General features: G+C 32.8%; 1 protein-coding gene, 4 long non-coding RNA genes and 1 pseudogene across 16 annotated transcripts; 3 read left to right on the top strand and 3 right to left on the bottom strand.

The window, feature by feature from the left end:
- Positions 1 to 301: 301 nt before the first annotated feature.
- On the bottom strand, positions 302 to 3,486 carry LOC124957509. The gene is made up of 2 exons (XM_047514534.1): positions 3,110 to 3,486; positions 302 to 2,969 (listed from the first exon to the last, which is right to left on the bottom strand). The coding sequence occupies exons 1-2, from the start codon at positions 3,253 to 3,255 to the stop codon at positions 2,654 to 2,656; spliced, it is 462 nt and encodes a 153-aa protein (XP_047370490.1). The 5' UTR covers positions 3,256 to 3,486; the 3' UTR covers positions 302 to 2,653.
- A 10,719-nt stretch (positions 3,487 to 14,205) lies between these two features.
- On the bottom strand, positions 14,206 to 28,463 carry LOC124957514. 8 transcript variants are annotated; one of them, XR_007103624.1, is made up of 8 exons: positions 28,319 to 28,463; positions 28,152 to 28,225; positions 22,165 to 22,281; positions 21,655 to 21,796; positions 21,188 to 21,573; positions 16,196 to 16,900; positions 14,706 to 16,099; positions 14,206 to 14,641 (listed from the first exon to the last, which is right to left on the bottom strand). It is a non-coding gene; the product is annotated as an uncharacterized LOC124957514 (long non-coding RNA). The 8 variants fall into 8 exon arrangements; XR_007103625.1 differs by lacking the exon at positions 22,165 to 22,281; XR_007103629.1 differs by lacking the exons at positions 28,152 to 28,225; positions 28,319 to 28,463 and having other exon boundaries at positions 14,706 to 16,120; positions 16,196 to 16,300; positions 16,433 to 16,900; positions 22,165 to 22,397.
- Positions 28,464 to 31,077: 2,614 nt separating this feature from the next.
- On the top strand, positions 31,078 to 34,008 carry LOC124957521. Its single transcript, XR_007103647.1, has 4 exons — positions 31,078 to 31,374; positions 31,538 to 31,845; positions 32,165 to 32,917; positions 33,009 to 34,008. It is a non-coding gene; the product is annotated as an uncharacterized LOC124957521 (long non-coding RNA).
- Positions 34,009 to 47,385: 13,377 nt separating this feature from the next.
- Positions 47,386 to 51,402, top strand: LOC124957516. Of its 2 annotated transcripts, XR_007103635.1 has the most exons (4): positions 47,386 to 47,563; positions 47,928 to 48,069; positions 48,151 to 48,536; positions 51,109 to 51,402. It is a non-coding gene; the product is annotated as an uncharacterized LOC124957516 (long non-coding RNA). The 2 variants fall into 2 exon arrangements; XR_007103634.1 differs by lacking the exon at positions 51,109 to 51,402 and having other exon boundaries at positions 47,387 to 47,563; positions 48,151 to 48,761.
- A 1,479-nt stretch (positions 51,403 to 52,881) lies between these two features.
- LOC124957515 lies at positions 52,882 to 55,909 on the top strand. 4 transcript variants are annotated; one of them, XR_007103633.1, is made up of 5 exons: positions 52,883 to 53,293; positions 53,426 to 53,530; positions 53,606 to 54,426; positions 54,508 to 55,018; positions 55,083 to 55,909. It is a non-coding gene; the product is annotated as an uncharacterized LOC124957515 (long non-coding RNA). The 4 variants fall into 4 exon arrangements; XR_007103632.1 differs by having other exon boundaries at positions 52,882 to 53,530; positions 54,487 to 55,018; XR_007103630.1 differs by having other exon boundaries at positions 52,883 to 53,530.
- An 8,591-nt stretch (positions 55,910 to 64,500) lies between these two features.
- Positions 64,501 to 68,137, bottom strand: LOC124957494 (annotated as a pseudogene).
- Between the last annotated feature and the right edge of the window lie 3,952 nt (positions 68,138 to 72,089).

The following is a 72,089-nucleotide window of genomic DNA, read 5'->3' as shown; positions in this document are numbered from 1 at the left end:
GCGGCTATAGACGGTTTGGAAAGATGTGATAGGAATTTGCCGAAGCCATCTTCTAAGGCCGGGCAAACAAAAACTGCGAACACTAGACCGACCGAGATTAAATTAGAGAAACACATTGCCAGAGCTGCCGTGATAAATCTTTCCAATTCGCATAAGAAACCGCCTAAACAAAACTTAATTTATGAATTGATAAGCTCATGAACGCGAACTCGAGCATACACTCGTATGCACGCCTCGCTAAACTTCCTGGGAACGGAAAGCACCCCTGAACCAATCCTCATAGATAGTTACAATTCCCTGATAACAGTGCACACGAATCGCACGATAGGACCCCCTTATCTCCGATCATCAAGCAAAAATGCGAAGAACTCCCTTAGGAATCGCCGAAAACGTGCTCCAAAATAAACGACGCTCCAACGGGAGTTTTTGAAGCGGACCCTACAAGTGCAACTTTTGAAACTACCGACGCGATATACAGAACAACAGCTCGAAGCAGGGTAGGCTTCGTTGAAACTTGCATAGGTACCAACGCTTGGACCTAATGCCTTTGCATGAGCCGTACGTCCAAAAACAAGGGCTAGGTTTTGAAATCATAAATCTAGGTAACGGAACGAGAGTTGCGGCTATCCGCGAGGAAAGACATTGGCCGACGGTCGAAGCGATCAATCCGCGCATCGAGTAATGTTTATCTCGCAGCTTAGCACTCCTCACTGCATCTGTACAGAGGTGCAAGCACCTGGTTCCTCCTTCTGCGTTGTCTCATTCTACTTCCAGTACAGAGACAAAATAAAGGAATATTTTAGGCACTTGGAATTGGTCCTTCAAACTCTAAGGGGGAAGAGATTATTTGTATCGTAGGACGCCAACGCGTTGTTATCTCTCAGGTTGTTTTCAGATGAAAGAGGCTCAAAGCTGGAAGCCTTTATCGAAGCATCAGGCATAAGAGTCTAAAATAGTGCAGGGCAACTAACCCACACTTTTTAGACGATGAAGGATTCCTCATATATCTATGTGGTCCTCTTGTCTCAATCCATGGGCCAACTCATCGGCCATTGAAGGATTAGTACAGACTGGACGTCCAGCGATCATAATTCCAAAGATATTGCGTCACTTGCCACGAAGACTGAACAGATAAGGGCCGCTGAGTTGCGGGAAACAGAAGTTTTAACACCAGGAAATCTGACTGTGACTTTAATGCAGAGATATTGCTCTTTCTTGCGGGCTTGCAGCAAAAAGTTATGATGGGTCAAATTAAATAGCTGGAAAAAAATATCTCGGAAAAAGGTAACGGGGAACTGTGGGGATATATATAAGCAACAAACGAACAAACTTCAGGTTGAAGGAGTCATCAACACTCTCAAACGGGACGGTAAGAAGACCATGAAAAGTGCTAGATACAGGTAGAGCTCTCCTAAATACGCATGTTCCGGACGACTGAGTATCCAAACATACACCGAAACTTATAGCGACAAGAAGTACTTCGAGAAACACTTCCGAAATAGTGGATGCTCTCCTTTTCACGGAGAAAGAGGTCGCGCGTGTAGTAGGATCTCATAAGTACGGTAGAGCCCCGGAGACGGATCTGATCAAAATATGTGTGCTCAAAAAAGCATTCGCTGTTGTTCCGACTCACTTCGTGGATCACTTTAACGGATGCCTCCGAAGGGGCATCTTCCCTTCTATTTGGAAAAAGGGCTCGTTAAGAGCACTCTTGATGGTAAAGAAGCGTTAGATCCCAAGCCATACCGACCGATATGTTTTTTCTCCGTAATAGGGAAAGTTTTAAAAGGCTGTTGAAGTTACGCCTTACCAAAATCTCCCTCGAACAGGGTAAAATTTTGGACAAACATTTTATCTTCCTCCAGGAACGCTCAATGGAGAATGCAATCGTGGAGATGGGTCGAATTGTTTCTGCCTCTTCACTCAAGGAGATATGTCGTTGCGTTATTTTTCATTATCTCAGGAGCTTTTGATAATGTATGGTGGCCACTAGTTCTCGAGGCACTTTAAGATCGAGATTGTCCGAGAAACGTCTTTAATGTAACGACAAGCTACTTCGCGGATCGTAAGGTTAAAATCACTTCCCCCCCGTGGGTAGGGGGAAGTAGAATACTCCCACAGTATTCCCTGCTTGTCGTAAAAGGCGACTAAAAGGGATTGAGTGAATGGTGTATGAATGTTCTTGTATGGCTATTCCTTCCTTTATATTTCTTGACATATCTTTTTCTATTCTATCTCTCTCTCTCTCACTAGCTTCTTTCCGTTCCTTTCCTTTCTGCTGGGGAGCTTGGCTCCCACTAATAATATATTCTTTACTAAATATGGATAGTACGATGAAACCAATAAGCGGGCGTGGGAGGGATACCCACGGGATGTCAGGTGGTGGTAGGGCAGTCCACCCGCCGTCGTCAACCAACGACTGCCAGGACCTCGGGGTAGGCAACCTGGCCTCAGCTCTGGATGATGCGTCAGAAAGGACACCACACGTAGGCGACCTGGCCTGCGGTGTATCTAATGCGCCAGGAAGTTTACAAAACGAAGAATACCAAGCGGAGGAACTGGAAAGGACTGCCATTGCGGTTGAGAGCATGCGGCTCTCTGGCCTGACCTCGCCAAAGCAGGGGAGAAGGCACAAGCGCGCAAGGCCGATGATTTACTCTTCTGAGGAGGATGAGCTGGGGGCTGACTGGCCCGCACTAGGTGAGGGTGGCCCGGCGGAAACTCCATTGTCCCAAGTGGAGACTGGTAGGGTGCTTAATAGCATCCGGGAAACCTCCATGGCGGCAGAAAGTTCCAGGCTGAGATGCCGTAACCTTAAGAATGAAATCTCAGGACTTATGAAGAACTCCCATAAGATTATGATGGAGGGAATTAAGACCCTGAGCGAGAGGCTCGAAACCCGAGCAGACGATCCTCCGTCAGCCAAGGAAACCATTGCGCAGCTGAAGGCAGAATTGAGGGCCAAGGATCTGCGCAATAGAGAGGTCATGGAGAAAAACGTTCGCCTCAAGAGGGCGAATAAAAGAATGGAGAAGGTTCTGGAGAATCCACCGGCTGGGAATAGCCGATCAAAGTCTCCGGACATATGGGAGTCAATAAAGGTACTGACGGAGGCTGTCCGCGGTATCCAACAGCAAATACTACAGCTACAGCAGCAGCAGCAGCAGCAGCAGCGGCAACAGCAACCACAGTAGCAGCAACAGTAGCAGCAGCAACAGCGGCAACAGCAGCAGCAGCAGCAGCGGCAGCAGACATCGGGTGGAGCAACGACGGGAGCTGGTGGGCCACACAAAGGCCCTACACTCCGTGCTGAGCCCACTCGATTCCCTGCGCAACAAGTAAGTGTAGGTAAGACACTAATTGGACAGAAGAACTGTGTCCAGGTACTTGGCCGGAAAGAGAGACGAGCCCAAAAGAAGGAAGCGAATGCTCTCCCCCTAACTACACCTAAGGATGGAGTCAGCGACCGTCATCCTTTGCCGGGACAGGCAGCCTCTAGGAAGGAAGGGAAGAAGAGGGGTGCGCAGCGAAGAAGGAAGAGGGAAAAAAGGGAAAGAGAAGTGGCTGCTATTTTCTTATCGTGTGCTGAGGAGACGACGTATAGAGACGTAGTCCTTCGGGCCACGGAGAAGAACGGTCAACCTTAAAGATCTGGGGATCGTCGGTATGACCTGTAAGAGAGGCCTCACAGATGCCTTTATATGGCAAGTACGAGGCAAAGGGGCAAACGAGAAGGCCGACCGGGTAGCGGAGGCCTTAAGGAGTTCAGTCCCAGGGGTAAAGGTCACTCGCCCCCTGCGTACGAGTACCATAAGGTTGGTGGGACTAGATCCGGCTGCTAATGGTACCTGAATCAGGAATGCACTCCTGGAGTTGCATCCCGGAACAAACCCCAACCTCATTAAGGTGGGAGAGATCAGGATAGGCAGGGGTAGATTAGGTGAGACCACTGTTACGGCTCCGACGCCTGTCATCCAGGCGGCCCTGAAGAAGGACAAAATAGTCCTGGGACTTACTGTAGCGAGGGTGCTAGAACTTAAACAGCGGCCCCTCAGATGCCACCGGTACCTTGCGCGAGGACATGTCGCAGCAATGTGCCCGGCTACAAAGCCCTGGGTGGATCTCTGCTATGTCTGTAGAAAACCGGACCACTTGGCCAGCAGGTGTACAAACAAGGCAGCGTGCCCGGTTTGTGCAGATGCCGGCCGGAAGCCGATCAACCATCGTGCCGGTTCTTGGGAGTGCCCGATAGTGCCTCCCAGAAAATGGGTGGACAAGGCATACGGGAGTGGAACAAATATCCGCGGGGAAACAATACAGAAGGACCCGCATAAGGTCGTGGAAAGAACTGCGATGAAAGCCAGCTTTTGTCCTTTTGCTCTACGCGTGATTTCTGTCCTCGCTGAGCTGGCCTTAGGACACCTGCGTTATTCTTTGATAGATGTACCGCCCCAGTCAAACTCCCCGCTTGGCAGTGTCTTCGAATCGGATCACGCGGGAGTATTGATGGTGATCGGCGAAAACCTCACTTTTACGAGCTTGACTCTAGAACACCGTGAAAATCAACCGCAATGACTCGAAGCATGCTCTCCGTCTAACCGAGTATGTAAAGAAACGATGAAAATAGCGGTATTTCACCGGCGATGTTGCCATTTCCACTTATGCTACACCTCTCATATCTCCTTACATTACCAGACTAAAATCAAGCTCATTAGGGTCTTCTTTCCCCACTAATTTTTCCAAGCCCGTTCCCTTGGCAATGGTTTCACTAGAAAGAAGATAGGGACAGAGAGAATCTCGTTAATCCATACAACTCATCACTAATTTGATGACGAGACGTTTGGCTACTATTTTTTATAAATAGAAGTAGAAAAATGCTTTTACGGATTACATCCTTGTTGTTGCTGCTCGTATGGGACTCATCACGGTGCGAAATACCCACTAATATATCCATTCCTTAACTTCATCATGTCTAATCAGTAGACAGCACGATGTTGCATGGTCTCTTATCCTACTCCGGTGCGCTCATGTACTCTTCTTGGATTGATTATTGACGTCGACCGACTGAATTTCCAGAACCCAAATGAACCCCCGATCAGAACTCTGGTTGAGATAATCATGAGTTCGCGATGGTAATAATGTTTTGATTTACTAGATATTGGGCAGATGTTTTACTCCAAATACCTTTGTATGAAAGCGTTATATTTGTATATTTTATATCTCTCGCGCCATATTTTCTCATGAAGAGCTCCGTCAACACATTATATTTCTGTATCTTGGTGATATGCGCAGTATCGAGGTCGATGATAACACCAACGATTGGCGCATCGATCACCAAGGCTCTATTATTTTTGACCGCTATTAATTCCGGCTTCCTGAGGACCCCTTCTATCCTGAAATTATGTTTCTCCTTCACGATCTTATAAGTTTTATCGAGTGCCATTTTCACGTAAGATACGACCGCGTTGTGTCGATCTATACGTACTTTGTGAGTTCGATAGCATTTTAGCAGGACGTGATCCATCGTCTCTATCGCCTCGCATTCTGCCCGACATGTACGGTAATAAATCCTGCCTCTTGCTGTTCTAAATCTTATAGACAGTGCCTTTATTCTAATTTTAGTAGCGTTGAAGAAGTCCCGCCTTGATAATAACCAAGAGCCGTCCGTTATCCATTGATGTTGTTTGGGGACTTCTCTCGATTTTCCTAAACCGCATGCAATCTGTTGAGCCATGAAGAGCTTTCACCCCTCTCTCCTCCAGCTTTTCGAGAGAGTTAATCATGAGGCGTCCGTCACGTAGTCTTCTTTTAGCACGACCAATTTCCTGCTTATAAGTTATTATGACTACCAGTCCTTCCTTTCAGGCGAAACGATCTGTGCAGTGGCATTAGCCATCGCATAGAAGGAACTGATAGTCCTCCATCGTTAACGTTGGCATGAAAATAAGAGGAAACTGTGTCGTGAGGTAGACCGAGCTATTTCCTAACTGTGTCTCATCGGCGCCTGACGACGTAAACGGATTTATATGCATGATGAATATTATTAAAACTAAGAATAGAAATGTCGACAACTTCAATATCGGTAATATTATCATCGGAAACTACTTAGTCGGTAGCTACTTATTCGGTAACTATTTAGTCAGTAAAAATCACTATTTGTAAATTTATCATTGGTAGCCACGGGATCCTACCATTGGTAAACTTATTACATAAGCCTATTATTGCTGACGTTATCTTTAGGAGCTTTAATGCACATAAGTATTTATACGAGTCAACGAATAATAATAATCAATATAGTGATATAGGACTAATTATCAAGATTACGTTCAATTATGAAAAGAATTATATTATTTTATAATTTTATGTCGAACAATTACTAAGGAAGTATGTTATTTTATGTTAAACAATTATTATTATTCAATTATAAAAGGAATTATATTATTGAATTATTACAAAAGAATTACTTTATTCTTATTCGTTGGTATATAATGGCATAAATCTTTATATTACGCGTTATTCTGTGAAAGGAAATGCCTTTGGTAATTATACTATGACAGGAAATGTTTTTGGTAATTATAATATATAAGAAAATGTTTTTGGTAATTATAGTATGTAAGGAAAGGTTTTTGGTAATTATAGTCTGTAAGGAAATGTTTTTATAACTGTAGTATAAAAGGAAACGTTTTTATAATGGTAGTATAAAAGGAAATAAGGAAACAATAGGCTAAGATGTACTGCGCAATAACATCCGTCGATTCTAAGTTCTACACAATTATGATTACATCATCTCTGGAATTGTATCCGACAAAAGCCGCATTCCTGAATCTATAGATTTCTCGGAATTATATCTGGCTAAAGTCGCATTTCAGATTCTTAGAACTAATAACTGGATAAAACCGGATTCAGAATTCTTAGAATTGTACGAAGTAATAAACTAGGCATAAGCTAATTCTCGAAATAGAGGATGAGAAAAGCTCACGCAACGCCACTCTTTGCTTTCGACCAACGCTTATGCGAATGGGCGGCTCGAGCATGCGGCGTGTATGCGTAATAACGCTTTTTAAGCATCGAATGAGTAAGAGCGAAGCGATTAATCGAATAGTCTGGTCTTCAGCGAGCGTACGATATACATAAAAAGTCATACTACATTGAGCGTACTGTGAACATTAAAAATTAAGGCTTCTGGTCTAAAACTAAAATGTTAGAAAAAAGTCTCAGATAGTTTCTGATAAAATGAAAGTCTTAAAAATACAAGTCTTAGGGAGAAGACTTAAGAAGTTTTCAGTTAATTTTAAAGTAATATTCCTATGGATTTACAACGATCTAAACGAAGATCAGAGTTTGTTAATAATTATTTTTCGGTAGTATATTCTACGGATTAAGATCAGTTTCTTCTTAAGATCAGAATCGAATAAAAGAATTATTCTTGTAACAAACAACTTGGAATCATTTTGAAAGAGGATAAGCTCTTCTGCTTTATAATTCAGTTTTTAGTTTTGGTTTGTTCTAAGCGATATTACTTTAAACGTCGAACATCATGTGTTGAGTGGAATTGAACATTATTTTGATTACGTGAAGAGGTTAAGATTACATTTATAATTTAGATTAAAAAATAAACGCTTTCCCGTATACAATGATACTTATAATTTAAATATTAAATTAATGAATAATCAATTGTTATTTTGTGTACATCTTTTTACTGATAATTATATACTTTATTGTTGGAATTGCGTGTGATCACTCATCACTTACGTCATCACCTAAACCTTCTCCCATTCAACATTTTCTTGGTAATCAAGGGTCTCTGGCCCCACAAAAAAAGGCAATTCGAGGAATAAATTATTAGCAGTGGAGTATACATTTTGGTAAGACAAAGGAGACTTCAAGCAAAGCACATTCATAGCAGAAATGGATAATTTCTGTGATACCTGACATTTTTGTAAAATAAATAAATTACTACTCTCAACCTCGAGCTATGTGCCAAAACGAGAAGAGTTTTGCGAGTTCGATGTAAATGGTTTCAATACTTGTCCTGATCGTATTAGCAGCTCGAATAATTTAAGTATTCTTTTATTCACCCGACCATCTGGGACGTAACAACTGATGCTTTTACCATGGAGTCAATTTTCTTTAAGCGGATGAGAGAGGTGTTACCCAGGATCAAAAGATAATATAATCCTGATAGCACCATCACTCTTAACGCGAAGAGCGTTTGTTGTGGCTTCAATGGCGCTTTAGATAATTTTTGAAGCGCGCATTAAAGGAGCTCGATTTTCTGCCCTTTTGATCTAACTTCTGGCGTGAACGGTACGTCCAGATATTTCCACTCGTCTTCTCTTTGTAAGATTGGTAGTAACTGGCATCCGGCACAGGTGAACATGGCTCTTCCGTCCACCACCGTCTTCTTCATGTGTGGCACACTACGAATTATTAAAGTGAACGACTTACCTGTATTTATAACCAAACCACATTTGGCCAGTTAATCGTTCACTATATCCAGAGTCCATTGGAGTTCCTGGGTTGTAGAAGCCACGAAGACGACGAGGTCGTCTGCGAACGCAAGTGTGTTATACCAGACTCCGTCTACATCTGGTATTACATTGGGTATTCTACGTAGGAGCCCGTCCATTTCCATGTTAAAGGTAACAGGTGAGAGCGGGTCCCCTTACTTAATATCCTGGTATAATTGGTTTTATTTCACCAGAGACCCAACCATCCCATGCAAGCCTCGTGCTGCTTCGTTCAAATACATCGATTGTATATTTAGTCAGATGTTTTGGAAATCATACGATGTTAAGGTATCCCTGATTGTTATATGTGACACGGAGTCTAAAGCCTTTGCGACGTGTAGCGACGCCATAAATAGAGGCTTGAAGTTCTAACGGTGGTAACAGAGAACCATGACAAAATCAAAGCTACACCGCGCCGTTCCATCACAAAAGGTAGGTAGGACCATTACCTCCTTTCCAAACGAATTTCCTTGACAAACCTGTTGGCAAAGATCTTATGGTGTGTCCATGTCAACACCGATGATAACGTAATTGGTCAAAAGTTCCCCGAGTTGGAGGCATCCTCTTTCTTAAGAATCAAGGTGGTTTTAAATTCCAAAATGAATTTCGGCATTTTGCCTACAAGTAGCAATAAGTTAAATATTCTCACATGAATTCTTATGGGAATCTTTCTCAGCTGTCTAGTCGTTAGGCCATCAGGGCCTGGCGCGGTATTATTGTCCGGCAAAGCCCGATAAATTTCGGCCGGCTCGATTGGTGTCAGTAGCGCTTTCTTTTCGTTTATTGGAACAAACAGAACCCACGGAGACAAGCTGCTTGATTTTGACATGATGGCCCGCCAATAGAGGACCATTACCACTCGCAGCGTTAGTAGTGGATGTGCTTTTTAGGATAACACGAAGACATTCGCATGGGTTTTTCCTACACGCCCTGTCTGTTATCGCAAATTCTGCCCTACGAGCTGGCCTCTTTGTCTGTCCGTTCTTAACTTCTCGAGTCGTCCGTTGGCCAGCCTTACATTGTCTCGGATGAAGTATCTCCAGGAGATAAGCGTTCAATTCTGATGCTATCTCGTATATGACCATGTTGACATGTTCTCAAAAATCGTCTCCACCCTACCAGCCCGAAATTCGGAACCAATAAACGGGTTGCATTTATCATTTTCTCAATAATAGCCCTTATGAAGTCAATTATTGGATCATCAGTTACAACAAAGCTTACGTCTGGTTCCATATGTGTCCCCTTTCGTAGCTCTGCCAGATAACGTTGAATTCGGTCTTTGACTCTTAATCGCTTCTTGCTTGCGGATTGGGAAATACAGCATGAGAGCCACATTCAAGAATTTGGCGCATCCTTGAAGCAATCTTGCTTTTTGCCTCACGATGAGGCTAGATTCGTCATCACTTCAAAGCGCCTTCTTGGTTTCCTTAGATGATAGAATTTTCCTATCATATAAATTCTTATGCATTCGTTGTTCATGCATACTTCTTCCCCTAGCTATATCCATAGTCCTCTCATATCCGTCGATTCCGCACCAATAAGTTGGTGGACCATAAGTCGGGCTGAAAGAATCAGAGAGTTCTCCAAAATTATTAAAATCATTCGAGGCTATTTTTCTTGTACTTCGACCGACCTGAAAGCGGTCGAGGAGGTTGGTATTCCTCCAGGACCGTGCCGCAAAAATATTTTAGTATACCGTGGCACTGCTCGAAATTTCGGCAAAAGATATGAAGCTCCTACCTTCACTATTGGTTTTCATATACACGCCTGAATGATATATATTTTATGTTCGTGAAGTAGCGATTGTTTGCTAAGTTGTGTATGAAAATAGCTGATGCTCAGATTTTTTGAACATTTCCAAACCAAAAGAAATGCGTTTCACGATGCTAAAACGGAAAAGCTACGGTAACTCAGTCGATAATGAGCTTTGGCAAAATGATTCTATGGCAAAAATAAGAAAATACGGGTCAATTCTTATATGTCAATGAATCGGAATTTCTAAACTATTTAAATTTTTGAAAAATATATAGATTTTTTTAGATATTATAGACTAAAAACATAGAGATTCTATAAACAAGGTGCAACATATTGGCAATCGTATAGATTCATAATTCAGGAATTTTAAGTTCGAGATGTAAATGATTCCAGTGATTTTTTCATTGTATCGATGTAAACGAAAATAATGAATTTGCTCTTTTTTCTTTATTTGATAAATTACTAAGCTGTTACAATCCAAAATCTTATATTTTTTTCCTCCACTGACGAACGTGATGTGAATTTCGTGGTGATCTATGGTAGATAGGACAGAGTAACAGTATAATTTTGATCGATGACAAATGCATATAAAGTATATACATTTGTCGATTATTTTTTTATAATTAATAATTAATGAACATATATATGTATATAATGCATTACTATTTATGAAGGCCAAAACAGGAGTTCTTTTCTACATTATCTACGAGATTTTTCTCCAAGCACTATTTTGTTATGGTTTCCTCTGTAGGAAATGTCACTTCATAATATTACTATTATTACTAATGTTACTATATAATAATATATGATATAGTATGATATAGTAATAATAATAAGAAAAAACAGAAGAATGTAATTATTTACATCATGACACATACGATGGTGGTAACTTATGATAACAAAAGGAGGAAAAATGTATCAAAATTATGTGGTGATTTGACGCGCGAATTCTCAACAAATCGTGTCCTTAATTATTTCGACAAATGGTCTCCATCGACAGATGTCTAATACAAACGACATGTGAAAAAAATATGAAACGTTTCCTTTCATTTCTTTGGCTTTTGTCTGTTATTGTTTCTTCTTGTCTTACTATCTTATGATCGAAATGCATTTGTTTTTATACTGTTTTTCCAGGATCAATCAAAGCGTCACGATCAGTAGTCGTATTAATTTTGTCTCATTAATGAGTTTAAAAAAATGTCAGCCAAGAAAAGGCTTCTAACAAGAAGGAACAAAGCTCATGCATTGATTTTTGTTAGTTAGTAAATGCTGTTCTAATGGCTTCCGCGTATATTATCTTATTGAACGTTACATCACTATAATAGCTTTCGTGGATATTATGCTTTTAAATGATATGTGTAGATTTTATCATTGACAACATACTATGTAGAAAAAACTTTGCACATCAAGTAGCAATAGTGAAATGTTTATTTAACCCTTTGCGAACAAGTGTCGGCAAATAGCCGTTCAAGCCTTTTTACCGTTTCGGACGAGTGTCAACATATAGCCGCCAAATTTACACACTGTAGCTGTCGTTCATTTGTCCTCCTAAACGATAAGATACGCATGGGTATACTAACCTAAGAAAACAAATAGCCTCTCAATGAAATTTGAAACTCTGTAGTGATGAAGTCATATCTTGCACATAGGTGATTGCTTCGAACTATACCATATAAAATTCGAATATAAAAGGTCTCATATGTAAACATGACTAAATTTGTATATTTATGATATTGTTATCATGAAAAAGTTATTTAAATAAAGCTATAGTTTTTCTAACGTACAGGTAAGACGTGGACAAATTCTTTACTGCGTGCTCCTATATCTGTCATCCACACCGACGCTCGCCCGTCGGGCGGCTTCGTCCGCAAACGGTTAACTATTTTCGATATATAGTAGATGCAAATAGACTATGACTTCCAGCAGCTTTGGCTAAAATCTCTAGAAGAGTCAAAGGAAGAATAATTCTGTTCGTGTTCCCGGCATCTTTTCCGTCTCCTTTCTTTTCAGGGTCTTTCTTGTCCTTTTACTTTAGGTTACTTTTTACTTTTGGTTTCCTACGTGTGCGATTGGTGACTCTGAGGCGTATTTATTATGTGTCTGCTGGAGGAAACGTAACAGTCACGACGAGATCGCCACAGACACTCCCTGAGTGAGTTTCTGCGGGAAGTTTGAAATTGACTTTACGAGTGTAAGTTCATTTAGAATTACCTGTAATGGAACCCCAGTGATTTGGTTGGGTTTGTTGATCTGGTTGGTCATCGTCAGTTTTGTTTATATATGCAGGCTTCAATCTGTCTGTTTAAATATTTTTTTCTTCTCCGTTGATGTTAATTTTGAAAACTCGGTCACTTATTTGGTCCTCATATATACCAATGTACAGTTAGTGGATTTTTCACGTGATTACAGTTTAGGAATATATGAGAACAGGTGTCCAGGTCATTTAGAATAAAGATCCTGACTTTATTATGATGAGCAGTCAATGTACTTCTAAGCCCAAGCATGAATTTTGATTCTCCAAAAAGATTTTTGGCTTAGATTGTTGTTCAGCAGTGACGCAAATTTCATCTGGTAAATAGAAACCATATAGCATGTCAGTTAGGGTGTCTTGGTGTCAGGTTTAAAGCTGATTCTTAAGCCCAATAATACTTTAGGTAAGTATTGTGTATCGTAATGACAGGTCCAATGTACGTATAGAGCAGTAATGATGATATCTTTTGTCATGTCCTTCAGAGGTATAGCTACAGGTGAAACTATCTGATGAAACGATCAGTAATCGTTAACCCTTTCTCGACGGGTGCAGTTTACATAGACAGTAACTTGGTGCACCAAAGCGGTTGATGCCGCTTAAATACGACAGCCATTTTTTGGCCCACGGAGGCTGACAGCGCTTATACACGGCAATCATTTATTAGTTTATAGCGGCTGACGCCGTCTAGATACGGCAGTCAGTTTATTGGTTTACAGATGCTGCCGCTAACAATATACGGCAAAGACTTTATTGTCAGAGAAATAAAGAATTTTTCTCGATAAGAGTATTCTATGCGAATAAAGGCAACATAACATTATTTTGCTAAAAATTCGAAAAATTCTAAAGATACGAAAAAAGTGCATTTATTTTCTGTAAGTATATGGTGTATCAGATTCATATAATTTATAATAATCTACAAGAAATAAAGTGTACCGAATCGCTTAAAATCTCTAATTTCACTTTTTGCTCTTAATGATAATAAATATTCTAAGTTTTAGAATATTTATCCATTTTGAAATGGAATATAATAATGGGAAACAACGGAAACAGGTGAGCGAGACTGATTCGGATAGTTATGATGAAAACAAATCTTATATAAATACATCACTAAGTAAAATAAGGTAATTACATTTACTTAGTACATTGAAATCTGATGAAACTGAAGATGTTAATTAACAAAGCATCAATCCGAATGATATCAAATGGACCTCTCAAAATTGTGAGCTCACCATTCATGATTTTACAAGACAACAATCAGGAATTCAAACAGACATATCTGATACTTGGAAAATTTTTTCGATTTTTCAAATTATTCGTATCTCAGGAATTGAAAGATTTCATTGTTGAAAAAAACAACTAATCAATGGAGAAGAAGAGATAATAGTAATCCTGAACCTGGGACAAAGACGAACTGTACTGTTTTATCGCTGTTTGCTTACTAATGTCTAGAGAGAAGAAATTATCAATTGATGAATATTGAAGCAAAAATAAATTATTGCGAAGTGACATCTTTTGCAAAATTATGAGTAGAGATCGCTACAAAGTGTTACTGACAAAGTGTTACTGCGCTTTCGCGGAAGACAACAAAGTTTGGAATAGGTGTGCCGTCGCGAAAGAATTAAGGAATATCAGTGGTGTTTGACCTTCAGTAGAAAGGTGATGTCCAAATGAATATTGTTAAAGCGGTTATCAAGTATGTCTATGTGGATTGGCTTGATCTTATTGTGACGGTGAATTTTTCCTCTTTGGCAAGCAAGATATTCTTTAGACCATTTGAGTGCATCCTTAAGGATCACGCCAAATGTGAGGCAACATGATCTGAACTGCCTGAAGTATACAGCAAGGATAGTTGATCATGCCGAGAAATCTGCGAAGTTCAGCGATAGTTTTAGGTTTCTGACATCCTTTAATGGCATCAACTCGTTCGCACGTCGTAATGTAACCATGTTCATTAATGGTATAGCCCAGGAAGTTTATTACTCTTTGGTTGAACAGTAAGTTTTTGAGATTGATAACGACGTTGTTGTCTTTTAAGCGTTCAATGTGTATGTGTTCCAGATATTAGTCTTCATCGTCCGAGAATACCAGAATGCAATCCACGTAGACGAAGACGAAGTCCAAGTCTCTGAAAAATGCGTCCATAAATCGTTTGTACGACTGGATGTGATTTTTTAGACAAAAAAGCATACCTAAGTACTCAACCCAAGGTGTTATAATAGCAGTTTTTCAATGTTGTCCACGTGTATAGGTAGTTGTAGATATACTTCTTCGCAGTCGATTTTGCTGTAATGTTTTCTATCGTGTATACACAGAAAGTTTGAGCGGAGAACTATATGTCAGGATTAGTAGCATCATTGAGTTTACTGTAGTCACCGCGCGTTCTCCAGGTGTTGTCTATCTATCGTATCAGATGAATAGGATTGGCGTATATTCTGCTGAATGATTCCGGAGTTCAGAAGTTCTCTGATTTGAGTTTGTGCCGCCGCTGCCTTTTCACCTGCTAGTTTACGTGCTCGTGCAGTACGACTAATGGACCATGCGTAATAATTTTGTGCGCAAATGGACGTGCTTTTAAATTTCAGCATGTCTTGCTAATCGACCAAGTGATTTCAACGAATTGTTTTAAAAGTTCGGCATACTCAGTGGACAAATCTGAACTTATAGATGAGATGCCGTAATGCTGTGCTTCCAATGCATTACCTTTTGACAAGAGATGAGACACTATATCTATCAATAGTTGGTATTTTATATCAATCAAAAAGTAAATTAAGAAATCAGTACCGATGATTGCTATTTCAGTCTGCGATGATAAAGGACCAGCAAAAATCTCTGCGGAGATTTAAATCAAGGTTGATAATTTTAGTGCCGTATATTTGTAATGAAGTTGCAGCATAAAGTGTGAGTCGGTATTTCTATTTTTATGAAACTTTTTTGCAGATATTATGGACACGACCGATCCAGAGTCAATCAAGAATTTCTGTTTGATAGTGTAGTCCGAGCTCTTTTAGTCTGGAGTTGCTGTCTTTTACTGCTCTTACAAATGACAGCGACGAATTAGTTTCCCTAATTTGTTGTTGTCAGGTTGTCATAGAAGCGAATTTATACGGTAAAAGGCAGCGTTTTGCTTCTCTGCCAAAACTTTGGTGATAATAGGAGATTCTATTACGAATAGGTGTCGATGATCTTGAACTGGTGCGATTATGATGCTTCGGAGATTGCCAAGCTTGCAGTTTTTGGTTTTGTTGTTGCAGTAGAATCAATTGTGATATGAACTCATTGAACTCCATCACAAAAGATTTTTTAATATCTATGAACTTCGAGTCAATGTCATAAAGAGTCGGTGATGCAAAATAGCGTGTAAAGATTGCCATACATAACCTGGTTATTCTGTTGAACGTAAGGCATCAGCTTGTAAAAACGGCCCGCATACTCGGCTATAGCATCAAGTGGAAGTTTACTTGTGGTAATCAGATAGGGTTTGATATATGTTGGTATTCGTTCAAGCCAAAGTTGTTGCAATATGGTATCATCAGCGTAACCATCAGCCAATTCGCGTATTTGTCGCAGTAGCTGAGAAGGTGTTCTATTTGGGAGCATTGACTCACTAAAAAATTTCTTTGTTTTTGTCTAAAATCAGAGAGTCGTGAGACTACCTCGTTTCTTAGAGCTTTATATTTACCTGTAGCGAACTCCTGTTGTATCACGTCTGAAATCAGGGCCTCAAGGACCGTCAGGTATTTTACTTTATCATCAACGATTCCAAAAGTAGTGAATTCAGCCTCAGCTATGATGAACCAGAGATCCGGTCGAATTTTGGTGAACGCCGCAAATTTAAGTTTACTCATCGAATAATATTTGTCATGCAATATACTGTTATAGCCTGGTGATTGATTATAATTGTACAGGTTCTACATACCAGAAGTATTGCCTGCTATTGTTCCTGTTATTGACGCTGGTGCGATGGAAGAAGCTGTCGCAATGTTTCGTGGCGTCATTTGTCCGTTGTTATTTTGATTTTTTTGTTCAGAATGAGTTCCTTTGTCATCTGTATCTTCTGTGTTTAACTTGCCGTTGTTACTGATTCATGGATATTGGATTCAAGTTCACGCTGAATTCTGTTGTATCACGTTTGAAATCAACTCGATCATGTCTTGATCGAGGGCCTTAGAGACTGTCCGATATTTCAGTCTGTATGTATACTGTTGGCTCCTAACATGGCGTCCGATGTTCGTGATTCTTTTTCAAGTGTTATGAACATGAGGCATGAATTTTATGATGAGGCAGTATGGCTGACACCGATACATTTTTCCTTTTGTAGGAACTCTTGATGCACAAAGATCACGTCGAGGTCATCAATTGTGATCAAATTATTGCTGACATCCCACTATGTGGAAAGAACTTCGAACATTAAGTAACAATATTGATAAGAATAATGATAAAGTAACAAAAATAAGTACAAAAACTTAATTCAAATGACTCTGGAATGAAAACACGAATTAATCGATTTGCTACTCCATTAGACTATTTCGAGCTATTCTTTTCCGAAGAATTTATTGATTTTAATTGTTGAAAAAACAAATCAGTTGAAAAAAAGAATCTGACATAAGATAAAAATTCTGTGTTCATTTATAAAACTTTATGAACAAGTAGCAACTCTGAGTGAGATTTATTGTTTTTTTGTACTTAGGTTATTAATGTCGTGAGTTAAAAAATTATATTACTCCGAATGTTAGACAAAAGGTAAATTTTTGCATATTAACATTTTCGAACGTATTATAAATAGATATATATAAATAGATATATATAAATATTTCTCGTGCGAATGCTTTATTTCATTGAGATTAGTGTTAGGCTAGTAAAAATAAGAGAATTGTATAATAATCTATGCCTTTCATTTCAAAATAATTTTAACCCGTTTTGTGACATATGCATCGATAAAAGTTTATTATTATACAAGGGTAGGTTATCGTTCAAACAGTATATTCCATCCAAACGGTATAGATTTAACCTCAAATCTTTTATATTCTGCAACTGTAAAAATGGATACGTTTCAAATTTTATTATATATGCAAATAGGGATTCGGAGAAAACAAAAATAACAGAAAATTCTTACGAAAAATTAGATGAAATTGTATTTTCATTATTAGAACCATATGTAGGAAAAAAGCACACTTATTTATTAATAACTGGTATATTAGCCTGACTTATATTAGCCTGACTAAGTGTTCGCTTGTCTCCACAATAATTCAACAAATGCACTGTAAAACAACATACAAGAAAGGATATGACTATCATAAATGAAAAATTAAAGGCACGTGAAATATGTTTTCGATCTTTGCCTAATATGTTATCGCTCAAATGGCAAGGCAAATGCAAAGTATAAATGCTAATCACTTTCCACTTCGCAGATTTTATAATCACAAAAAGATTAAATTATCGAATGTAGCAAGTTATCCAAAAAACAGTCTTGCATAGTGGACTATACTGCAAATATGGGCACGGTAGATAATAGAATAGAGATACAGTAATAACTAACGTTGAATCCATCAATAAAAATACTAAACGGTACAAAAAATAATTTTTCTTTTACATGATGTGACTGTTTGGAATGCATTTTGTTTGTACAAGATGAAAAAGTGACAATGCATGCATTTCACCTTCAATTACTAAAATATATAGTCAAAAAACATAAGACGTTAAACAATAATTATAGCAATCATGATAAATCTACTGCCTATCAGTCATAATGATTAACAGATAAATATTACCCGTCATTCTATAAAATTATAAATAGCAAGAAAACGTTGCGAAATTCTGTAAGGTGCTCAAAAAATGATATAAGAAGATCACGGTACGAATGTAAAGATTGTGATATGTGACTCTGCGTCGTTCCTTGTTTTATCATATATAATTATACTATTAATTAATAAAGTATATTTCAAACTTTTTACATAAAAATGTATAAGTAAATTATAATTTATTCCTTTATAACTCTACTCCGATTTAATGTCATAGTAAATAGCGTCATGCACAGTTTACGCGCAAGTCCTTTGGAAGTATGCTATACAATCCCGCGGAAAGTCCTGTCGTAACTAAAAGTTTAAGAAATTACAGAAGTAACAAGAGAGGAAGATTAATACCAGAAAGAAATATTGATATCATGAAACTTACAAACTGAAAATTTGCACAATCCATGTTTGGAATCTGTACAAGCGCAAATATTTCTAATTTCTCTCCACCTCCTTAGCAAATAGAACACGGATCAAATATATTGTGTTGTTCGGAAAGTAATTTCGTTTTTTTCCCAACAGAAGCATTATTTATATTTTTAAGCAGCTAACTCCATGCTAAACTATATTATTATTATATATTTTGACACCTAACATTTAAAGGAGTATTTGTAAACAATTCTGTTTGATTCTGTGCAATTGTTTTTTCTTGATGTCGTATCAAAAATGAAAAATCAAAAGCAGCATTTTTGGCATATTTTGATTTTTTATTACCAAGAAGGTAAAAATGCAGTTCAAGCGAGAGAAAAGTTATGTGACATATATCGAGAAGACGTCTTAACGGGACCCCAGTGCTAAAACTGATTTGAAAAATTACGTTCCAGCAATTTTGATATTGAAAATGCATCATGTTCTGGAAGGCCAATTGAAGTTGATAAAGACTAAAAATAAAGGTACTGCAAACTGCCCAATAATAACACATGACATCGCTACGAAATTAAATCTGTTGTATTCGACCATTTATAATTACGTGAAACGACTTGATTTTGTTTTAAAGATCAATATATGGGTTCCATATATTCTTATAGAAAGAGATTGCTCCGTCGGATTATGATTTGCGACTCAAGCGTCAAAAAAATGATCCATTTCTAAAGCTTAATCATAACTGGAGACAAGAAATAATGGAGCAGAAGAGATGAGGTCGCTCAAAGTACTTCGAAAACCGATATTCATCAATAAAAGAGATGCTTTCTATTTGGAAGAATTATAAGGGAATTGCTTTTTTTAAACTTCTACCAAATAATTAATTCGGAAATGTTTTGTCACTAATAATTCGTTTTCCATCTCGGCAATTTAAGCCCTGCCAAGATTTAAAATCACAATGGACCAATGAAAAGATTTCTTACAATCAATAACTATCAAATTCATTGCAACAGGAAATTATAATGCAAAGCATTCAAGCTGGGGATCAAAAATAACATCACGAGATAATAAACTAAATCCATATTTACATAACACTAATTTGAACATTTTCACTATCGATATGCCAATCTACTAGCTGCTAACTTATAATAAAACTCCTTATCTACTAGATTTTAACATCTTAAAAGCTTTAAACCCATTATATTTTAAAATTGAATCATGCTTAAAACTCAGCTCTGACTATTAAATTTTAATAATTACATACTGGAACAGATCAATTGTTTATTAAAAATCATGAATCCTGTGTAACGAAAAGACAAATTAAATGCTATTCAAAAAAATCATATAATTAGATCACATAGAAACAACACTTCACAAGGCACAAATTTATACCGATAGTCAATAATATTTATAGAAATACATTCTGCAAAGGCGTGAAAAAATATACCCTGAGGACTAGGTAAAAAATTAAATAATATGAAACATATTAGATCTATGATCTTATAAATAGAGACGTTGTCTCAATGAACACATTGTCCATATGCTACTTTCCATATATAAACAATTTACCTAATATCTATTACTGAGAAATTGTAAACAATATGGAACAAAAAAAAAGTTTTATACTTTGCTTCGAATTACAAAGAGACTGCATGACGAATCGCCAAAGAAGTATAAACAGATGTAAGAAATATGCGTCATATTCTGCAAAGAAGCAAGCTCATTAAATACAAACAATTAAAGTAATAATTTCCCTTAATTGGAAAGCATAAAGACGCCATTGAAGTTAGTACATGACCACGTTCACTGAATAAAAAAGTGGAGAAATGTAATTTTTTAAATTGACAAAACAAGATCTTAAGCTTAGCTAATAAAAACAGGCATGCATAATATAAGAAAATAATGAAAAAACATAATTGTAAATCCTAAAACAGAATTACTAATGATCATGCTCGCCAATAACTTATTGGAAAAATTATGAACAGTAACTTATGTCGATTCGAAACTTTCATAGCCAGCATAATGTAGGATTAGAAAAATGTTCATTTATATGTAAGTGTCGAAAGAATGGTAGAAATAATACTTTAACAACTATATTATATAAATTATGCAATATATTATTATATATATATATTGTATTTTGTATCATATATATGGTTATTTTGTACTCACTTTAATATTTTGCGTCGTATATTGTAAATTTAAATATTATAAAATTTGTAAGGTAAATTAAAGCAGAGCAGAGTAATTCAGTTATACCGAACATCGAATGTCAAGCAAATAAACGCGAGTAAGTTTGTATACCACGAGAGATAATAGACAAAAAGCACAAATAAATTAAATATAATGTATATTAATATATGATACAACAAGATAAACATATATAAAAATATTGAATAAACTTTATAAATATTGTATATATAAATAAAAATTCTTATATTATTATGTATGCTTATATGCTCATTATTATACTATATTATGCATATATTCTCATATATGTTTATGTATGCTTTACTTACCAAATTGTTAGAGTTCTTTTATCTGAGTCTTTTTCATGAACAAACATTACGGCATAGAAATAATTTCGATTATTCGAATATACATCATCTATCTTATTATCGCTATATTTTACTTATATTTTTCTCAATTCCTGATAGAAATGTGTATGTAAATTGTGTAATTACATTTTCACTGATATAAAATTCACTCGAAAGATTATGTAAGACATTCCGTTTTTGTATTATACTCCGATAATTTTTGCTTTTCATTTCCCAAAATTCGGAAAAATATATCCATCATGAAATCTATCTAAGTATCCCTTCCTTCGCTCAACTCTTTTTTTCCATTATCTTTAGCGCACGACTTCTCATAAAATATTTTGGACATCGTTGGAAGTTAGAAATAACTATGCGAAAGAAGAAAAAACTGTTTACATTACACGTTGTTTCGCTATCTGAAAGCAATTACGGCAATTAGTTCAACTTACCAGTTATTATTTAAGATATGTTTACGCATATTTTGTTACACATGTCACAAAAGTTTCTCTTGCAAGAAATGTTGCAAGTTACTTGCTAGTGCATCCGCGACATATCCGTTGCCGTATCAAAGATAGAAGAAAGGGAGATAACCTAAAAGTAGTGGTTTAGTAATATAGAAAAGTATAATAGTAGTAGTAGTAGTAATTGTGTTAGGTTTAGGTTAGGTTAGAAATACGACGACGTATCATAATACAAAATTAATGTAACATGAAGCAAGTGACGTAGTAGAGTAGCAGTTTTATATGTTGTATCTTTCAACATGTTTTCCAAGGTTTCTAATTTCACCATATAAATTTTGTTAAATTTTGTTATGGAGATAAGATATTATTCTTGCAAAATTTAAGTTCCTTATAAAGTCAAATCGCTTTATATTTTTTTAATTTTTGAAACACAAATATAGAAGATATGCATTTATTGGAGAAATGTTTATCATTATGAAAAAAATTGCCAGTACCCACCAAAGACTTCTCTTAGATGAATAATTGGCGATATATATGTAAAGAAAGTATACTTTCTTTAGGTAGATTTGCCCCGTCCTTCCTATGTCTTTTATTATCTACAAATTCTTTTGTTACCTACAAATCGAGACGTTAAGAAGTGGGAGAGACACAGGCAGTAAGAAATAGAAAGCCACGAGAGAAGTAGCACGAGAGTGTGGTGTGAAATTTAACCAATGTAAATAATAAACGTAAATTGTCGTTTCTTTGTTAGAGAAACTTATTTTCGCTTATTACCTCACCTTGTCTATTCGATTTATTATATATATATATATATATATATATATATATATGTTATATATGTATATATATCCATATATATATATCCATTCTTATATATATATATATATATATATATATATATATATATATATATATATATATATATATATATATATCCATTCAATAACAAAATGCAATTAAGTCAAAGTTGATTTAACATCTGTATTGGTAAGAAGGTACAGGAAAACAGTTTATGAAGTGTTTAAAAATCAAAAAGAATAGTTTTTCTTGAATGTTCAATTTCTTTTATTTAAATTATTTTAATTGAAATGTTATGTATATATATTATCTAATATTACTTAATACATTGACTAAAACTTGTATTTCATGAATGTTTAAATCATTAAAATTTCTTTCATATTTCTTTTTGTAAACTGTTATTGAACTATGTACAAAATTTTTAAATATAGTTTTAGGATAGTATAGTCAAGAACAGGGAGTTAACGTGACTCTTTTTTTACATGGTTGTTATATATATATGTAAAGAAAGTATACTTTCTTCAACCTTCTGTCCTTTGTTATTTACAAATCAAAATCTTTTGTGACCTACAAATCGAGCCGATAAAATTTGGAAGAGAAACAGGCAGTATGAAAGATAACAGAAGAGAAAGGTAACACAAGTGCTAATATGAAAATTTATAAAAGATATTAAATAAAATATAAACAAAGTGAACAATAAACTATTAATAAACTATTAATAAAAAATGGCTGTTTCTTTGTTCACAGAGAAACTTATTTTCGTTTATCACTTCACCTTACCTAATCGAGATATTATATATATATATTTAAAGAAAGTATACTTTCTTACGTTAGATTTGCCGCGCTTCTCATGTCCCGCCCTTCCATTGTCTTTTGTTATTTACAAGTCGAGCCGCTAAGATTTCGAATAGAAACCGACATCAGGAAATAAAACTTAGGCAAGAGAACAGCACGAGAGGTTACAAAGAAATTTTATAAAAGATAATATATTAAACAAAATTTAAGTAGGGTGAATAATAAACGTGAATTATCGTTTCTTTGTTCACAGAGGAACATATTTTCGTTTTTCACCTCACCTAATAGATACGATAAATTATATATATATATATAAGCAATACACAGAACAGAAATTCGATAGAATGCTTCTTGGAAATATCGGTTGTCTGTTCTTGCCCTTTTTGCTAACCTTATCACAGATGAAGAAATAAAGTTTAATATATATAAATAACAATCACATAAACTATTATATGTGCAAATAGCTTAAAATGAAGCAAAATATTGCAACCTGATTATACTAACACAATTACTTAACCATAACTGTTCAAATTTTATAGCTAATGCATAATTCAATGATACCAATGAAGTGTGTTATTTATTAATGATCAAAATATAATTCATGAGAGTAAGAAAGATTGTTTAGAAAACTGTAAAAATTCGAAAAAGTACATTTTCATCCTTATCACGAAGTCCTTCAAATCAAATTATTAACCTCCACATAAATTGTTACAGAAAGTACGATACTTTCCATATTCTCTGGATACATTAGAAAAATATTAACGATACATTTGAAGAAAAAGAAGTAAAAAATATAAATGAACAATTATTAATACCTAATTGATAACTTGGAGATAGTTTTTTTGATGAGAAACATTCTGATTGTAAAATTGTTCAGATAACAGTTCATTTTATTTGTAATATTTATAAATATAAAAAAAATCTGGAATAGATAAACATGTTGCTATAATTTTTTGCGGTCATTATATGTGTACATGCACATTTGTCGTTTTTCGAGAATTTAAAATTGACATTGTTTTTACGGCTTAAAAAATTAATACAGATTCAATATATCTACTGTAAAACCTTATGAATTTTTAAATATTTATAAAGATGTCGGAGTATATTTTATTAGTGGGTTTCATACATATGTATATGTAATAGTACTATATTACCAGTTCACATAAATAGAAGTGGTAGTAAAAGAAAAGTAATAGAAAGATGTCCATTGTGCGCAGGATGTTTTACAAAAGCAATTACTTTATCTCCACATGTGTTTTAGCCATATATGTAGTGCTATATTGCCAACCCCCATAAATGAAAGAATTGTCAGTGAAGCGAAACAAGAATTTACTTAGTCAATTGAGCGCAAAATGTTATATGCTGGAAATTTAATATGAAGTTGAATTATACAAATGTTGTGGACACAGCTAAGAGCAGAATGGAACATAGTATATAAATGAAATTGTAAACTGTTCTTATGTAAAAACGGTTTTCTATAAATGAATAAGTTATTAAATATTATAAAATATATTAAACTAGTTTTGGAAATAATTTATTAATAATAAGTGAGTAATAGTAAAGCAATTTAATAAAAATAATAATAGGTAAATAATATTCTTTTACCAGAGATTGATCTTAAAAAACCTAAATTCGATCTGATAGATAAATAAATTGGGGAAAGAATGAGGCAGTAGGCAGAGTATTAGAATAAATATTACAAGCTTCTATAAGTGGTGTACGTACAAGTGTGGCTTCACGTACCAATGAGTTAGTTGGACAATTTTCAGTAAGAGAATAGAGAGCTGTTTGTAGACTCTTTGATTTTTTAATAAAATCTTGCAAATTTATTAGATTCTTTATTAAATTCAATATACAGATTTATTAACTGATCTATGAACAGTCTCACAAAATGGAAAATATGGACTTATTACTTACTAATTACTCATTATTCTTATTGGTTAATGATTTTACAGATTGCGAAATGACGACTTATTAGCTAATTACCAACTTACCTAATGACTAAATACAAAATTCGAAGCGAAGAATTAATCATGGACTTATTAGATCTCTAATTTTTAGGTATTACAGAATGAAAAGTCTCTTCTGGTTTTCTCCCCTTCAGATGCATCTAGCTGATTACTTATGAAATTTACCGAGGATAAAAAGTTTGCTTCCTATTGGATGACAATATTATTTTTATGATTCTGGTCTATACTTTCATAAGAATTCTACTACATCAAAAAGCAAGATCTGGCTAACACCAAGATTTACAGAATTTATCAAAAAACATATTTGCAAGGAAAGATGGAAGAGATCTAAACTGATTTATGTCTGAGGAGGTGAGAGTTGGATGCATGATTGATTTAAGGGTGTAATAGTTATAAAGTGTTCACAACAATGTGGCAGGAAAGTGAGAATTTACTGAAAATGTTCAAAGGCATCGATTTACTTCCTGTTCTAAGACAGTCCTATGCATTATACTATAGACAGCATACATACTATAGACTGGTATAATGGAGAACAACGTTTCCTAACAAAAACACATAAATTTTCTTTAATGGTAACTCATATCTCTTTACCAATCATAGTTGGCTTATAAAAAAATGCCCTCTTTAAGCATTACGCTGTATATCTACGATGATCTAGTATAGTAATAAGATGTATTAATCATATAATCGTAAGTAATATTCGATAAGAAATTAAAAATGATCTGGATTCTCATATTTCTTTGGTACCAAAAGTAAAATAATAACAATTAAATCGAAATCATAATTTTAAATAAGATTTTCTTACAAAATTTTATATTATTAATTAATAAAATGTACCATTTATATATTTCAGAAAATTTCGATCCTTCAATTAAATTAATCGGACATATAATTATATATTTATTATTCACGCTTACGATATAACATCGAAACTATATGATATCGATATCAAGACCTCAGAAGGATATAAGTCAAGCTTGTAAATTTAACGAGTATCCAAATGGTAGCCAGAAAATCCGCTTGAAAATTTTGTGAAAAACTACAAGAATAATAAAATGACATCGTTTTAATAAAAATTGATTATTCGTTTTTCTACCTTTCTAAAAAATGTTTGTGATGTGATGGCTAATTTTAAACCTAATTATTAGCATACTCTTAACTTCATTTATTTTGTTTAAATTCTTTGATCTTATTAGTTAATTATCAACGTCGTTATTATATCATATATTTACATGTATAACAAATTATATATTCTTGAAGCAACCACGAAAGAAAATGCAAAGTATCAATATGCTTGGTATCCAACAAGTTTACAAATCTTTGTTAATTCGAGGAAATGAATTTCTAAATAAATCCAAAGACTTTTAAACTCTTTGAAACTGATATATATATACATATATATATGTATGTATATATATATATATATATGTATATCAGTTATATATATATAAGTATAAAGCATCATCAAAATAAGGGGAAAAAGATAAACACAGATATACTGGAATAATTATAAAATTTGCTAGAACTTCGCGTTACACCCGGAGACGGAACTTTGCTCTCGAGTGGAAATTACAACATTCATCCGGTCCTAACTGTTTAAAATTAAATATTGGACCACACAGAAAAACGTGTACTACTTGCCTACCAATAATCTGTATTTAAAAAATAGCAAAAAGATCATTCCTACACGCACACTCCACGACTGTCTCTCATACCACCAGAGTGCAAAGACAAATAGGAAGTATGCCCTGAGGCACTTGCGGTACCCTAACTCAAGCACGTATGATTCTTAATAAATTAATAAGGAGTACGTACCAATTGCTATAATCGATTGTCAAGGGTAAAGATTATTGCGTAAATGACTAAAGCAAAAACTACCAGTACATACTACAATAGTATATATGCACCCTAGTAATATACGAGTATTTTCATGCAATATGTTCAAAACGATATAAATAATAATATATTAATATAGTAGTAGCACAAATAATTAATTAAACCGATGAAACAAGAAGATCCTATCCTAATCTAATAAAAATACGAATGCACAATTGATATAGACAATTAAAAATATGCCACTTGCGAATAAATACAAAAGAGGAATTGCTTATGATCATGCTCGTCAATAACTTATTTAAAAAATTACAATCAGTAACTTGTGCTGATTCGGAGCACTTTCATCATCATGGTATGATTGAGCACTGAAGGTATTTTAAATTTGTTCACTCACTATTTAAGAAGTTCTGCGATGGTTTCAAAACACTCGTCCACGATGTAAGCAAAAATTAAAAGAGTATGGATCCATAGAAAGTTGAAAACAATGTAGTTCGATATATAAGTAAGTTAAAAATGAAATAGCTCAATTTCGTCATAATGATGATCAGTAAAAAGACAAACAAATTTTTATTAAATTTAAATTAATAGAAAAATTGTGAAATTATTAGGTATGAAATTTAAAAATTTACTTAGTAATATTCTTTTATAAAAGAAAATGTATTTATCATTCGATTATCTTCATTGATGCACTGACTCTACTATGTGAATAGTGTGATAATATAAAAAGAAAAATAATTTTAAACTTTACAGGAACAAATCATAACTCTGACTGACTGCTTTGCTCGCAGTCGATTTAATTGCATATGATACTAAACCTTAAATCGCGAAACATGAACGAAATTAAATTAACGAACGAAGGATCCTTCTAATTCATGATTATTATATTATTTAAACAGTACAACACTATCACCCGCATGATTGCATTGATTATTTGAAAAAAAAAAAGAAGAAAAAAGAAAGTTATTAGTATAATAATGAAAGATTTTTTAATGAAAAATTATAATAATGAAAGATTTTTTGAAAGATTTTTATAATTAAAGATTTTTTGAATTATGAAGGAAATATTTAAAAAAAAAATTTACTTACTAGTTTTTGCTGATCCTTTGCACGATGAGCATTCTGCCTCAGAACGATAACGAATGATTCTTCTTTTATTGAACCTGAAAAAAGGAAACAAAATTATTAGTATCATTGTTATATAATAAAAAATTATTAAAATTATTAAAGAAAAGTCTAAAAAGAAATTTACTTACCAGTCTTTGTTGATCTTTTGCACGATGACCTTTCTGTCCTAGGATCATGAAGAATATGTATCAACACTGACTCTACATCGCGAATTTATATTGCATCTAATTTTATTTGATCAGATTATTTTTAAAATAAATCAAACGGGTTACGAATAAATATATATATATATATATATATATATATATATATATATATATCGACTGATATATTGGAAGAGGATGTACCTTAGAAAAAAATCTACTAATTATCTGTAATTATGCAAAACGACAAAATAACTCGTTACAACGTCGAAGATGACGAAAGAACCACTAATAGGGAACTGAAATAACTCCTGTAATTCGATTATTTCATATTACTGCGGATACAACGCGAGTCAATGCAAATATTATTATTATATTTATTTAGTTAAAAACAATAAGAACATGTAAAAAAAAAATATGTGAAAACATCAAATGTAATTAATTCGAATTGTAAATGTAAAGAAAAATTTTGTTTCCTAATTAAATTTTAATATAAATATAGAAATATAAAATAGACTCACACATGAGTAAACGCGTATGCAGAACATCCGTTCTATATTACGCGCGAAATAATGAATAATTATTAAATCCAATAATTGGAATGATTTATCTATTTACGTATTTCTCTATTTAGGCACATCTATAATACGTTTCTACATGTATTTGGGGAAGAATAATACTTTGTCGAATTTTTATTTATAAATATTGAATAATAGGTCATTTACAATTATAATTATGTGTATCATAATTTGGTAATAATTAGATGGGAATTGTTCGACTTTCGAAAAGGAGAAAATATATATACACAAACAACCACACACATATATGTAAATATCTAAATGTGAAAGGGTCAAAATTAATACATTCGTCTTCGAGAATAGAAAATATTTATATGGAAAATAATTATACGCGGACGAATGAACATTTTCCATAAATATTTTGTTTTCATATTTAGGAGCTTTATCTCTACAGGTATCAAATTGAATTGATTAATTTTCTCGTTTAGCTTGGACTGAAAAGGTATCCGTTTAGACAGTTTTAAAATTCTGTATCATATTTTTAACGTTTCGATATTTTAATATAATAGAAAAATTATAAGCTTTGTGAGGTTCATTGCACAGATGACATAATACGCATGAGCAACAATCCAATTAGTTTCTTTGCTAACGATGAATTAATCAGTTTGTATAACTTTGCGATATAGGCTGCAACCAAGTCTCGTCGTCTTGTAGGTGATTAGAATATTTTTTCAATTATACACTTATTTTATATATTAATCAATTGTTAAATGGACGACTTTCGCGCGTTAATGTTGACATGACATGGGATCCTTTCGTTTAACAAATATCTACGAAAATAAAATCGGCGTCTCTGCGTTTCCTGGTGTTTCTATTTTGAATTATCGTATCTTATATTTGCAGTGTCAGTACTTGTTTCATTTTTAACGTTTCTATTATTTTCATAAAAAATTAGTGGAAAATCGTCGTACACCAAATCGTGGCTTTTCGAAAGTAATGCCATTTTTTCATCGGGCTAATGCTTCATTTTTATCTCGTTTTTAAAGGTAAGTAATTAGTCTTAGGGAATAAGGATGACGATATCTATATGGTAGGTTTTGTGAAATTTCGGCAAAAGCTTTTGCTATTTACTGTTATTTTATTTCTGTCAATACTTTTCCTGTCAAATATGTAGTGTCATGCGGAAGATACAATCTGTTTTCATTGGAGAGGTTTTTCCTAGTAATTTCTTAGCACATCTTTTTCATTAACGCGAAGTATGTTGCGTGACAATTAAGTCGAATTATTGTATTTATAAGTGAACTTGGCAAAGTTTAAATGTGAAGTTAAAAATGTCTAAGATAATTGATAGAACGAAGAGAACACGTACAATTTTTCGATTTTTCTTTCTGATCTTATGTTTAATTCAAATACATGTATTATACGATCCTCGTGATTGGCTAATTTTTAGCGCTGATTAAGAACGTTGAGTAGTTAGTAATTGGTGTCCTAGGAATACATTGGTTGAACAATTGCGTATTTCCACATTGAGCTCGTTGATTGGACGGTAGGTGCGGGTTAATAGGATGATGTTGTTTGATCGATCTTATGAAATAATAATTTTGTCTGGTGTATTTTGTCGGAACGAATTTATTTCATTCATATAGGAATATTTAGCTGTATTTAAAAATAAATATTTGAGAAATAGGGTTTTCGATATTGCGAGGTAAGATGTGATTTAAGCTTTCATGTGGCCGAGTGAGAATATTTTTCTGTTTTTTTCCATTTCTAGTTCCTTTTTTGGGATGTTTGCAGTTTCTTTCTAGTATTTTACCAGCCTTGTTAATGATTCGAAATGAAAAAATGGAAAGGTTTAAATTTCGCCAATTACATAAACGGTAATGATCTTAAATGGATTGGACATATACTCATTTTTATTTATAAGAGAAAAATCTTGTTGAATTGTACGAGCGAAATTATAATATTCATTGGTACATTATCTTTCCTTCATATTAGCTTCTTTTTTAAGCAATCGAAGGAATGCTTTTAATGATTTTTTGATCTTTTGAAATTATACAATATGTGAGATTTAATTAAAGTTTAATAAAAGATTAAAAATTAAAAAAAAAAAGAAATAAAGAAAAAAAACTTGTCCAATTCAAACGCACTTTTTTCCAAATACGCTTATACTCTCCAAAACCATATATCAATATTTTTTACAAATGCAAACCTGGTGAAATAGTAGCGCTGTTGTCAATAAACGTCTAAGGTTAAATTAGCTTAAGGTTAAATTAGTTAAGGTTAAACATGATATTTAATGCTTATTTGAAAAATAGTTTGATAGATGCGTTTGATCCTATAATTTTTTCAAGTGATATGCTTTCGTTGTCTATAACAAAAATGTTGAGTTAATACCAATTTACAGAAAATCATTTGCATAACCATACTATCTACATATATATCATAAAATGATATCTTATTCATAATGTGTTTGTTGGGAATTATTCGATATCAACAACACACTATTTTTCTATTAACTGCAAGGTAATTGTTCTTTTTTAAATTATTATAAATAACTTTAGTAAAAAAATTGTATTTGACGTTACTATATATTTTTTTTCTATCAGTCATTTTCTTTGTATATTACTGCTAATATTGATCATCATTAAAGATAATAAATATAAAAATCGTAGGTCGTTTTTTTCAGGGAATCGTTTCTAACTAATCCATCCAAAGGAAAGAGTAATGTCGTCGTTCAATTTAAAAGAGATTTCAACGCCACGTTTAGGTTATCTATTAAACAGGAATACAAGAAGCAAAAGATTCTATCAAGCATTTACAAAATGAAAAGTTGATTGAAGTACATTATGAACAGGTCCAGTTAATATATTGAAGGTAAATATGAACGAAGCAATTAAACGAAGTAATAAGACAATAAAAAATAGTGATGGGCCGTAATCGCAATGGAAAGACTTTTTGGAATATTTATGTCCACAGTTATTGTTTTCTTTGTCAGTAAGTATGAAAACATTGATAAAAAGTATTTATAACTCTAGATTGATTTAGTCTTCAAGCTACTTGAGATGTAAAATTTGCTCGTATTAAAGTAAATCAATTTTACACAATAAAATTTTCTTCCTTTAAATGTTTATACAAATGATGTGGCAAAAAATACTCTTACTGGATCATAGGAACAAATATAGATATAAAATTTATTTATCGACCGACAGATATTTACCTAAATTTATTATATAACATAAACTTAGTTAATTGCGTGAGGGCACTGTTTTACAGGACCCATGCCATCGTTTCTATCACCTATTTTATCTTATAGTACTTAAATATACTACCATTGTCAATGATGGTGGGAGAGAAGACATTAATATATTAGGAAAACTCTTAAAAGAATTGAAGAAAGTATTATCTACAGTCAAGGACGTGAATTATTTAGAAAACGAATTAAAAGTAAAAATCTAAAACGATAAAGGATCGTTAATTGTATAAGCTCGTCACAAATAAGAGATAGATGGCAAAAAATAAAATAGATTAAGTTAACTACCTGGAAATATAACATTTTAGAGGAATAATCGAATCTTAACAGCAAAATCATGGAGAAACAACAATGAATTAAAGGATCATTCACAAGAGATTTTTCATCAGAGGTAGCTTCTCATTTTGTATTGCAGAAAAAATAGAAAATGTTCAATATTTAGAAGATCATCCTCAAATTATCGAAGATGAATTGCACAAGTAAAAATTAATACGCAAAAATTACATGAGCATAATGTAATCTTTTGATGCATAAGTATACTTTGAAAATGAATACTGTGAATTTCACAGTCATTTTGACAAGACGTTGAAAAGGAGCCGCCTGAAGAAAATAAAATATGGAAATGGAATAAAGGATTCAGACCAAATAATTTGGATTTAGATCATCGAAGAAAAGAGCCTTCAACAATATGGAACAAGCAACAAGGATGTTACCCAAAAGCGAGCCTCTTGTGAAAATCAAATTTAGCAGGAACAAATGATACGTCAGCTTACAGACTGCAACAGAGTATTCTAAGATATACACATCAATGAAAAAGTAAGAAGTAACGTTTTATATCAAAAGTCTAGCTCAGAATTGCGACAAATAGAAACACTGAATAAAATAAGCACCAAATCACACATTTCAGATAATCGAAAGGATGAAACTATTACACATATGTTATCTAATATTCAATCACCGCTTTGACGAAATAATAATGGAACGCAGAACGGTACTATGAAAAAGGATATTAATCAGCAACAACATAGTAATGACACAAACACATTTTGGTCAAAATCACTTGTCAGCTGATTGATTTTTAAACGTAACGGTTATTGAAATAACAATCGAAAAAAAGAAACTTATCCAAATTCACTTTTAGATTGCAATTAACAAGTAATATACTTTAATACGAACTTTAAATAAGCCAAACTTTTCATAAAGCTCACATCAGAAGATCCAAACATCTGAAAATTTCTAATAGCTTTATAGTCTACCATCAAAACATTTTTAGGATTGTATTCTTTAGGATCAATTATATCAATTACGCTGGATGGTGGACTTATATATTTATTTATCTTAGCGATATTCAAAATTTTATAAAGCGCTCTTTTGATCGCTTTCAAAAAAGAAATTGTGAAGGAAATATGAAGTACGAATGAATATTATAAATTCGCCCACACACTTTGACCAGATTTTTCTCTTATAAATGGAATTGAATATATCAAATATATTCAATTGATATACATATATATATATATAAGAGGGTGGAGATGTCAACAGGTGCAGTTATTGCTTGGTTTAATCTCTCGTCCCGCCCGATCCGCTTCTGGTCTCACCACTCTCTTTAGAAAAGACTATTTTTGTGACTAATTCGTCCTTATTGGCTGTTTTGCATTTTACACGAGTTGTTAAAATGACCCTCACGTAGTATTGGTCATTTTCCTACATTTTCATGCTTTTACTATTATTATTATTGTTATTAATGTTAACTTCGATTTGAAACTTATAGAAATTTCAACAAACAATTTTTTGGACGAACTTGCTTATCATCCGGAAAAAGAAAAAAACTTTGAAAAGTATAAATTTCGATAAAATGAAGTATTGAAGTGACAAATAATAGTAGTAATAATAATAATAATGATGATTATGATGATGATTATAATGATAAGAAAATTAAAAAATGAGAAAAGGAAATATAGAAAAAAAGTCGCGAATTTTTCATAAAATGGCTTTAAGCAATTAAAAATAATTTTTGTTTGAAATAATTTCTAATACATATTTATAGAAGTTAAATTAAAGTGTATGTGTAAGAGAGAGAGAGAGAGAGAGAGAGAGAGAGAGGAGAGAAGATGTCTTGCAAATGTTTTTTCCAAAACGAATCTTCGCGCTTCTCCATTTCGCGAGTTTTACCTATCGACCGATTGCATCTTCTAAACTTATTTAAACTTCACCATATTTATACCCTTGTTCGTAGACTATCACGAAATTCGTTGAACCAAGAGGGGAATTGGATCAAGGAGAAGGTTTACGAAAAGAGATCATTCGACTGTATCCATTTATTTTTAAGAGAACTAAATCTTTGAGAATAGATATCATATTAAACATTTGTTCGATTATTCCCATTTATTTTTTTTATTTCTTCAACTTCAATTTATTTGACCAGTTCTAATTTGTTTGTTTACGATTATTATTTTTTTTTCTTCTTTATCAATTCTATAATATTTATATGATTTTGCTGGCTCCTTCTTTCTTTCTCCTTCTTACATTGACTTCTCTATAAACATTTTTCCTATCCATAACATAATCATTTATAATTAAATCATATGGGTAAATATATACACACATATATATATATATATATATATATATATATATATATATATATATATATATATATCAATACTTGGTTTTATCTGTTTGATGAAAAATATAATTGTCATTTATTTTCCAAATTAATATTTTATCTTGTATTAATTTCACACATAAATACATAAGTACAATAATGTAATGTATTTATATTATCTATTTCTCTTTTTCCCACTCTCTCTCTCTCTGTCTTTCTCTCTCCTTCTCTCTATCTCTCTCTTCCACTCTTGTATCATTAGTAAAACTTTGATTTAACACAGCGGATCAATGTTTGTTCTATCGAACTTGTAAAATGCAATCCTCTGATTGTATATTGTTTCTTCATTCCGCTAAAAGAGTATGAAATTTTCAAGATAGGAGAGAATTCATTATGGCCGGGAAAGCATAACGATCGAGAGCAATTTGCGGAGAGCAAGAATATATAAAACGTTTTGTTTCATGCGGATCTCAGCGAGAAAATAGCGAGAGATGACGGCGAGAAGTGTAAGATGATGAAGGAGGACATGGAGAATGTCAGGAAGATTATGAGTAGAAGAGAAAACTACTAACGCCATCAGATGATCATGAAGCCATTGTGAATCTCTGTTTCGACGAATGTAGAAGAGTTGAATATATAGAGAGTATAAGGAAGAGAAACAGAGATAGAGACATAAATAGAGAAACGACTATGGAGGAGAAGGTGGAAGAGCATAACAAAGAACGGTCGGGAGGAGTGATGTATAATGGGGAGGAGGGAAGGGGAAAGGAGCAAAGATAGGAGCAGAGGTAGGAAAGGAGAAGAGAAGAGAGGAGATTAGGTAGATAACTAGTTGAGAGTGGGAGTAGACTGGATGCAACTAAGAAAAAAAAGATAGAGTAAGGAGAGATAGAAAAGATGGCCAGTAGGGGGAGATATAATGAAAAAAGGAAGGCGTGATCAGGAGTACTGAGCGAGTCATGAATGAAGTAACACACGAAACGAACGATATAGTAGCCATGCCATTCTACGACTTTCCGGAACGTCAGCATTCCATTTTTTCTTATCTCGTTATCCTTCTACTTTTGCACGTCCTCGTGCTTTCTCGTGGATCCAACCACGCGATCTTATATTCCAATTTTCTCTTTTATATACGTCATTTATCGATTCTCCACTTCAAAGTAATGAAAGGTAAGAAATAAATTGTTGTGAAAGTTATTGTTCATTCAATTCTGTTTGTTTTGCGGAGTAATAATTGACCGATTATGCGAAAATAAACTTTATGTGCAATACCACTCGCTCATTTTTTGATTTTCTATGAGATTTACTGCTCATTTTCGTGTAATAATCAATTTTATGGAATGAAAATATAATGATGTCTCAATGATAGCATACTTTGACATATTACATAATTATGATTTGTTTTTATTAATTTGATTAAACGAAAAATATAATATATTATTTCTGATTAATACTTTCGAATATTATTATTTTGAATGTGCTACTTTCAGGAATAATTTTCAAGACTTGTAATGTATTTAATAATATAAATACAATAGCTCACATGAGCAAATTACTTATAATAGTCATTTTTCTGTCAGTAGGTTGTTTTACGTGATAGATAATTTGCTCTTTTAAGTATTTCTTAAATAGTTTTCATAATTTTTTATTATAATGATGATATTATTGCCTTCGTGTTTGTTTTCATCTAAAAGCAATTGAGCCATTATTCTGTTGTACTCTAAGAGTTTGTTATTCTGGCACATTATTTTCACTATACAAGGATCATCATAATTGAAATCAAAGAGAGCTTTGCGTGTATTTTATTTTTTGCTTACTTGTTTCTTTATAAAAAGAAATATCATGGAGTTCATTGTTCGCGTGACTGTCGTAGCTGTGACGTAGACGTGTTAGAGGACCATCGCAAAATTTTTCTAAGCGATGGGTGAATTTTTCAATTTCTTCGATTTTTCAATCATGCCAACGACGAATAGGTTCGAAAGTCTGACCCTACTACACCGAACTTGTAGTCACCAAGGTCATCCTTTATATAGATAGCGTCTGCTGTGAGACATCCGGATTTTTCTGATTGCTTCGTTGATATATATGACGTCAGCATTTAGTTTACACTTGCGATTCTCATACGTCGATATTAAAGATTGCCATATTGAATTCTTATCGGTAATTCATACTTCTCTTACTATGATTTTGTACATTCTTTGGCTCAATAGATTAATATAACTATTAATATAATAAGCTACTGGATAAATTCTGAAATTGTAATAGTGATACTGCTGGGAATAGCTGTTACTTCTATTTTTATATAGTTAATTTTATTCATGCAGAAAGTTAATGCTAAGGACAATTGAATTTTCAATTAACTTAATCGAATTTTATCAGCTTTATCAAATAAAAGGTCTAAAGTTTCATCATATGTGATGACATATAACCGATAGAAGTTTTATTGATAAACACGCGTTATAACGAAAATTAGCAAATGTAAGGTATTAATTCTAGTTGCGACGTTCGCTTATACAATAGTTGAAACGATTTAAACATCCATTCGATGAACGGTGCCGATGTTATATTATATCCAGGGAAGAAAAATTTTTGAGAACTTTTCGAATATTTGGGATATAATATTTTTGCTTTAATCCGATAAAATCATAGGGAGTGCGCCAGATATGAACATTACATTGTTTCCGATATCAGACATTATAGTAATATTACATTTACTCCATAAATTAACGATTTACTAAATATATATATATATATATATATAATATGAAGTAGAAGCAGTGTTTATTCGTAATCGGTTTGATTTATTTTAAAAATAATCTGATTAAATAAAATTAGATGTAATGTAAATTCGCGATGTAGAGTCAGTGTTGGTACATATTCTTCATGATCCTGGGACTGAAAGGTCATCGTGCAAAAGATCTACAAAGACTGGTAAGTAAATTTCTTTTTAGACTTTTCTTTAATAATTTTAATAATTTTTTATTATATAACAATGATACTAATAATTTTGTTTCCTTTTTTCAGGTTCAATAAAAGAAGAATCATTCGTCATCGTTCTGAGGTAGGATGCTCATCGTGCAAAGGATCAGTAAACACTACAGTAAGTAAATTTCTTTTTTAAACATTTCTTTCATATTTAAAAAATCTTTCATTATTAAGAAGAACAAAGTTATTATACTAATAAATTTCTTTTTCTTTTTTTTTTTTTTTTTTTTTCAAATAGTCAATGCAATCATGCGGGTGATAGTGTTGTACTGTTTAAATAATATAATAATCATGAATTAGAAGGATCCTTCGTTCGTTAATTTAATTTCGTTTATGTTTCGCGATTTAAGGTTTAGTATCATATGCAATTAAATCGACTGCGAGCAAAGCAGTCAGTCAGAGTTATGATTTGTTCCTGTAAAGTTTAAAATTATTTTTCTTTTTATATTATCACACTATTCACATAGTAGAGTCAGTGCATCAATGAAGATAATCGAATGATAAATACATTTTCTTTTATAAAAGAATATTACTAAGTAAATATTTAAATTTCATACCTAATAATTTCACAATTTTTCTATTAATTTAAATTTAATAAAAATTTTGTTTGTCCTTTTACTGATCATCATTATGATCGTGTCTTATCAGCCTAGAACGAAATTGAGCTATTTCATTTTTAACTTACTTATATATCGAACTACATTGTTTTCAACTTTCTATGGATCCATACTCTTTTAATTTTTGCTTACATCGTGGACGAGTGTTTTGAAACCATCGCAGAACTTCTTAAATAGTGAGTGAACAAATTTAAAATACCTTCAGTGCTTAATCATACCATGATGATGAAAGTGCTCCGAATCAGCACAAGTTACTGATTGTAATTTTTTAAATAAGTTATTGACGAGCATGATCATAAGCAATTCCTCTTTTGTATTTATTCGCAAGTGGCATATTTTTAATTGTCTATATCAATTGTGCATTCTTATTTTTATTAGCTTAGGATAGGATCTTCTTGTTTCATCGGTTTAATTAATTATTTGTGCTACTACTATATTAATATATTATTATTTATATCGTTTTGAACATATTGCATGAAAATACTCGTATATTACTAGGGTGCATATATACTATTGTAGTATGTACTGGTAGTTTTTGCTTTAGTCATTTACGTAATAATCTTTACCCTTGACAATCGATTATAGCAATTGGTACGTACTCCTTATTAATTAAGAATCATACGTGCTTGAGTTAGGGTACCGCAAGTGCCTCAGGGCATACTTCCTATTTGTTTTTGCACTCTGGTGGTATGAGAGACAGTCGTGGAGTGTGCGTGTAGGAATGATCTTTTTGCTATTTTTTAAATACAGATTATTGGTAGGCAAGTAGTACACGTTTTTCTGTGTGGTCCAATATTTAATTTTAAGCAGGTAGGACCGGTGAATGTTGTAATTTCCACTCGAGAGAAAAGTTCCGTCTTCGGGTATAACGCGAAGTTCTAGCAAATTTTATAATTATTCCAGTATATCTGTGTTTATCTTTTTCCCCTTATTTTGATGATGCTTTATACATATATATATATATATATATATATATATATATATATATATATATATATATATATATATATATGTATATATATCAGTTTCAAAGAGTTTAAAAGTCTTTGGATTTATTTAGAAATTCATTTCCTCGAATTAACAAAGATTTGTAAACTTGTTGGATACCAAGCATATTGATACTTTGCATTTTCTTTCGTGGTTGCTTCAAGAATATATAATTTGTTATACATGTAAATATAAAAAATTAAATGTATTAAGGATGCAAAGTAAAAATGATCCTATGAAAAACTGAGACCGCCAGACGTATCATAGATTTAATAATTTCGTTCGGTACTTTATAATTTTTTTAATGCAGAGTATTAATAGTAGGTTTATTGATTAGTTTAAATCTAGGATATATTGGTTTGTTATAAAGGTCAGTGATGAAATGATTGATGAAAATGAAATAAAGAATATAATGGTAGGTATTGTTAAAGATGAATTAGATGGCTTTAAGAAAGAGATAGAAGAAATGATGAAAAAGATGTGGAATATTGTGTCGGCCGGAGTTGCCCAGCGTAATTACTCTGATGTGGCAAAAGAAACGAAGAAAGAAAACATTATTATATTATAGCCGAAGTAACAATAGGAGAGTGAGAGGACAAAAAAGGTAAAAGAGAAGATTGACATCTAAAACATTCCTGTAGGCGTATCAAAGTTGAGGAAAGGAGGAAAGGGAACTCTTATCCTGTGTTGTGAATGTAAGCAAGAACAGAAACGACTGAAATCTACTGCTTTAAATAAATTGGTATTAAGGTACCAAATTATAGAGACGAAAGGCCTATAGCTCAAATCTTTGTAGCTCAACCTAAATTGCAAATATTCAATTTGGCCGAAGAGGAAATGGAATGTAAATGGGAATAAATAATTGAGATGTTACTAAAACAAAATCATTTGGACAAATCAAAGAAAGGGCTCCATATGAGAATTCTGAAAAATATAATTAGAACGAAGGCAGTAGTAATACTAATAGAATGAAGAAGGGTAATGATACATCAATAATTGAGGTGGATTATGAAAGTAAATATTAAATGGAGGAAATGTTATGTTGCTGATTGTATTAATGTAAAGAGATGTTTTGATTGCAATATTATCATGTTGCGAAAAATTATATAGGCCTGATAATATATTTGAAATATGCTGATGATCATAAAAGCAATGACTGTAAAACTGAGAAAGAAAAATGTGTATATTGTATGTATAACAATAAAACCCATACTTTGAAGTTTAATGAAGGACACTATGCTTGGAGTGGTGAATGTCCAATACGCAGGAGGAGGATAGATGAAGAATGGAGGAAAGTCGATTGGGAAGATGCGAAATAGCAGGTGCGGAAGGAAGAACTAATAGTATATACAAATGTACAAAGTTTGCTTAGAGATACAAAGACGAGATACAGCAACAGATTATGAAGAAACTGAATCCTCCAGTTATAGAAGTACCTGAAACTAAACTGACTAGTGAAATTGAGTATAGCAAGATGAATGTACCAGGCTATAGTGTGATTAGATGCGACTCTGAAAATAGAAATACAGTGGGAACAATCTTATATCTAAGATACGATATTAAATATAAAATATTAGTGACGAAAAAAATAGTGCTCAATTATGGTGTGGTGCAATAGGAGTGAAAAAAAAATTGTATAAATGATAATAAAGAAAATCGTATGAAAGATAAATTAGATAATAAAGAAAACCCTACGAAAGAATTAATTAGAGGCGAATCAAGGGATATGAAAAATATAGATAATATAGATTTTGAGATATTAGTCAATAATAATGGATATATCATAGCTGATAATTTCGACATGTATTATGTAAAAAATATTACTAATATAGAAAATCTGTAAATACTCATAAGTTGAAGTAACGAGTAAAAGGATTATGTATCTTAATGAAAGTACAGGAATTAATATAGAAAACTTTGAAATGATTAATATATAGGATTTACATATTATGAGATTGTTAAAAAAGGAAGCTACTGAAGAGGGAATAACTACTGATATATTAAAGTTGGTGTTTTATGGGATAAAGGAGGAATTTGTTGAAATAATAAATAATTCCTTGAAGGAAGATTGCTATCCAGAGATTTGGAAAACATTAACGATAATACCGATTTTAAAAAACAAGCGATTATAGATCGATTAATATGCTACCAATATATGAGAAAGAATTAGTAGTGAAGAAGCAAATAGAAAGGTATTTGGAACTTAATTGTATCATAATGGTACAACCTCTCTTTTAGAAAACCTTATTCATGTGAAACGGTAATTCAAATTGTTGTTTATGAATAAAATTCATTAGTTAGGAAGGGAAAAATGGTGGGAGTAATTTTTATGAATCTTAAGTGAACATTTGAAACAGTAGATAGAAAGAGACTAACTGAAAAATTATATCAAAATAGAATGAGAGGGAATGTTTTAGAATGGTTTAAATCATATCTAAATAATAGAATGTAGCAGGTTCGTTTCAACAACAAATGGTCTAAATTAATTAACACTGATTATGAAATGTAGCATGGATTTGTACTGGGATCCTTACTATTTATTATATATATAATTGATATAATTAAAGTGTACTCTAAAGTATGTAATATACAAATGTTTGTGGATATTAATTAAATTATGTCGCTGGAGAAAGTAGTATGCAGTTAGAATGATAAATGAATAAAGCATTTAATACAGTAGAAGAATGGATGAATATAAATAAATTGAAAATGAATGCATAGAAGACGAAATATATAATAATTAGATGTCTAAGAAAAGAGCTGAAAGGAAATATTGTATTGATATGATTAGTTGGTATATTATAGAACACATAGAGATAATGAAGAACTTAGGAATAATTATAGATCATAAGGTTAAATTTAAGTATCATTGTGATTACATGTAAAAAAAAGGAAAGAAAACTGGTTTTTTTTAATGGAATAGGTATTTATATAGGTAATTATATATCATAATATATTAGATGTACTATATGTAAACTGATCATAGTACTGGATTTTGTTTATAGTGTAACGCTTTTAATGGGTATGGGAGAGACACAGCTGGATAAATTGCAAAAAGTGCAATATCGAATAATGAAAGTTGTATTTCAATGAGATAGATACATATATATGTTTCAAGCGTTGCAGCTTATGTCCATAAGACAGAGGCCATACAAATATACTACAGTATATTTATTTTTAAGATCGTAAGGAAGTTGCTAGATAATTAAGAAATAAGTTAGAAACAGTAGACTATAAAAGTGGCAAGGAAGACATGTAACATGACGCCAATATTGCAATACAATTTCGCATAACTCTTTGTGGGTAAAAGAGTTTATTCTGCGAAGGGATAAAAATATATAACGCCTTACCAGCTAAAATAAAGCAATGTGAAAGGCTCGATCATTTTAAAAGTATGTTTAAAAATTATGTGTATTATAATCTTTAATGTAATAGCTGAGAAAGCTGATATAGTCCTCCCCCCCCCCTCTCTCTCTCTCTGTTGAGTAAATATAACTATTTACATATATATATATATATATATATATATGTATGTATATGTATATATATATGCTTTTTTTCCTTTACAAAATCACTATCAAAGAAAATTCATGACAATATAATATCCAATAATATTTAATTCATGTGGTGCTTATCAGAATTTTTTCTTTAAATCGATATAAAGTATGCGAAGGATATTCGGTCAAAAAAAAATGGAAATTATTCGATACATGAGATAATCCTATAATCTGACATGTAGCTTCGAAAAGACAATATATGTGCACCAAGCATATATTTTCTAGGCTATTTATCTAACAATATATACATTATCAAAGAAAAAAAGTTTGAAGAAATTTCTCAAGAAGAAAAAATTTGTAAACTAAATAAACCATTATATAGACTAAAATAGACAGATAGAGAATGGCATTTAGTAGGTTTTTACTAAGTAAATATTTGATAATCATTTTATAATTATACATTTCAAGAAAAATGTAATTAATTCATGTGTAGATTCAGATATGAACAACGATATTACTATGATATAATAACGACGTTAATAATTAACTAATAAGATCGAAGAATTTAAACAAAATAAATGAAGTTAAGAGTATGCTAATAATTAGATTTAAAATTAGCCATCACATCACAAACATTTTTTAGAAAGGTAGAAAAACGAATAATCAATTTTTATTAAAACGATGTCATTTTATTATTCTTGTAGTTTTTCACAAAATTTTCAAGCGGATTTTCTGGCTACCATTTGGATACTCGTTAAATTTACAAGCTTGACTTATATCCTTCTGAGGTCTTGATATCGATATCATATAGTATCGATGTTATATCGTAAGCGTGAATAATAAATATATAATTATATGTCCGATTAATTTAATTGAAGGATCGAAATTTTCTGAAATATATAAATGGTACATTTTATTAATTAATAATATAAAATTTTGTAAGAAAATCTTATTTAAAATTATGATTTCGATTTAATTGTTATTATTTTACTTTTGGTACCAAAGAAATATGAGAATCCAGAGCATTTTTAATTTCTTATCGAATATTACTTACGATTATATGATTAATACATCTTATTACTAAACTAGATCATCATAGATATACAGCGTAATGCTTAAAGAGGGCATTTTTTTATAAGCCAACTATGATTGGTAAAGAGATATGAGTTACCATTAAAGAAAATTTATGTGTTTTTGTTAGGAAACGTTGTTCTCCATTATACCAGTCTATAGTATGTATGCTGTCTATAGTATAATGCATAGGACTGTCTTAGAACAGGAAGTAAATCGATGCCTTTGAACATTTTCAGTAAATTCTCACTTTCCTGCCACATTGTTGTGAACACCTTATAACTATTACACCCTTAAATCAATCATGCATCCAACTCTCACCTCCTCAAACATAAATCAGTTTAGATCTCTTCCATCTTTCCTTGCAAATATGTTTTTTGACAAATTCTGTAAATCTTGGTGTTAGCCAGATCTTGCTTTTTGATGTAGTAGAATTCTTATGAAAGTATAAACCAGAATCATAAAAATAATATTGTCATCCAATAGGAAGCAAACTTTTTATCCTCGGTAAATTTCATAAGTAATCAGCTAGATGCATCTGAAGGGGAGATAACCAGAAGAGACTTTTCATTCTGTAATACCTAAAAATTAGAGATACAATAAATCCATGATTAATTCTTCGCTCCGAATTTTGTATTTAGTCATTAGGTAAGTTGGTAATTAGCTAATAAGTCCTCATTTCGCAATCTGTAAAATCATTAACCAATAAAAATAATGAGTAATTAGTAAGTAATAAGTCCATATTTTCCATTTTGTGAGACTGTTCATAGATCAGTTAATAAATCTGTATATTGAATTTAATAAAGAATCTAATAAATTTGCAAGATTTTATTAAAAAATCAAAGAGTCTACAAACAGCTCTCTATTCTCTTACTGAAAATTGTCCAACTAACTCATTGGTACGTGAAGCCACACTTGTACGTACACCATTTATAGAAGCTTGTAATATTTATTCTAATACTCTGCCTACTGCCTCATTCTTTCCCCAATTTATTTATCTATCAGATCGAATTTAGGTTTTTTAAGATCAATCTCTGGTAAAAGAATATTATTTACCTATTATTATTTTTATTAAATTGCTTTACTATTACTCACTTATTATTAATAAATTATTTCCAAAACTAGTTTAATATATTTTATAATATTTAATAACTTATTCATTTATAGAAAACCGTTTTTACATAAGAACAGTTTACAATTTCATTTATATACTATGTTCCATTCTGCTCTTAGCTGTGTCCACAACATTTGTATAATTCAACTTCATATTAAATTTCCAGCATATAACATTTTGCGCTCAATTGACTAAGTAAATTCTTGTTTCGCTTCACTGACAATTCTTTCATTTATGGGGGTTGGCAATATAGCACTACATATATGGCTAAAACACATGTGGAGATAAAGTAATTGCTTTTGTAAAACATCCTGCGCACAATGGACATCTTTCTATTACTTTTCTTTTACTACCACTTCTATTTATGTGAACTGGTAATATAGTACTATTACATATACATATGTATGAAACGCACTAATAAAATATACTCCGACATCTTTATAAATATTTAAAAATTCATAAGGTTTTACAGTAGATATATTGAATCTGTATTAATTTTTTAAGCGGTAAAAACAATGTCAATTTTAAATTCTCGAAAAACGACAACTGTGCATGTACACATATAATGACTACAAAAAAATTATAGCAACATGTTTATCTATTCCAGATTTTTTTATATTTATAAATATTACAAATAAAATGAACTGTTATCTGAACAATTTTACAATCAGAATGTTTCTCATCAAAAAAACTATCTCCAAGTTGTCAATTAGGTATTAATAATTGTTCATTTATATTTTTTATTTCTTTTTTTTCAAATGTATCGTTAATATTTTTCTAATGTATCCAGAGAATATGGAAAGTATCGTACTTTCTGTAACAATTAATGTGGAAGTTAATAATTTGATTTGAAGGACTTTGTGATAAGGATGAAAATGTACTTTTTCGAATTTTGACAGTTTTCTAAACAATCTTTCTTACTCTCATGAATTATATTTTGATCATTAATAAATAACACACTTCATTGGTATCATTGAATTATGCATTGGCTATAAAATTTGAACAGTTATGGTTAAGTAATTGTGTTAGTATAATCAGGTTGCAATATTTTGCTTCATTTTAAGCTATTTGCACATATAATAGTTTATGTGATTGTTATTTATATATATTAAACTTTATTTCTTCATCTGTGATAAGGTTAGCAAAAAGGGCAAGAACAGACAACCGATATTTCCAAGAAGCATTCTATCGAATTTCTGTTCTGTGTATTGCTTATATATATATATATAATTTATCGTATCTATTAGGTGAGGTGAAAAACGAAAATATGTTCCTCTGTGAACAAAGAAACGATAATTCACGTTTATTATTCACCCTACTTAAATTTTATTTAATATATTATCTTTTATAAAATTTCTTTATAACCTCTCGTGCTGTTCTCTTGCCTAAGTTCTATTTCCTGATGTCCGTTTCTATTCGAAATCTTAGCGGCTCGACTTGTAGATAACAAAAGACAATGGAAGGGCGGGACATGAGAAGCGCGGCAAATCTAACGTAAGAAAGTATACTTTCTTTAAATATATATATATATAATATCTCGATTAGGTAAGGTGAAGTGATAAACGAAAATAAGTTTCTCTGTGAACAAAGAAACAGCCATTTTTTATTAATAGTTTATTAATAGTTTATTGTTCACTTTGTTTATATTTTATTTAATATCTTTTATAAATTTTCATATTAGCACTTGTGTTACCTTTCTCTTCTGTTATCTTTCATACTGCCTGTTTCTCTTCCAAATTTTATCGGCTCGATTTGTAGGTCACAAAAGATTTTGATTTGTAAATAACAAAGGACAGAAAGTTGAAGAAAGTATACTTTCTTTACATATATATATAACAACCATGTAAAAAAAGAGTCACGTTAACTCCCTGTTCTTGACTATACTAACTATCCTAAAACTATATTTAAAAATTTTGTACATAGTTCAATAACAGTTTACAAAAAGAAATATGAAAGAAATTTTAATGATTTAAACATTCATGAAATACAAGTTTTAGTCAATGTATTAAGTAATATTAGATAATATATATACATAACATTTCAATTAAAATAATTTAAATAAAAGTAATTGAACATTCAAGAAAAACTATTCTTTTTGATTTTTAAACACTTCATTAACTGTTTTCCTGTACCTTCTTACCAATACAGATGTTAAATCAACTTTGACTTAATTGCATTTTGTTACTGAATGGATATATATATATATATATATATATATATAAGAATGGATATATATATGGATATATATACATATATAACATATATAATATATATATATATATATATAATAAATCGAATAGACAAGGTGAGGTAATAAGCGAAAATAAGTTTCTCTAACAAAGAAACGACAATTTACGTTTATTATTTACATTGGTTAAATTTCACACTACAGTCTCGTGCTACTTTTCTCGTGGCTTTCTATTTCTTACTGCCTGTTTCTCTCCCACTTCTTAACGTCTCGATTTGTAGGTAACAAAAGAATTTGTAGATAATAAAAGACATAGGAAGGACGGGGCAAATCTACCTAAAGAAAGTATACTTTCTTTACATATATATCGCCAATTATTCATGTAAGAGAAGTCATTGGTGGGCACTGGCAATTTTTTTCATAATGATAAACATTTCTCCAATAAATGCATATCTTCTATATTTGTGTTTCAAAAATTAAAAAAATATAAAGCGATTTGACTTTATAAGGAACTTAAATTTTGCAAGAATAATATCTTATCTCCATAGCAAAATTTAACAAAATTTATATGGTGAAATTAGAAACCTTGGAAAACATGTTGAAAGATACAACATATAAAACTGCTACTCTACTACGTCACTTGCTTCATGTTACATTAATTATGTATTATGGTCGTCGTATTTCTAACCTAACCTAAACCTAACACAATTACTACTACTACTACTATTATACTTTTCTATATTACTAAACTACTACTTTTAGGTTATCTCCCTTTCTTCTATCTTTGATACGGCAACGGATATGTCGCGGATGCACTAGCAAGTAACTTGCAACATTTCTTGCAAGAGAAACTTTTGTGACATGTGTAACAAAATATGCGTAAACATATCTTAAATAATAACTGGTAAGTTGAACTAATTGCCGTAATTGCTTTCAGATAGCGAAACAACGTGTAATGTAAACAGTTTTTTCTTCTTTCGCATAGTTATTTCTAACTTCCAACGATGTCCAAAATATTTTATGAGAAGTCGTGCGCTAAAGATAATGGAAAAAAAGAGTTGAGCGAAGGAAGGGATACTTAGATAGATTTCATGATGGATATATTTTTCCGAATTTTGGGAAATGAAAAGCAAAAATTATCGGAGTATAATACAAAAACGGAATGTCTTACATAATCTTTCGAGTGAATTTTATATCAGTGAAAATGTAATTACACAATTTACATACACATTTCTATCAGGAATTGAGAAAAATATAAGTAAAATATAGCGATAATAAGATAGATGATGTATATTCGAATAATCGAAATTATTTCTATGCCGTAATGTTTGTTCATGAAAAAGACTCAGATAAAAGAACTCTAACAATTTGGTAAGTAAAGCATACATAAACATATATGAGAATATATGCATAATATAGTATAATAATGAGCATATAAGCATACATAATAATATAAGAATTTTTATTTATATATACAATATTTATAAAGTTTATTCAATATTTTTATATATGTTTATCTTGTTGTATCATATATTAATATACATTATATTTAATTTATTTGTGCTTTTTGTCTATTATCTCTCGTGGTATACAAACTTACTCGCGTTTATTTGCTTGACATTTGATGTTCGGTATAACTGAATTACTCTGCTCTGCTTTAATTTACCTTACAAATTTTATAATATTTAAATTTACAATATACGACGCAAAATATTAAAGTGAGTACAAAATAACCATATATATGATACAAAATACAATATATATATATAATAATATATTGCATAATTTATATAATATAGTTGTTAAAGTATTATTTCTACCATTCTTTCGACACTTACATATAAATGAACATTTTTCTAATCCTACATTATGCTGGCTATGAAAGTTTCGAATCGACATAAGTTACTGTTCATAATTTTTCCAATAAGTTATTGGCGAGCATGATCATTAGTAATTCTGTTTTAGGATTTACAATTATGTTTTTTCATTATTTTCTTATATTATGCATGCCTGTTTTTATTAGCTAAGCTTAAGATCTTGTTTTGTCAATTTCAAAAATTACATTTCTCCACTTTTTTATTCAGTGAACGTGGTCATGTACTAACTTCAATGGCGTCTTTATGCTTTCCAATTAAGGGAAATTATTACTTTAATTGTTTGTATTTAATGAGCTTGCATCTTTGCAGAATATGACGCATATTTCTTACATCTGTTTATACTTCTTTGGCGATTCGTCAGGCAGTCTCTTTGTAATTCGAAGCAAAGTATAAAACTTTTTTTTTGTTCCATATTGTTTACAATTTCTCAATAATAGATATTAGGTAAATTGTTTATATATGGAAAGTAGCATATGGACAATGTGTTCATTGAGACAACGTCTCTATTTATAAGATCATAGATCTAATATGTTTCATATTATTTAATTTTTTACCTGGTCCTCAGGGTATATTTTTTCGCGCCTTTGCAGAATGTATTTCTATAAATATTATTGACTATCGGTATAAATTTGTGCCTTGTGAAGTGTTGTTTCTATGTGATCTAATTATATGATTTTTTTGAATAGCATTTAATTTGTCTTTTCGTTACACAGGATTCATGATTTTTAATAAACAATTGATCTGTTCCAGTATGTAATTATTAAAATTTAGTAGTCAGAGCTGAGTTGTAAGCATGATTCAATTTTAAAATATAATGGGTTTAAAGCTTTTAAGATGTTAAAATCTAGTAGATAAGGAGTTTTATTATAAGTTAATACCCAGTAGATTGGCTTATCGATGGTGAGGATATTCAAATTAGTGTTATGTAAATATGGATTTCGTTTATTACCTCGTGATGTTATTTTTGATCCCCAGCTTGAATGCTTTGCATTATAATTGCCTGCTGCAATGAATTTGATTCTTATTGATTGTAAGAAATCTTTTCATTGATTCATTGTGAATTTAAATCTTGGCAAGGCATAAATTGCCGAGATTAAAAACGAATTATTACGGTGACAAAACACTTCCGAATTAATTATTTGGTAGAAGTTAAAAAAAATTCCCTTATAATTCCTCCAAATAGAAAGCATCTCTTTTATTGATGTATATGTGTTTTCGAAGTACTTTGAGCGAGCTCATCTCTTCTACTCCATGATTTCTCGTCTCCAGTTATGATTTAGCTTTAAAAATGGATCATTTTTTTGACGCTTGAGAAGCAGATCATAATGCGACGGAGCAATCTCTTTCTATAAGAATATATGGAACTTTCGATCTTTGTAACAAAATCAAGTCGTTTCACGTGTTTATGAATGATCGAATTCGACAGATTTAATCTCGTAGCGATGTCGTGTGTTATTATTGGGCAGTTTGCAGTACCTTTATTTTTAGTCTTTATCAGCTTCAATTGGCCTTCCAGAACGTGATGTATCTTCAATATCAAAATTGCCGGAACGAAATTTTTCAAATCAGTTTGAGCCCTGGCGTTCCGTTAAGACATCTTCTCCAAATATGTCACATAACTTTTCTCTCGCTTGAACTGCATTTTTACCTTCTTGGTAATAAAAAATCAAAATATGCCAAAAATGCTTCTTTTGATTTTTCATCTTTAATAGGACACTAAGAAAAAACAACTGCACGGAATCAAACAGAATTGTATACCAATACTCCTTTAAATGTTAGGTGTTAAAATATATAATAATAATATAGTTTAGCATGGAGTTAGCTGCTTAAAAATATAAATAATGCTTCTGTTGGGAAAAAAACGAAATTACTTTCCGAACAACACAATATATTTGATACGCGTTCTATTCACTAAAAAGGTGGAGAGAAATTAGAAATATTTGCGCTTGTACAGATTCCAAACATGGATTGTGCAAATTTTCAGTTTGTAAGTTTCATGATATCAATATTTCTTTCTGGTATTAATCTTCCTCTCTTGTTACTTCTGTAATTTCTTAAATTTTTAGTTACGACAGGACTTTCCGCTGGATTGTATCTCTGTACAGCATACTTCCAAAGGACTTGCGCGTAAACTGTGCATGACGCTATTTACTATGACATTAAATCGGAGTAGAGTTATAAAGGAATAAATTATAATTTACTTATACATTTTTATGTAAAAAGTTTGAAATATACTTTATTAATTAATAGTATAATTATATATGATAAAACAAGGAACGACGCAGAGTCACATATCACAATCTTTACATTCGTACCGTGATCTTCTCCTTATATTATTTTATGAGCACCTTACAGAGTTTTGCAACGTTTTTTTGCTATTTATAATTTTACCAAATGATGGGTAATATTTATGTTACCATATATAATATATCTGTTAATTATTATGACTGATAGGCAGTAGAATTATCATGATTGCTATAATTATTGTTTAACGTCTTATGTTTTTTGACTATATCTTTTAGTAATTGAAGGTAAAATGCACGCATTGTCACTTTTTCATCTTGTACGACCAAAATGCATTTTAAACAGACACACCATGTAAAAGGAAAAAATATTTTTTGAACCATTTAGTACTTCTCTTGATGGATTCAACTATTCTATTATCTACCGTACCCATGTCTGCAATATAGTCCACAATGCAAGATTGTTTTTCGGATAACATGCATCATTCGGTAATTTAATCTTTTTGTGATTATAAAATCTGCGAAGTGAAAAGTGATTAGCATTTATACTTTGCGTTTGCCTTGCCATTTGAGCGATAACATATTAGGCAAAGACCGAAAACATATTTCACGTGCCTTTAATTTTTCATTCATGATAATCATATCCTTTCTTGTATGTTGTTTTACAGTGCATTTGTTGAATTATTGTGGAGACAAGCGAACACTTAGTCAGGCTAATATAAGTCAGGCTAATATACCAATTATTAATAAATAAGTGTGCTTTTTTCCTATATATGATTCTAATAATGAAAATACGATTTCACCTGATTTTCCGTGAGAATTTTCAGTTATTTTTGTTATCTCCGAATCCCTGCATATATAATAAAATTTGAAACGTATCCATTCTTATAATTGCAGAATATAAAAGATTTGATGCCAAATCTATACCGTTTGGATGGAATGTACTGTTTGAACGATAACCTACCCTTGTATAATAATAAACTTTTATTGATGCATATGTCACAAAATGGGTTAAAATTATTTTGAAATGAAAGGCATAGATTATTATACAATTCTCTTATTTTTACTAGCCTAACACTAATCTCAATGAAATAAAGCATTCGCACGAGAAATATTTATATATATCTATTTATATATATATCTATTTATACTACGTTCGAAAATGTTAATATGCAAAAATTTACCTTTTGTCTAACATTCGGAGTAATATAATTTTTTAACTCACGACATTAATAACCTAAGTACAAAAAAACAATAAATCTCACTCAGAGTTGCTACTTGTTCATAAAGTTTTATAAATGAACACAGAATTTTTATCTTATGTCAGATTCTGTTTTTCAACTGATTTGTTTTTTCAACAATTAAAATCAATAAATTCTGCGGAAAAGAATAGCTCGAAATAGTCTAATGGAGTAGCAAATCGATTAATTCGTGTTTTCATTCCAGAGTCATCTGAATTAAGTTTTTGTACTTATTTTTGTTACTTTATCATTATTCTTATCAATATTGTTACTTAATGTTCGAAGTTCTTTCCACATAGTGGGATGTCAGCAATAATTTGATCACAATTGATGACCTCGACGTGATCTTTGTGCATCAAGAGTTCCTACAAAAGGAAAAATGTTTCGGTGTCAGCCATACTGCCTCATCATAAAATTCATGCCTCATGTTCATAACACTTGAAAAAGAATCACGAACATCGGACACCATGTTAAGAGCCAACAGTATACATACAGACTGAAATATCGGACAGTCTCTAAGGCCCTCGATCAAGACATGATCCAGTTGATTTCAAACGTGATACAACAGAATTCAGTGTGAACTTGAATCCAATATCCATGAATCAGTAACAACGGCAAGTTAAACACAGAAGATACAGATGACAAAGGAACTCATTCTGAACAAAAAAATCAAAATAACAACGGACAAATGACGCCACGAAACATTGCGACAGCTTCTTCCATCGCACCAGCGTCAATAACAGGAACAATAGCAGGCAATACTTCTGGTATGTAGAACCTGTACAATTATAATCAATCACCAGGCTATAACAGTATATTGCATGACAAATATTATTCGATGAGTAAACTTAAATTTGCGGCGTTCACCAAAATTCGACCGGATCTCTGGTTCATCATAGCTGAGGCTGAATTCACTACTTTTGGAATCGTTGATGATAAAGTAAAATACCTGACGGTCCTTGAGGCCCTGATTTCAGACATGATACAACAGGAGTTCGCTACAGGTAAATATAAAGCTCTAAGAAACGAGGTAGTCTCACGACTCTCTGATTTTAGACAAAAACAAAGAAATTTTTTAGTGAGTCAATGCTCCCAAATAGAACACCTTCTCAGCTACTGCGACAAATACGCGAATTGGCTGATGGTTTCGCTGATGATACCATATTGCAACAACTTTGGCTTGAACGAATACCAACATATATCAAACCCTATCTGATTACCACAAGTAAACTTCCACTTGATGCTATAGCCGAGTATGCGGGCCGTTTTTACAAGCTGATGCCTTACGTTCAACAGAATAACCAGGTTATGTATGGCAATCTTTACACGCTATTTTGCATCACCGACTCTTTATGACATTGACTCGAAGTTCATAGATATTAAAAAATCTTTTGTGATGGAGTTCAATGAGTTCATATCACAATTGATTCTACTGCAACAACAAAACCAAAAACTGCAGGCTTGGCAATCTCCGAAGCATCATAATCGCACCAGTTCAAGATCATCGACACCTATTCGTAATAGAATCTCCTATTATCACCAAAGTTTTGGCAGAGAAGCAAAACGCTGCCTTTTACCTTATAAATTCGCTTCTATGACAACCTGACAACAACAAATTAGGGAAACTAACGTCGCTGTCATTTGTAAGAGCAGTAAAAGACAGCAACTCCAGACTAAAAGAGCTCGGACTACACTATCAAACAGAAATTCTTGATTGACTCTGGATCGGTCGTGTCCATAATATCTGCAAAAAAGTTTCATAAAAATAGAAATACCGACTCACACTTTATGCTGCAACTTCATTACAAATATACGGCACTAAAATTATCAACCTTGATTTAAATCTCCGCAGAGATTTTTGCTGGTCCTTTATCATCGCAGACTGAAATAGCAATCATCGGTACTGATTTCTTAATTTACTTTTTGATTGATTTAAAATACCAACAATTGATAGATCTAGTGTCTCATCTCTTGTCAAAAGGTAATGCATTGGAAGCACAGCATTACGGCATCTCATCTATAAGTTCAGATTTGTCCACTGAGTATGCCGAACTTTTAAAACAATTCGTTGAAATCACTTGGTCGATTAGCAAGACATGCTGAAATTTAAAAGCACGTCCATTTGCGCACAAAATTATTACGCATGGTCCATTAGTCGTACTGCACGAGCACGTAAACTAGCAGGTGAAAAGGCAGCGGCGGCACAAACTCAAATCAGAGAACTTCTGAACTCCGGAATCATTCAGCAGAATATACGCCAATCCTATTCATCTGATACGATAGATAGACAACACCTGGAGAACGCGCGGTGACTACAGTAAACTCAATGATGCTACTAATCCTGACATATAGTTCTCCGCTCAAACTTTCTGTGTATACACGATAGAAAACATTACAGCAAAATCGACTGCGAAGAAGTATATCTACAACTACCTATACACGTGGACAACATTGAAAAACTGCTATTATAACACCTTGGGTTGAGTACTTAGGTATGCTTTTTTGTCTAAAAAATCACATCCAGTCGTACAAACGATTTATGGACGCATTTTTCAGAGACTTGGACTTCGTCTTCGTCTACGTGGATTGCATTCTGGTATTCTCGGACGATGAAGACTAATATCTGGAACACATACACATTGAACGCTTAAAAGACAACAACGTCGTTATTAATCTCAAAAACTTACTGTTCAACCAAAGAGTAATAAACTTCCTGGGCTATACCATTAATGAACATGGTTACATTACGACGTGCGAACGAGTTGATGCCATTAAAGGATGTCAGAAACCTAAAACTATCGCTGAACTTCGCAGATTTCTCGGCATGATCAACTATCCTTGCTGTATACTTCAGGCAGTTCAGATCATGTTGCCTCACATTTGGCGTGATCCTTAAGGATGCACTCAAATGGTCTAGAGAATATCTTGCTTGCCAAAGAGGAAAAATTCACCGTCACAATAAGATCAAGCCAATCCACATAGACATACTTGATAACCGCTTTAACAATATTCATTTGGACATCACCTTTCTACTGAAGGTCAAACACCACCGATATTGCTTAATTCTTTCGCGACGGCACACCTATTCCAAACTTTGTTGTCTTCCGCGAAAGCGCAGTAACACTTTGTCAGTAACACTTTGTAGCGATCTCTACTCATAATTTTGCAAAAGATGTCACTTCGCAATAATTTATTTTTGCTTCAATATTCATCAATTGATAATTTCTTCTCTCTAGACATTAGTAAGCAAACAGCGATAAAACAGTACAGTTCGTCTTTGTCCCAGGTTCAGGATTACTATTATCTCTTCTTCTCCATTGATTAGTTGTTTTTTTCAACAATGAAATCTTTCAATTCCTGAGATACGAATAATTTGAAAAATCGAAAAAATTTTCCAAATATCAGATATGTCTGTTTGAATTCCTGATTGTTGTCTTGTAAAATCATGAATGGTGAGCTCACAATTTTGAGAGGTCCATTTGATATCATTCGGATTGATGCTTTGTTAATTAACATCTTCAGTTTCATCAGATTTCAATGTACTAAGTAAATGTAATTACCTTATTTTACTTAGTGATGTATTTATATAAGATTTGTTTTCATCATAACTATCCGAATCAGTCTCGCTCACCTGTTTCCGTTGTTTCCCATTATTATATTCCATTTCAAAATGGATAAATATTCTAAAACTTAGAATATTTATTAACATTAAGAGCAAAAAGTGAAATTAGAGATTTTAAGCGATTCGGTACACTTTATTTCTTGTAGATTATTATAAATTATATGAATCTGATACACCATATACTTACAGAAAATAAATGCACTTTTTTCGTATCTTTAGAATTTTTCGAATTTTTAGCAAAATAATTTTGTGTTGCCTTTATTCGCATAGAATACTCTTACCGAGAAAAATTCTTTATTTCTCTGACAATAAAGTCTTTGCCGTATATTGTTAGCGGCAGCATCTGTAAACCAATAAACTGACTGCCGTATCTAGACGGCGTCAGCCGCTATAAACTAATAAATGATTGCCGTGTATAAGCGCTGTCAACCTCCGTGGGCCAAAAAATGGCTGTCGTATTTAAGCGGCATCAACCGCTTTGGTGCACCAAGTTACTGTCTATGTAAACTGCACCCGTCGAGAAAGGGTTAACCATTACTGATCGTTTCATCAGATAGTTTCACCCGTAGCTATACCTCTGAAGGACATGACAAAAGATATCATCATTACTGCTCTATACGTACATTGGACCTGTCATTACGATACACAATACTTACCTAAAGTATTATTGGGCTTAAGAATCAGCTTTAAACCTGACACCAAAACACCCTAACTGACATGCTATATGGTTTCTATTTACCAGATGAAATTTGCGTCACTGCTGAACAACAATCTAAGCCAAAAATCTTTTTGGAGAATCAAAATTCATGCTTGGGCTTAGAAGTACATTGACTGCTCATCATAATAAAGTCAGGATCTTTATTCTAAATGACCTGGACACCTGTTCTCATATATTCGTAAACTGTAATCACATGAAAAATCCACTAATTGTACATTGGTATATATGAGGACCAAATAAGTGACCGAGTTTTCAAAATTAACATCAACGGAGAAGAAAAAAATATTTAAACAGACAGATTGAAGCCTGCATATATAAACAAAACTGACGATGACCAACCAGATCAACAAACCCAACCAAATCACTGGGGTTCCATTACAGATAATTCTAAATGAACTTACACTCGTAAAGTCAATTTCAAACTTCCCGCAGAAACTCACTCAGGGAGTGTCTGTGGCGATCTCGTCGTGACTGTTACGTTTCCTCCAGCAGACACATAATAAATACGCCTCAGAGCCACCAAACGCACACGTAGGAAACCAAAAGTAAAAAGTAACCTAAAGTAAAAGGACAAGAAAGACCCTGAAAAGAAAGGAGACGGAAAAGATGCCGGGAACACGAACAGAATTATTCTTCCTTTGACTCTTCTAGAGATTTTAGCCAAAGCTGCTGGAAGTCATAGTCTATTTGCATCTACTATATATCGAAAATAGTTAACCGTTTGCGGACGAAGCCGCCCGACGGGCGAGCGTCGGTGTGGATGACAGATATAGGAGCACGCAGTAAAGAATTTGTCCACGTCTTACCTGTACGTTAGAAAAACTATAGCTTTATTTAAATAACTTTTTCATGATAACAATATCATAAATATACAAATTTAGTCATGTTTACATATGAGACCTTTTATATTCGAATTTTATATGGTATAGTTCGAAGCAAACACCTATGTGCAAGATATGACTTCATCACTACAGAGTTTCAAATTTCATTGAGAGGCTATTTGTTTTCTTAGGTTAGTATACCCATGCGTATCTTATCGTTTAGGAGGACAAATGAACATATGGGAGTTCTTCATAAGCCCTGAGATTTCATTCTTAATGTTACGGCATCTCAGCCTGGAACTTTCTGCCGCCATGGAGGTTTCCCGGATGCTATTAAGCACCCTACCAGTCTCCACTTGGGACAATGGAGTTTCCGCCGGGCCACCCTCACCTAGTGCGGGCCAGTCAGCCCCCAGCTCAACCTCCTCAGAAGAGTAAATCATCGGCCTTGCGCGCTTGTGCCTTCTCCCCTGCTTTGGCGAGGTCAGGCCAGAGAGCCGCATGCTCTCAACCGCAATGGCAGTCCTTTCCAGTTCCTCCGCTTGGTATTCTTCGTTTTGTAAACTTCCTGGCGCATTAGATACACCGCAGGCCAGGTCGCCTACGTGTGGTGTCCTTTCTGACACATCATCCAGAGCTGAGGCCAGGTTGCCTACCCCGAGGTCCTGGCAGTCGTTGGTTGACGACGACGGGTGGACTACCCTACCACCACCTGACATCCCGTGGGTATCCCTCCCACGCCCGCTTATTGGTTTCATCGTACTATCCATATTTAGTAAAGAATATATTATTGGTGGGAGCCAAGCTCCCCAGCAGAAAGGAAAGGAACGGAAAGAAGCTAGTGAGAGAGAGAGAGAGATAGAATAGAAAAAGATATGTCAAGAAATATAAAGGAAGGAATAGCCATACAAGAACATTCATACACCATTCACTCAATCCCTTTTAGTCGCCTTTTACGACAAGCAGGGAATACTGTGGGAGTATTCTACTTCCCCCTACCCACGGGGGGGAAGTGATTTTAACCTTACGATCCGCGAAGTAGCTTGTCGTTACATTAAAGACGTTTCTCGGACAATCTCGATCTTAAAGTGCCTCGAGAACTAGTGGCCACCATACATTATCAAAAGCTCCTGAGATAATGAAAAATAACGCAACGACATATCTCCTTGAGTGAAGAGGCAGAAACAATTCGACCCATCTCCACGATTGCATTCTCCATTGAGCGTTCCTGGAGGAAGATAAAATGTTTGTCCAAAATTTTACCCTGTTCGAGGGAGATTTTGGTAAGGCGTAACTTCAACAGCCTTTTAAAACTTTCCCTATTACGGAGAAAAAACATATCGGTCGGTATGGCTTGGGATCTAACGCTTCTTTACCATCAAGAGTGCTCTTAACGAGCCCTTTTTCCAAATAGAAGGGAAGATGCCCCTTCGGAGGCATCCGTTAAAGTGATCCACGAAGTGAGTCGGGACAACAGCGAATGCTTTTTTGAGCACACATATTTTGATCAGATCCGGCTCCGGGGCTCTACCGTACTTATGAGATCCTACTACACGCGCGACCTCTTTTTCCGTGAAAAGGAGGGCATCCACTATTTCGGAAGTGTTTCTCGAAGTACTTCTTGTCGCTATAAGTTTCGGTGTATGTTTGGATACTCAGTCGTCCGGAACATGCGTATTTAGGAGAGCTCTACCTGTATCTAGCACTTTTCATGGTCTTCTTACCGTCCCGTTTGAGAGTGTTGATGACTCCTTCAACCTGAAGTTTGTTCGTTTGTTGCTTATATATATCCCCACAGTTCCCCGTTACCTTTTTCCGAGATATTTTTTTCCAGCTATTTAATTTGACCCATCATAACTTTTTGCTGCAAGCCCGCAAGAAAGAGCAATATCTCTGCATTAAAGTCACAGTCAGATTTCCTGGTGTTAAAACTTCTGTTTCCCGCAACTCAGCGGCCCTTATCTGTTCAGTCTTCGTGGCAAGTGACGCAATATCTTTGGAATTATGATCGCTGGACGTCCAGTCTGTACTAATCCTTCAATGGCCGATGAGTTGGCCCATGGATTGAGACAAGAGGACCACATAGATATATGAGGAATCCTTCATCGTCTAAAAAGTGTGGGTTAGTTGCCCTGCACTATTTTAGACTCTTATGCCTGATGCTTGGATAAAGGCTTCCAGCTTTGAGCCTCTTTCATCTGAAAACAACCTGAGAGATAACAGCGCGTTGGCGTCCTACGATACAAATAATCTCTTCCCCCTTAGAGTTTGAAGGACCAATTCCAAGTGCCTAAAATATTCCTTTATTTTGTCTCTGTACTGGAAGTAGAATGAGACAACGCAGAAGGAGGAACCAGGTGCTTGCACCTCTGTACAGATGCAGTGAGGAGTGCTAAGCTGCGAGATAAACATTACTCGATGCGCGGATTGATCGCTTCGACCGTCGGCCAATGTCTTTCCTCGCGAATAGCCGCTACTCTCGTTCCGTTACCTAGATTTATGATTTCAAAACCTAGCCCTTGTTTTTGGACGTACGGCTCATGCAAAGGCATTAGGTCCAAGCGTTGGTACCTATGCAAGTTTCAACGAAGCCTACCCTGCTTCGAGCTGTTGTTCTGTATATCGCGTCGGTAGTTTCAAAAGTTGCACTTGTAGGGTCCGCTTCAAAAACTCCCGTTGGAGCGTCGTTTATTTTGGAGCACGTTTTCGGCGATTCCTAAGGGAGTTCTTCGCATTTTTGCTTGATGATCGGAGATAAGGGGGTCCTATCGTGCGATTCGTGTGCACTGTTATCGGGGAATTGTAACTATCTATGAGGATTGGTTCAGGGGTGCTTTCCGTTCCCAGGAAGTTTAGCGAGGCGTGCATACGAGTGTATGCTCGAGTTCGCGTTCATGAGCTTATCAATTCATAAATTAAGTTTTGTTTAGGCGGTTTCTTATGCGAATTGGAAAGATTTATCACGGCAGCTCTGGCAATGTGTTTCTCTAATTTAATCTCGGTCGGTCTAGTGTTCGCAGTTTTTGTTTGCCCGGCCTTAGAAGATGGCTTCGGCAAATTCCTATCACATCTTTCCAAACCGTCTATAGCCGCACGAAGATTGGCTACCACCTGATGCAGTCTGGATTTTGCGGGGCAAAGAACGCAGCGGTGGATCGCTTGGTGAGTGGCCTCAGACGACGAGCGCGCACTCACCCGGCATGTTGCTACGTTCCTACGCCGCTCTACGCCAGTAGTGCAACTACTCGTCAGCTTTGGGATCGCGCTGGATGTATTCAACATAGCTATGCGCGAGTTTATCCTCCCCATGCTGATTGCCCCTGAGAATTTCTCCACCCGAAGGATATTTAGGCCATATCAATGGAAAAGGTGGAGTTAAGAGGCTTGAAGCAGTCAAAAAATTCCGGCGTCCGCGAAATATTTAAAATATTCCTCAATTTTTAGACTTTGCTGGATATTACCGTAGATTTATTCCAGCTTTATCGAAAATAGCGAAACCGTTGACTGAAGAAGTACCAACATTCATTTGGTACAAATCACAAGATAACACATTTGTTACTCTCCGTGATGCGCTATGTAGAGAACCAGTTTTGCAATCGAGAATACTTCAATCGAGAATATAATGCGACTATGGATGTGTCAGATTATGCCATGGAAGTAGTTTTAAGTCAAAGACCTATGGGGGAAGACCTTCTAATTTCGTATTGTTCGAGATTATTAAACAGAGTAGAGAAATATTATTCGATGATCGAATGAGAATTATGTGCGATAGTTTATGTGGTATATTATTTCTGACCTTATTTATACGGTCAAGAATTTATGTTAGTCACAGACCACAAGCCATTGATCTGGTTAAATTCTATCAAAGTCCCTAAGTTAAAGTTAACCAAATTAAAATTAGCAGAATAGAATTGTAAAATAGTGTATAAGACAGGGACGCAAAAGCCGATGCATTATCAAGAAACCGGTAAGAACCCAGATGCTACCCATTCGTAAATCAAATGAAAGTTCTTCCAGCGAATCGTTGTACTGTAATCATTCGAATGGTACAGATTCAGAAAATTTATTCAGACGAATTGATTGATATAATTGATCAGTGATCTAGACTAGAGAAAGAAACAGGTGATGAATCTTCAATACCATTAGATACTCTCGAAGAAGAAACATATTATGACTGTCTAGAATTGAATAATTGAAATCAGATATCTTGCGAGACGTTAGGCAATGGCTCAGATAACTCTTCTATTCTCGATCAAAAAAATATGAATGGTAAATTAAGATTATGATATAAATAATATTAATTCATGATTTTTGTCATTGTTTGCTGAAAAAAGAGTTCTGATCAATTCATTCCTCTCCAACGGGAGAAGAGAAAGTCATCTGGCGATTCGGAGTATTAATTGGACAATTTGTAATGTCCCTCTTGAGTCTCGTCGAATCTCCAACTAAATAATCAATAACACGTTTGCCTGTATTCTTGAGAAAACATTTTAAAGACTTCTTTGAGACTCGCGATCTTTATGTCATTAATTTGCGTGAGTTCAACAAATTCTAAATAACACAGCAATTACAATGAAATTACATGATACATATACCTTTAATAGTATACCTATATGCAGTAATTGATAATATAATAATGATTCTATATTTGTAACGAAAATGCTACCGTTCTTGCAGCGCCTACAGCGACTTTAATTTTCAGTTCTTCAAGCTCATGTAATAAGGTCTTTTGTTTTTCCTCGGTCTGCTGTTCCGCTATTGCACCAAGATTCACGGTAAAGTGTAATATTCTAGGATTACTGTTAGAGTCACCTTTCAAAGCTCCATGTTCTATTTCTCCTTTTAACCTTTCGATCTTTTCTCTTGTGGTATTCCTCCTTTTGATTATTATCTTCTGCAGATTCCAAATCCGTTTCTATCTTGGCAATCAAGTCTCTAATTAATCATAACATTAATCATTATTTCATTTACTCCTATTGCATTGCCGTTGTATGCATCGATAGAACAATCTCGAATATTTGTATTCTTCGATAGTACATTCAAATCCAGAAATTCTTTCAAGCATGGCATTGCAACTATCGACGCTCATTTTTTTTCATACAAATCCAATTGCTGTCTACAATTCTTTTTCTCTTGTGACAAGCATCATTTCCTTTTGTAATCTGCCAACTAACTTATTCAATTTTCATTTCGATGATGTCACATCTATGGCCAATTGTTTAGACTACTTATAATTCTTAGACAAATTTTGACATTCCCTTTGTACCACATCCAGCTTGAATTTGAGCTGCTATAACCTTCTGCTATTGAAACTGTTTCTGCTTGTTGAAGTTGATTTAATTCACGTTTTGACGTAGACGGTTAAATAACTGAACACAGATACATTAAATTGTATTTTTCTGTTAATTACAATACGTGATACATAAAAATATTTTTTATTCATGCACAATCGAAATATACACCGATTTATTCAAATATATCATGGTATCCGAATATTTTTTTCACTCACTGTATAATCATTGCTTCATATTAATTTACTCACATTATGTCTCATAACGAAATTCAGAAGGATGGAAAAGGATATTATAATTGTTGAATCTTTTATCGATTTTTTACGTATTGATTATAAATAAAAGTAAAAGAACTTTTATAATGAGGATCAATAAAAAAAATACTAAATGTGGTCCGCGCAATATATTTAAATTTTATAAAAAATGAACAGTTTATACACTTATCTGTAATTATGTATTTAGTAAAAATAAAAGTTAAAATATAATTAATTTGTGATATTTATGATCGTTTATTGTGTACGTAATTTCCAATGATATTCAGTTAACGATAGAAGAATTAGACGAATTAGACGATTCGAAAGAAAAAAGAAATATAAATAATTCTTATCTCTATCGGCGATCGTTTCCTTTTCTTTTCTATCTCATTGATTGGAAGAATAAAATGAATGTGCCTGCAATGAAAAGTCTCAAGCCGCAGGAGAATAGAAATTCAAAAAGAATTCTTGAAAGATCCGAGAAGTTATCACAGTACGATTTTAATTATCCTATAACTTGAAGTGATTATACTAGGAAGAATTATATTAAATCTTCGATTTATCCAATTGGTATAAAATCATTTCGCAGTGATCGTAACTCATACGATATACTATACGTAACAAGAACAAATATGAGTGCACTAATCTCTAATCGCGCAAGGTTTTATTAAACGCTCCTATGAGTGCTTTATTAAGCTAATATTCTTGTGATAAGACACAAATTTCGATTAGTTGTATGTATTATAAATGTGTACAACATTCGAATCGCATTTTAAGTTGATAAAATTTATCAACTATCTTAGTTTCTTTATTTCTATGCGAGAGAAATCAGAAAGGATTATGGTATAATAATCGATACTACGAGAAGTTTTTATTTATTTTTTCTGTTTTTTTTTTGTATGAAAAACAAAGATCCAAATTGATTTTATTATGAATAATATTGAAAGAACAATATTTTAATTTATTAAAATTAAAAATTGAAGTAAAAGAAATAGAATAGCGAAAGGATGACGTAACATCATGCTCAATTATTATCAATCGATCTAACAAAGGAACGTTTTTATAGGGCAACCCAAGATAAGGAAATCCAAAACGAATAGTGAATATCGTGGCTACCAACGCCCTTCGCTTTTTGACCATGTAATTTATATCAACTCTAAAATCATCGAGTTTAAAAATATTCTATGTCAATCCAAATCAATAAAGAATAGAAAAATAATTATCTACAATGGTATAAACGCTACGATTGAAGCCTTTCCTGAATCTAATTAATTAAAAATTGTACTTCTACCCCATTGGAATTGGTATTGTAAATTTTTTGTAATGTCTTTGTAATTCGAACTTTTGTTTCTCCATCAATTTGTAGTAATCTGATACGTCCTGTTACTGCTTTTTAAATTGTTCCTCTTGAATATCCAAAGTCTTCTTCATAATCGTCGTTCTCAATATCTGCAAAATTCATCCTATTTGCGTGTTCCATTTATCCATCGCATTTGCCACCACGTTTCTTTCTACATGGACGATTTGGTTTTACAAATTTTATGTGTGGTGGTTCTTGTAATTCATTTAATTTCTTTTCTATCCCATCACGGAATAATTGTCCAATATGGCGTTTCGAATTTTCGTGACAAGCATCTACATGAAATTTATTAGTGAAACTTCAAATAGTTTAATTGTGAAAATATATTACACTACCGCCGCACAAGTATTTGATTGTAATCATTTTCTATAGGCTCACAGGTGGTGTTGGACGATTTCAGAAAAATATACAAATTTTGTGTGAGGTAGACTTGCCATATCCAAAAATTAGAGAGCATTGTTTTCCGAGATCGTAAGATTAATACTTTGCAAGTTGGCACTTTGGACAATTATTAACCTCCAGCAATATCTAATAAGTAATGTAGATAAATCATATTTTTAAAAATTAATGTAACGTTTAAAATTGAAATAAATTCGAATAAATGTACTCATAATTTCTGTAAATGCTGAAACTATTACAGAAAGATATGGTGCTATAAAAGCCTTTCTACTTTCCTCATATTCAAATATCTTAGATTTACCTTAATTTAATTATTTTAATGCCATGCCACAGATAGTTTCCCTTTTTTCTTCATTTAATAATTGTCTGTAAAAAAATATAATAACAAAAATACGATTAGAACTAGAAGAATTTGAACATATTTTTCTACAGTTTATAGAATATAATTATTTAGTATATATTGTATATAACAGTATCTACAATAATATAGTATATACAGTATAATTATTTATCCTTGATTCGTAGAATCAACTTTGAAGGAACAACTCTGTTTTATTTTATCAGTAACAATTTTGTTTTATCAAAATCATTTCAAGTTTCGTACAGTCATAACATATTCCAAAAGTTCTATTATTTGAGTTATGGAAATGTTTGTCTCTTATGAACCGATATATCCTAGCTTTAAAAGTAAAAGTATGAATACGGAAACTGATTAGTATAATAAACTTGCAAACACTGTAGGCTTAAAGAAACGAATTACATATTTCATTGTCTATATCAACTGCTTCAACGATCAGTTGATATTCCGAATCAGATTCAACAGTGCCTGTGACATCGGTCGATATCCTAAATAATCCATTTTATCTTTTTAATTCTAACATAATCTCCTTCAGTTTCTCGGAATTACAAAGCATTATTAATTCTTTCACAGAAGCAACTTTTACTTCTATAATAAAAAAAAAATAATAATAAAAGATACGTATAAATACGTAAAGTATACAATATCAAATAAAAACTAACATTCTTCGATAGATTTGAAAATGTTTCATGGATTAAAATATGGTTCTAGCTTTTCCATCATTCGATAGAAATCATTATTTTCTATTAATTCTGGTAATAACTTGTGGACAAGAAACATTATTATTATTTAATAATGCTATTCTCTACCCTTATATACTTCAATAATATTGACAAATGTAAACAAGAATAAAATTACTAGTAGATTACAGTGTAGAATCAGCCATTGGAGAATCGATATAACGAATAAACCTTCTTGATCGAACGAACCTGTTCGTTCTTCACGTTATTAATAATATTAACCAATCAACATGCAAAAAATACAATTACTGGAAAGAATGAAACTCCAATTACAGTATTAGCTACAAATCCGATATTTCCGATAATAATGTTACTTAATACAAGTTTCTAAAGAAGCCTGTAATTAAAAAAAAAAAAAACAATATGATTATTAATATTCCAAAATATTTCTATATTATTTTACTAAATATATATGTAAAGAAAGTATACTTTCTTCAGGTAGATTTGTCCCGCCCTTCCTTTGTCTTTTGTTATCTACAAATTCTTTTGTTACCTACAAATCGAACCGTTAAAGATTTGGGAGAGAAACGGGCAGTAAGAAATAGAACGTAGACGAGAGAAGTAGCACGAGAGTGTAGTATAAAATTTAATCAGTGTGAATAATAAACGTAAATTGTCGTTTCTTTGTTTACAGGTAAGACTGTAAATACTAAAGAAGTAGTAATTAACAAATAAAGATTTATACCTTTGTTCACAGAGAACCTTATTTTCGTTTATCACCTCACCTTATCTATTCGAGATATTATATATATTTTACTTAATTTCCTTAATAATATCTCGGTATATATGTTATGTATTATGATCAGAAGTATTACAATTCACTGGTTCAAAACAACGATGATATAGAAATATTGGATGGATTCAAGGACAAAGAATCTGTATAGCCTTTGCTTCCACAACAATGTACCTACCATATGAAAAAGATATAAATTTATAATAAAATTTTTCGAAATTTTATTATTATTATTATTCGTCGTCAAACGAAAACATTAAAAATTACTTTATGGTAGATTGCATGATATCTACGTTTAATTTTTTCATAATATCCTTATTATAAGTCGCCATGCAATCGTTCAATCCTTATGTATTAGAAAGCATCGTACTGCGAGTTATACTGATATTAATTTAACACTATATTTCATTTCTTTCCTCTTATTTTTTGTTTTTATTAAAAATAAAACATTGTTATTTCGCATATCTAATACGACATAACAAAATGATCGAACATTTTTAAATTACTCTTTCTCAATAATTATATCAATTAAATGATTTAAGTATTAACATTTTAAAAATTCCTTAAAAATATAATATTATTAATCTTACCAAAAACAGATAATTGAAGAATATAAGCGTTTTCATATAAGCCAGAGCGATCGCAGTTTTCAATCTTATGTTCATCTTTCCTCTCGATCATTTTCTTCGGAATTTTTCTCAAATTTTTATGACGTACTCTTCTTCAACAAATGGAAGTTACGATCAATTCAGATAGTATATCCTGAAATATCCTTCCTCCTTCTCCCTCCTGTCATCGTCTCATATCAGTAACTTTGTTCCACAGCTTGCGCCGTTTAAATCTCCTGGCATACTTCAGATGTCAAATATAAATTACGCATTAAATCGTAAGAAATATTAATATGTTACCATTAATTTTAGATTTTTTTTTCTTTCTTTATTATTTTTTTTTTTTATTCCTTTTTATTCTTCTAATTGCTTTTACCATTTCATACCCATATCCGTATTCATATGTGAAAATTTGCGTTTTTGCTTTTCAACTCGTTTATTACTTTCCCATAGTGATCCGAGAATGATAATTGGATTTTTGTCTGATTATCTTTGAGTTGCTTTAAAGTAAAATTGTTGTTACTTGCTTGTTGCATAAGTAATTCTATCAGAGGTTCAATGACTTGAGGAAGAATGTAAATAGGAGGTGGTTTATTTTCTTCATTTGTTTTGGTGTCTTCATTTGTTTTGGTGTTATCTGTTGGTATAGCATCGGTTTCACAGAGAATACTATATGAGTTGTACGTAGGTATATCTTGTAGACACATCTCGGATTGATGGAACGTGCGTGGATTTTCATATCTGTGTTTGTATTAGATTTCTTCTTGTTGCTAGTAGATAGGGACTCAGCTTGGTAGATTGAAGCATTAGTGGACATGTCGATATCGTTCACTTCGTTATTTGATGTATTCCCTATGGAACATGTGTCTTCTAATTTTCAGATTTTTAGATTTATTGGTGACATATTTGAGCCAACAGCCGTACGATGTATGCTTAATGTAAAGTTAGCGATCTTACTCAAAAAGCAAGAAAATAGAAGATGAATTATGACGCAAAAGTTTGTGCCAACTTGCGAACGAGGCCTTTGCCATTGCGCATTCTGATATCGATTGATATTTTAGACGAGGCTGTTAGAAAAATCCAGACGTCTAAGATGGCGACGAGATCATCAGCAGGGAATCGAAATCATCCACCGTAATTCAATTACATTACATTACTGTGTGAACACCGAGTGTCAATGCATATATTAATTTCTTCAATTAAAAACAATAAAAGCATATAATATTAGGATGGAAACTATGAAACGGGCGTTTTTGTTTAGCTATTTATTTTCATTCAACGCGCGTCTCATAGTTTCCAACCTAATAAAAACATGTGGAAGCATCAAAATCTTGACAAATGTAATTAATACGGATTATAAATGGAAACAAAAATTTACTAATGAAATAATTACATTTTCTAAAAATACAGAATTATAAAATAAACTCATGTATCATACGTATAAAGATCATTCACATTTCGATACTACGAACGAAATAATTAATTAATAAATTGAATAATTCGAAAGATTTATCTATTTATGTATTTCTCTATTTATGCATATCTCTAAAAAAATAATACTTTGTCGATGATTTATTTATAAATATTGAATGATACGTCATTTACAATCGTAGTAATGTTTATCATAATTTGATAATAATTGGATGAGAAATGCTGTACTATCGAAAAGAATGAAATATATTTATTCACACACATACACACACAGAGTGAAAACTTCACAATTAATACTTTCGTTGTAATAACTTCGAAAATAGAAGATATGCACATGGAACATAATTTTCCTTATAAATGTTGTCTTCACGTTTATGAGCTTTATTTCTACAAGCATCAAACTGAATTGATTAATTTTCTTATTTAGGTTGGACTAACAAGATATTCCTTTGGACAGTTTTTAAATTCGTGTATCATATTTTTAATATTTCGATATTTCAATATAATAGATCGACAAATTACAAGCTTTGTGACATAATACGCATGAGTGACGATCCAATTAGTCTCCTTCCTTTCACTCCACCGGTAATTTTTATAACTCTATGGTACAGGTTGCGATCAAGCTTCGTCGTCTCGTTAATTGTAAGTAATAAGAATATTTGTTCTAATGTACATCCTTATTTTATATAATAATCAATTTTCAAAAACGCGACTTTCGCGTATAAATGTTGAGAAGATATGGCATCGTTACGTTTAAAAAATATTCGTGAAAATAAATTCCTAGTGACATTTTCTATATCGGATTATCCTATTTTATTTTTGTAATGTTAGTATTTGTTTCACTTTTTAACGTTTTTATTATTCTTATAAAAATTTCATCGATAGTCGTCGTACACCGAATCGTAGCTTTTCAGTAACGTCATTTTTTCATCGGGCTAGTGCTTCATTGTTATCTCGTTATTAAACATAAGTAGCTAGTCTTTCTTCTAGAGAAAATTTATAATTATTCAGTTTTTTGTATCTGTTCTTACAATTAATTCAAATATACGTGTTCTTTTACGATCTTCGTAATTGGCTAATCTTTAGCACTATTGAAGAACATTAATAATCAAATTGAAAAACAATCAAAACCAAATAATCGGTTAATAATCGGTGTCTTGGGAATACATCGGTTGGACACTTTCGTATTTGCTCATTGCAGCTCGCTGATTGGACAGTATTTTGCACATTAATAGGATGATGTTGTTTGGTCGGTCCTTAACACTTTAGTAGGCTTTCGGAAGTTAATCAGTGCGAATTTTGATCTAGCGATTGGATTGTAACTTTGACATCTATTTTGATCATAGGAGTATTATTCCCAGGATTAATAATTAAATGTGTATCTTGATGGAACAAATTTATTTAGTTCAGAAGATAGATTGACGAAAGTTGGTTAAATACTGGAAAGAATTCTGTAATCGTATGAAACGCGTGGATACTCGCGTGTTCAGTTGGATCATCTAATCAGTTGGTAAAAACGATTCGACTAAAAGTCCGAGAAATTACTTAATTACTTCCTCTCGTACTACTCTTTCTCTTTATTCTTCTTCTTCTTGTTCGATATTTTATTCGAAGATTGTTGTTCTATTTCTTTTTCTTTTGCTTTCTTTCTTTATTGTTTCATTTTTTTGAAGAATGAAAAAAGACTCGAGAAAACTATCGTTCGAAATTTCCGCGGAAATTCATAAAGAAGAATACATTTATAGAACGCACATGCTTATAATATACATATATACACATTGGTACATATATGGAAAGGAAAAATAAGTTTGATTGGGAGAAATGAAACCACCCAACTCCATTTCTCCCATCCCCCAGTCCAACCTGGTCCCCCATCCTCCCAATTCCCGTCTTTTATTCGTCTTATTCCATTGCTGTGCAAATAGTCATTCCCTCGAACGTAAATATGAAACGTATATATATATATATATCACTGGTCAGATCTGACATGTCTCATCTATTTTTACTTCGTATTAGACTCGCGTTATTTGGTTCGTAAATTAGCGTCGATCGATCGATAAATCCATCGTTTCGAATGATCGTTATCATTTCCAAGAAAACTTGCTGGAAATAAATAAGTAGGTACCTAATTTACTTCCAATTTGTGATGACTCGTCGAAAAGTATTAGAGTGAGGGTGGGAGAGTAAGAAAAGGGTGGGATGGGGGTTGGGATTGATATTTAATTTAAGAAAAAGCACGTGTTATGTGTTATGGGGATGTCATAAAATGAAATAGCAAAGTCACTCAAAAGTTACTTTTAATGAATAGTAATCCGAGATATAGTAATGACAGTGAAACTTTAGCCTATGGGATGAATCTATCCTCTGTCTATGTGTATGTATTTGTTGGGAAGAACACTGATGACATTAGAATATTTATGAGAAATTAATTATAATTTATCGAAACATCGAATTCTCCCGTCAACGATAATTCCTCCATGAATGATAATAGTTCCTGATCATGTTTTTAAACGTCTATCAATATTCATTAACACTAGATATACCGGCTATTTTAATATACTGTTTCTACCAAAACAAAGTCAGAATGTCTGATGTAAAAAAAATTCTTATTGAGGCTTCCAGTCTTTATTCACACTTAAAACATGACAAAAAAGTTGATTAATATCGATTTTAACAGTTAAATGGATTCATAGTCATTATCAAAAAACAAAACGCTCAATTGTTTACAGTTTGTCCATCACAATTTTTACATATGTAGATTTTGCTGTGTGTACACTTTCCGCATACACTTTTTTTGCATGAATTGCAAATTTTTGTAGTCTTATTGTTGTTGCAATGTCCTATTTGACACTATTTGCGTGCAGGAACCGTGCCACTTGTAGTTGGTATATCGGCTTCGTGTGGTTTTTGCCTTGAAGTCTGATATTCTGAAGGAAGCTCTTCTGCTAATCAAAACAAAAACTCTTTACATGTGATATTTTCTCCTGTTGTATTTTTCTCCAACATCCAGCAATTTATTCTGGCTAAATCTAAAATGTTAAAAAAGACTTGAAGTGGCCACCTTTTGGAACTTGATTTCACGGTATATTTTCGTACCATTTGATCAGTGACATCGACACTAAATTTAGTTCTATTATAAAACGATACAGTTTCAGGAAATTTCTTAGCAGTTTTATTAATTATGACGTGTTTATGCTTTGTATTTAGTATAAGTACTTTTTTATTTGG

This window comes from Vespa velutina, unplaced genomic scaffold (assembly GCF_912470025.1).
Source record: "Vespa velutina unplaced genomic scaffold, iVesVel2.1, whole genome shotgun sequence".
NCBI classification, from domain to species: Eukaryota; Metazoa; Arthropoda; class Insecta; order Hymenoptera; family Vespidae; genus Vespa; species Vespa velutina.
Note: the sequence above shows the minus strand (reverse complement) of the source record. Positions and strands in the feature narration are given on the sequence as shown.

What these genes read in the sequence shown, in the direction of transcription:
- LOC124957509 (XM_047514534.1), bottom strand. Translation starts at nt 3,255, where the DNA reads ATGTCTGCTGCCGCTGCTGCTGCTGCTGCTGTTGCCGCTGTTGCTGCT. An exon ending in GGATACCGCGGACAGCCTCC is followed by an intron (nt 2,970 to 3,109) that starts GTCAGTACCTTT and finishes TCTATTGCGCAG; the next exon opens with ATCCTTGGCCCTCAATTCTG.